This window comes from Cupressus sempervirens, chromosome 1 (genome assembly GCF_028749045.1).
Source record: "Cupressus sempervirens isolate cs-2001-9-10 chromosome 1, ASM2874904v1, whole genome shotgun sequence".
NCBI classification, from domain to species: Eukaryota; Viridiplantae; Streptophyta; class Pinopsida; order Cupressales; family Cupressaceae; genus Cupressus; species Cupressus sempervirens.
The window spans coordinates 274,395,195-274,467,283 of record NC_143118.1 but is presented as its reverse complement, the minus strand read 5'-3'; the positions used below and the strand labels follow the sequence as shown (position 1 = coordinate 274,467,283).

Here is a 72,089-nt window from a genome sequence, read left to right as displayed (position 1 = left end):
AATGATGGTTGATAGGAGGATGGAGGATGGTAGATTTTGGGACATAGGGACCCAAAATGGATTTAGCGGATGAAGAGGGGATATGGTAGTTTATTTTAGGTTGCAAAGATGGTGGAGGGGGGATGACATAAGATTTCTTGAAGGAGTGATGGGAGGCTGGCATGGTGGGCTTAGAGATAGGCTTGGTTTGGGGGTGTGGTGTACCAACACCTTTAGATGGTGAGCCTTTGGATACATATCCAAGACCATGAAATCTTGGATTCTTTTGTGCAATAATAGGCTTTCTGATTCCTTGCTCTTGTGGTCCTAAACCTTGACCTTGATAAAGCCATCGATTGAGCATTTGAACTAGCTGAGGATACTTTTTCTTTGCAGAAAGTGGTGGAAGTGCTTTATCAGATGTACTGCAATGGGAAGATATTGTTCTTAATTCTTCTGCTGAGAGGAGGCCACCATGGATGAATGTAAGTGAACCAAGAGGGTAGATTATAGATGGTGGAATAGCTTGAATAGGTGGTAAGATTGAAGCATGGAGTGGAGGAGATGGGAGGATAGGATCTTGATTTAGCTGATGGGATGAAAAGATATCCTTCAGTAGAGGAGGTATGGCTTAAGTTTTTGGAGATGGAGGGGATGGTGACTGCACTATGGATGGAAGACATGGTATGATGATAGCTTCGTTTATGCTTTGGGGGATGTCAACATGCTTTTGGGCAGGATCTTGATAGTATTGGTTTGGAGTGGATGGTGCGATAGGAGGTAAAGGGATGGACTCTTCAAAGGCAGCGGATGGATAGATGGGAGATTCGGTAGTGGAGATGGGTGAGTAGAAGATGGATGCATAAGGTTCATTATGGGAGATTTGGGAAATGCTTGGAGGTGAGGTGGATAGGATTTGGAGGGATTTGAAAGGTGGTGGGATCTTGATGCTTGTGGGAAGTGGAAGGATTTTAAGCAATTTGATGGATGGTATGGGGATGATAGCTATGGGAGATGGAGACGACATTATGGATGGGAAAGCTTCATCACTGACTACTTCACATGGTTGGATTAGCTGACATGGCTTACCGACTGTTGGAGGTTGCTTTTCTTGTATTTCTTCTAGGAGATTCCTTGGAGACTTGTGTGTCGGAGGTGGAGGTGAATTGATAGGAATAGCTAATGTGATGGGGGTGGGAGATTGGAAGCTCGATTGATTGGGTGATGGAGGAGAAGCTAGGATATCATATGGCATGACTAGATAGTTTAGAATAACTCTTGAATTTTGGGGGATGGTTGGTGGAATGTTTCTAAGGCTCTCAAGATACCCTTCATAGTCAACAAGATCTTCATCATTATTGGAATAGGAGGTAGCAGGAGCAAGGACAATACGACCGAATATATCATGATAGGATTGGTACTTCATGCTTTGACAATGAGTTTGATGGGGATGGGGTCTTGCATATGGATGAACATGGAAGCCCATGGTCGGATTTGGATTAAGCTCAAATTTTGGATTGGCTGATGAAGGATTTCCTAGGGAGAGTCAAAGCTGTATGACAGACCTAAGGGGGATTGGCTGGAGTTTTTTTTGGCTTTCCTGTGGATGGAAGACTTCAAGGGCATGCTATCAAAAAGTGAGAGTTTTGCTTTCCTATGTGCAGGATTGGTGGAGATTGTGTCAACTTAAGGATAGACTAATGATCCTATGGGCATGACACGAGATTGACCACTTATGGATCCCAACCTTTAGCTCAAGGTGATGAGGGATAACAAGTGACAAAGCTGGGTTACCCTAGACAATGCTCTTTCAGAGGGATAACCTTGGTGAGATTGGTTGATTGGTAGGATTGATTGGATAGAAAATTCTAGCAGAGTGACAACAACTCTTTAAAGGCTTGGGTGTGATTTTGGATTGGGTTGCTAGCTGGCTGGGGGGGGATGATTTTGATGGACTTTGGATTTGAGGTTGTTCTAAGGCAGAGAACTAGAAAGATTCGATTGCAGCAGGGGAGCTTGGATGATTTTTTGATGAGGCAGTGACTACGCTAAGTATGCCTTGAGCTAGGAGATTTTTGCTTCTTCTTTTTTTTGGGATTTTGACCAAAGTTGGCAAACATTCATTCAAAAGCTATGAACAAACAAGCAGACAAAATTTTGGAGCAATCACGTCAAACACACCAACATCCTAGGAAGCTTTCTACAAGGATGAAATTTGGTTTAGCTAGGGAGTCCTCGATATACGCAAGGTACGTGAGGCCCAAATCCATAGATGAAACCCAAAAAATGTCACACAGCCGAGAGGAGCGATAACCCACTTCTCCTCTTTCACTTCTCAAGGGTATAAAGTTCCTTGAGGCTTAGCCCGAGTGACAAAATCTTGATCCCAAGAGAGGTGTCTTTGGATTCACCTCCCAATCTTTATACTCCGCCAGAACGCTGGAGTTGAGGTCGTCCAAGGGGTGATGAAATCCCCAAGAAGGCCTCCTAAAAAGAAACAAGGTTTTGGATCCTAATCTTATGCACCCAAGATGACCTGCAAAGGCGACAAGGGGAGAGAAGATTCAGATGACCGTGGGCTAAAAAGAAGAGTTCTTAACCAATTGATGATTTAGATTTTGTAAGCTATGATTGAAGACACTCGTGATTATGGCATACAATGTTCATTCCAACTTGACAACGTCGTCAATATAATGGAAATCGAGAATTCTTCAACGTAAGAAATGCGAGCGTCATTGAGATGCATCAAAACCATGCAATGTTCATTGATTGTTAGGCATTCAAGATTGTGTTAGAGTGTTTTAAGCCCAAATTGAAAGTGTGAGATATTGCAATGGTTAATTGATCCTTGGCATTCAAGATTGGATTTTTTGTTTTAAGCATGCATTCCAAGAAAGATTGATTTTAAACCATTGCATTCAAGAGTGTGTTTGAGCAACATTCATTCAATGAAAGATGTGTTTAAACATGCAAGTTCATTCTAAAAAAAACTTGCAAAAAACATGATTAGGTTAGTAGGATGCTCCAACCTGCAATAGCTACAAAAGAAAGTCAAGTTGATTAGTAATCCCAAAAATTTCAAAATTTGAAGCTTAACTATGGAAAAAGTAAAATCAACTTTTTTTGTTGTTTTTCCTATGCGTAAAAATGCTTTAAATGGTCTAAATCCTACGGAACCACTAAAAGTCAAATTTTGATTTATACCCTTTTTTTTTTTTTTTTTTTTTTTTTTTTAACTACAAAGTGCAGAAATAAAGATTTTAAAACAGAAATGCAACATAAACAGGCGGAGACGACAGTCTATCAAGCGGAGATGCCAGACTACGGAGATGTTGAAATGCGAAGACGCTAGTATTCGGAGACGATAGGTCAGATTTACGGCGTAGAAAATAGGTGACAAGCGGAGACACCAATTTGCACAAACGCGGATTTGGGTTGGCGGTGGCAGAGATGACAGAACAGGTTGCAAAGACGACAGAGTAGCTGGCGGAGACGCAGATCTGAGGAGACGACAGTTAAGGATGCGCAGACGACAGTCTAGTGGCAGCGCCGACAATAGAAAACTAGGCGAAGACGCCAAACTGTAGAGACATCGATTTGGTTGCGCAGATGACAAAGTAGCCGGCGAAGACGACAGTTTGCAGGCGCAGACACCAAACTGCGGAGACGACACTGCGTGAAAAAAGCTTAAAAACGCAAAAAAAATTCTAGAATTTTTTTAATTTTTTGCTATTTTCAAATTTTTAGATGGTATTTCTTCTTCCTAAGTGCGTTCTTTAACCTGCAAAAACAAGCAAAACACCCTACAACACACTCAAACAACAACAAACATTAGATGGTTAGAAAAAACAACATATAAATGAAAATGGATGATTAAATGACCCATAGTGGGGTCCCATCGGGCGTGCCAAAATGTATATGAGAAATATGTTAGCAAGTAATACTAATCTATTAAGAAAACAAAGCATTAACTAGCATAAAAGATATAACATATATGAGAGACAAAGTGAAACCCTCAAATGAGAATATGAGCCATGGAATGGCTCTCCCAATGAGGATAGTCACTTGATTTAGGGATGAGTCTATTTGATAGGATTTGGGATGTATGCTCAAGCTTCAAGCTACTATTAAGAAAACAAAGCATTAACTAGCATAAAAGACATAACATATATGAGAGACAAAGTGAAACCCTCAAATGAGAATATGAGCCATGGAATGGCTCTCCCAATGAGGATAGTCACTTGATTTAGGGATGAGTCTATTTGATAGGATTTGGGATGTATGCTCAAGCTTCAAGCTAGCTTCAATGGATATTTTTGGGATTTTTGGTGTGGATGCATGCAAAAGTATGGATTTGGCTTCAAAATGGCATTATAACTTTACTTGATGGATTGTGATTGAAATGGCTTGGGAGGGGATTCAATTTATAGGCTAAGGGCTTGAGGGATGGAGGGCTAAGATGGAAAGAAAGATGAAATCTTAAGGAGGGCTAGGATGCACTCAAAAGGGAGCACATGGATTGTGCTTGTTTAGCACCAATCAGGGAGTGACACATGTCACAAGGTGAGTGGATGGAGGAAAGGGGAAGGATGAGTCAACAAAGGAGGCTCAAAGGATAATATCTTCATAAAGACCCTTCATTATGGCTTGTAAGAGCTTGTAAGAGTCTTTATGGCTTTTGTAAGAGCATTCATTGTTGGGTGGTTGGGATATTTTGGAGGGAGTTGAGATTGTTGACTTTTCTTGGCTTAAGAAAGTCTTAAGCTTGTTTAGGGAATGTGACAACATTAGGGGGTGGATTAGGCTTGGGTTTAGGATTAGATTAGGCTTGTTAGAGATTTGCAAGTGGATGGCATTCATGAGGGTGGGTGAGTTAGTGGCTAAGCTTGGTTAGTATGGGTGGATGGGGTGGATTAGGCTAAAAAGAGGGTTTAGGAATAAGTTAGGGGCTTTTAGATTTGAGGGTTTTATTTATCAAATAGGTTTATTTAATAAATGGGGATTTTGGATTTAGATAGAAGAATAGGATTTAATTAATAAATAATAGGTCATTTGATTTATCAATTAGGACTATAGATGATTAATTAAATTAATTCGCTAGGGGATGGCAAAGGATTAATTAAATAGGAATTTAATTAATGATGCCTTTAGAGATAACTAAATAGGATTACCGAAGCGATGTAATCAAATTTAGGTGTCTACAAAGGGTACTAGGACCGAAGGATAGATATAGTGAGATATAGCAAAAGAAATACTAATAAAAATATATGTATGTAGCATAGGATAGATTTTTAACCAGTCACGGATCAAATGTACTTTTCTTATTAGAATTAATAAAAGTACTATGTTTCTATTCCAAAGTCTAGGAGTTGATCATCAATATTGCTATGTGTGAATTTTCCTCTTGAATTAACATTGGTGTTGATAGATTAAAATTGGGACAAACCCTCAAATAGGAAAAACTCATATGCTTGTGTGTGTTTTGTTTAATTGATCTTTATATTTTGAAGTTAAATACAATAACTAGGGTTTTATAACTTCAAGTCTTTTGTTCAGTGATTGATGGTAGCATGGTCTCTAGTAAGTTTTATATTTGTAGTTAATATTGAAATTGACTCTATTCTCCCAACAAAAATGGATTGGTCTTTTATTTTTCCTAAAGATAATTATAGTTTTGTGGAAGGTGATATTCTTTATCATATCCATCTGCATGCATCATAGAAATATTTTATTGCATTCCATTACTTGATAATCTTCATACACATTCAAAGCATTCACACATTTGATTTCTCCTTGAGAACACACTTTCCAACTCAAGAGCATCAGTTATAAAGTCTACAATAGTGAAATTTCAACTCATTTCAAGGGTTGAGATAAAGGTATGCATGCCTAGGTCCATAGAGCCTGAATTATGGAGATTGAATTATTAATTTTTATTCTTCGAAGTTGGCCAATGTTGTGTTGAGATTCTCAGCATTGAGCAAGAAAGGCTTGTAGGAATAACCAAAAATACCCATGCTAGGAAATTTGAAGAGATGTCAAGATGTACGTGGGTGGAGATTGGCCTTCATATACTCATCCCCAAGAAACTTTACAACTCCAAAAGATATCATTATCAAATTTAAATACACCACTCATTCTTCTCATAGTTATTTCACCCCTAAATGCAAGCAACTTGTATGGTGATTTTAATGAAAAAATAAACTATGTTCCTGCACCACTAATCTCTTACACCAATTTTCCAATGTCATTTTCAATGACCTTCCTAATTTTAAACAAGAGTTGTAGGGAAATATATGTAGCTCTTGTGAAGTGCAAGAATGGCAAGTTGGGTATGGAAATTTGATCAATTATGATAGCATCCTGATGCAAAATGATCTAGCTATCAAAATCTGCAAGTTGAAGAGGTAATCTCATCTTGTAAACAAATCATATGTTTGCAAATCCTCCTATTTCATTGTATACTCAACCACCTAAATTTTATTGCCAATATTATGGTTACTCTTTGCATGTGTATGCATCACCATGCACATAGAGCAATAAGTGTTCCTAGCAACATAATGTTCTTTAAGTTGTCACGTGACGAAATCCCATTTTTCTTGCTCCAAGCATACCACTTTGCAAAGTCTGGAAAACTCCTCAAACCTAAGGCACTCTATAATGAAGAGTGGCGACGCTCTATAATGGACAATTGTATACTCTTTTTAATATCGCTAGTAACTGCTACATTTGCATATGTTTTTCAAATATGTGAATATATGAGAAAACATGCTAATAGAGTGTTGAGGACGAAGTACTTCAGAACCAACATAGACAAAAGTTTGTAAATTAGGTTATATATTATTTCAAAGATTTACATTCTATTCAATTTTGTAGATTTTATTTTCAACCATGCAATGTCAAAAAACTATAATTTTCTGAAATGTTTGATTAATAGACCGTTGTTTTCTCCAATGTAACAATTCATTTAGTAAAGGGTAAGAAACTAGTATTCTTTTTCAAAACTAATAACTCATTTATTGTTAATTAATAAAATCAATCTTGATCTACATACAATACATTATTTTTTTAATTTCTTTAAGACTTTTGTTAATCAAATAAAATAAGTACTAATGGGATTTGACACTAGCTAAATTGAATAAAAACCTCAAACTTAGCAAAAAAACATTGTTCATTTTCCATGGATTTAGGAAAAAGCATGCCTCCCTCTATTCATTCTCTTTAGGAAATAAAGCCTTATTTAATCCAATTACGCAAGAAAAACATTGGACAAAGGAGAAAGAGAAAATGAATTTGATGATTCAATTTGAACTAAGATAGATCACAAGACAATCATGTAAACAATAGCATCTATACTTTCTACTTCAACCAGAGATTTTGCATGTTGAGTTGAGGTAAGGTTATAAAATGTGATCTTAGGGGTGCAAAGGCTATGCACTTTGGGAAAGTTAACTCAAAATTTTCAAATAATGTAGGATTCAAATCAATGGATAAAGATAAAGTGTTACAAAGTATTACTAGTGGAACTCGGGAATTATAACACAAAAATGAATAGAAAGGTGTTTTAGGAATCAATAGTTAGTATGGGCAACAAAATATTCATTGAAATATCCCTACTATTCCACTGTTTTCCAAAATCCATGAAATTTTAGTGACCTAAGTATCACACCAAATCACATAAAAAATGATCCTAGTTATGCCAATGATAACAGCTCAAAATGTACTCCTTTCTACCTCAATAAGGGATTTTTTATACACAATTGTGTATTGGTTCAAAGAGGACTATTGTGAAGATAGAGTGTGGTTTATGAGGTATGTCATGCCAAAAGGCGACATGATCGAGTGAGTTCTAGAAATACTTCCAAATGTTTCTCAAGAGTATGAATAGAACCTTAATGAACTCACTAATGAACCAGTAAATAGTTCAAACTTGAACCTATTAGTTTAGAGCTAAATACCTTAAGAGAGGGCATTTATGAACTTCTAACACCATGAAAACCATCTACTTTATGTATTTGACTTAAGTAGGGTGTGCACATCATCATATTGCTTGCATTAGACTTTACACAAGATTGCACTAGATGTAATTGTCTCTCTCACACTAATCCTTCCCAGGGATACATAATTATAAAACCAAATGACAAAAACTCCTTTGAGAACCTTCCTTTGAAAAAAAGGTTTATTCATTATTGCAATCATATTTTAGAAAGTAAATAATTTATTAGAATACCCATTCTACATTTTTTGTAATATAAAATGTTTATTTTATTTTTATTTTACTGATGGAGTGATTGGACAATGTTGGGTGAACGTTTTAGTCAAAAGTCATACAATTTGAAGAAAAAGTCACTTGTATTAAACAAGTTTTGGAAGATCTCGTGCAAAACTTCATGTTTGTCTCATCAGGATAGGAGCTTGTGGTGTTAATAATTATCTTACTATATTCAAAAAATTGCCAACATATGCAAAGAGGTCATTATTAACCAATTTGACCAAATTTTAGATCATTCCTTCAATAATATTCAATAATTAAATATCTATGACTAGTATTTTGAAAGGTATATAATTGTTTTCTATATATTTTGTATTGTACTTGTAAATTGCAGGCATAGATGGAACACACTTAGGATTGAACTTACATCATTAGCAACTTGGAGTGTGAGTAACTATTATCTTAATATCTAAGAACATTGATAGATTTTAATAGAAGAGTACTAAACTAGCATCCTTTTGTGAAATGTTTGTGTTTTATGATACTGGCAATTGTAAAATGATCATTTTTTAGATATAAACTATTAAGGGGTACATAAAAGATGCCATTTCAACAATAGACATACACAAAGCCCCACTACTTATAGTGGGATAACAACTTAAATAGACACTAGTTTCCAAATAAAACACACATTTAACTAAACATTCACGAAAAAAAATAGTTGCAAACTAGCATTTCCTATTGAGTATGTAAAGACCAATGGTCTCTTGGAATTTTCCCTTCAATATATTATGTTTGTTTAGCCGATCGCTTGTGATCTATAAATGTTGATTGTATCCATTTGTAAACTCACTCTTTTCAATCAATAATATTCCTCTGCTCCCAGTGTGGATGTAGCCACAATTTGTGTTGAACCACGATAAACACTTGTGTTTATGTGTCTTGTTGTTCTGCACTTTTCATTTGCAATTTTTATTAACCTTTCAATTGGTATCAGAGCCTACGATCGATTTTAGTGACCAAATTATGGAGTCATGGAGGAATCAAGGGGGCATAAATTCTTGGGGAAGAATTTTAATCTATGGAAGGTACAAATGCATTCATTATTAATTAAGCATGATCTTGCAATAGTAATCCGAGGTAAAGCGAAAAAATCCAACCTCCATGACAAATGAGACTTGGAATACAACTGATGAAAAGGTAATGGTAGATATTTTTCTCTTGCTATCTCAAACATCTTGTTCAATGTGAATAATGAAATGACAACAAAGGCGGTATGGGACAAGCTCCAAAGTATGTAAGAAATGGCATCTTTTGCAAATAAATTTTTTACCATGAAGAAGCTTTACAAGTTGAAGATGAAGGACATAAAAGTCATGTTGAATCACATAAATGAGTTAAGTACTATTTTATGTAAGGAAAACTCCATTGGTATGCCTCAAGATGATGAAAATAAGGTTTTCATCTTATTGTGCTCCTTACTAGATAGTTGGGATGGTGTAGTAACATCAATCAGCACTTTTGTTATCGGCAAAAACAAGTTGGTCTATGATGAGGTAGTTGCTACTTTTCTTAGTGAAGACATGAGGAGAAACAACAAAGAGTCTTCATTCGACGATGCTCTAACAATGGTTAGCATAGAAAATAGAGGAAGAACTCATCATACAGGCAGAAATAATAACAACCGTAGGTCACAGTAAGCTAGAAGACCGCAGTCCTAGGGTAGACAAAATGGTTGTTGGTTTTGTGGAAATGTTGGTCACGTTAAGAAGGATTTTTAAAAATATAAAAGGGCTCAAGAAAAGGTTTTGGATAGTGGAGCAAACATCATTCATGATAAGGATGATGGTATTTTGGTTCTTGCAACAAGTGACACAACTTCAAATTCATGGGTAATTGATTATAGGGCTTCGTTTCATGCATCTTCTTGTAGTGAAGCCTTCACAAACTATAAAGAAAGTAAATTTGGGAATGTTTGTTTGGGTGACAACAAAGCTTGTGAAATTGTAGGAAAGGGTAATATTTTGTTATCAATAGAAGGAGGCTCTCAATTATTGCTTAAGTATGTTAGGCATGTTCCCAAATTAAAAAGGAATTTGATTTCCATCAATCAGCTATATGCTCAAGGATTTCTTACACTTGTCATGAACACGTGGAAAATTTACCAAGAGTTCCATGGTTATCACCAAAGGGGATAAAGTTGGCAGCCTATATGTTGTAGAAACCAATGATGAGGTGGGAGTTTCTATGACTATTATGGACAATGATGTTGCACCTTGGCGTCAAAGATTAGGCCACATGAGAAAAAAGGGGCTAGAGGTTATGCTTAATCGAGATCAACTTTTGGGTCTCCAATCAACAGATTTGGAATTTTGTGAGCATTGTCTTCATGGGAAACAAAAATGTGTCAAATTTTTGAAGAATGGCCATGACAAGAAGACAACGTCATTGGAGTTAGTATACTCAGATTTCTTCGGCCCCATAGAGGTAACCTCTTATGGAGGTGCAAATTACTTGGTTTCCTTTCTTGATGATTGTACTGGAAAGGTTTGGGTTTATGTGGTGTCTAGAAAATCTGAAGTTTTCTCCAAATTTAAAGTTTTTAAAGCTCTTGTTGAAAATAAGAGTGGGCACAAAATCAAATGTTTAAAATCATATAATGGAGGTGAATTTTGTTTGTTGGAGTTTGATAACTATTGTGCAGATCATGATATCCGACGGATGAAAGTTGTGTCATTCACCCCTCAAGAAAATGGGGTAGTGGAAAGGTTAAATCGAACCATTCTTGAGAAAGTTTGATGCATGCTTTCTAATGTTGGTTTAGGAAAAGAATTATGGGTGGAGGCTTGCAATACATGATGCAGGCAAAGGATGAATAACTAAGGCAAGGGCTCACCCAGCTATCCAAACCACCCTACAAGAGTTAACACAATGGAAGAAAACACAAGGAACAACAACCAAAGGAGGAAGAAGGGGGAAATACTTTTATTGATTCATCAAAATATTTTCATACATGCCCAGCTGTAAGGCCTTCTAGGTTACGGCCAATTACAATACATTCACTTACAAAGATCCAACAGCAAATTTGCACCTTCAATTCTACTCTAAAATCTTCTTCTCTAAAACTTTCCTAACTCTAAGCTAAAACACTCTATATATACTCACCAAAATGGCTTACTGATCATTCTAGAATCATTACATAAGAGGAAGACCGACCAAACAATGGTCTGGACTCATCCCAAGAAAAGATCTTAACATAAATGTCGTGAACGAAAATAAATCCCGCAAGTCGGCTCGCAAAAATCACGTCCAAATATTGACACTCGGCATACACTAGGTAACTCAGCACATGAGGAGTCATTTGGCATACATTGGGTAACTCAACACATGAAGGAGTGTTGCAGTAACTTGGCACCAACTAAGTGCTATAGTAACTCAGCACCAAGTGCTACAGTAACTTGGCAGATGAAAAATGCTATAGTAACTTGGCACATGAAGAGTGCTATACTAACTCGGCACATAAAGAGTGTTACAGTAACTCGGCACCAACTACGTGCTATAGTAACTTGGTACATGAAGAGTGCTACAGTAACTCAGCACATGAAGAGTGCTACAGTAACTCGGCACCAACTTACAAAATGAACAAAATTGAGCAAGATAACAAGGCAACCCAGGATGCTCCTACATCAGACAACCAGGGTTGAAAGAAATGATTCTTATGAATCATTGAGATGTCCCAACCTGAGTTGAATCCAACTCAAATTGAGAAATCCATGAAGCATCTTCAATAGGTTTGTTCTTCCACTTCACCAAATATTCATAGTAATCTTTTCCTCTTGTATTCTTGCCAACTCTCTGATCCAATATCTGTTCAACTTCTTCAATCTGCTTCTTAGGATAATCATTTGATACGACAACTTCATCCTCTGACTCATGATACTTATACAAATCAGCAATATTGAATATAGGAGATATATCCATGTCATCAGGTAACTCAACTGCATAAGCACTAACACTATCAAACTTCTTCAAGATCTTACAAGGTCCAAATTTATTCATCTTCAGCTTATTGTATGTTTCAATTAGGAATCTTCCTTTCTTCAAATGAACCATCACCTCATTACCAACTTGAAAATCATGGTGTCTTCTAGACTGATTAGCATTCTCCTTATACTTCTAATTACTTTGTTCCAACCTCAACTTCACTTCCTTATGCAAAGACTCCATAAAATCAGCAAATTCTTCTCCTATAGTGCTTCTCTTTTCTTCACCAACAACATCTCTCAAATCTGATATACTTCTAGGATGCATTCCAGTAACAATCTCAAAAGGTGTCTTCCCTGTACTCCTATTCACAGAGTTGTTATATGCAAATTCAGCTTGTGCCAATACCATCTCCCAATTACTTGGCTTATTCCCAACTAAACATCTCAGCAAATTACCCAAGCTTCTATTCACAACCTTTTTATGTCCATCTATCTATGGATGGAATATAGAACTAAACTTCAGCTCAGTACCCATCTCTTCCACAAAGCTTCCAAAAATAACCAAAAAACTTATTGTCTTTGTCAGAAATAATGCTTCTTGGTAATCTGTGCAGTCTCACAATCTCCTTAAAGAAAAGTTCAGCAATGTGCTCAGCATCTAATGTCTTCTTACATGGTATAAAATGAGCCATCTTAGAAAATCTATCCACTACAACAAATATGGAATCATACCCCTTCGGTGTCTTAGGCAATCCAAGAACAAAATCCATACTGATGTTAGTCCAAGGTTTCTCAGGAACAGTAATAGGTGTATACAAACCAGTATTTTGACTCACTCCCTTTGCAACTTGACAAATTCCACAACTCTTTACAAATTTTTGAACATCTTTATACATGTGTGGCCAATAATACTTCTCTTTCAACAAAATCAATGTCTTAAAATGTGTAGCTAATCCACCACTATGTTTTTCCTTAATCAGATTCAACCACATAGAACTTCTAGGAATACACAACTAAATGTCTTTGAATAACATGTCTTCTTAAATGAAATACTCATCATACTTACTTATGTGATCTGTCAGATTTAGTGCTCTACACTCTCTCCACGCCTTAGAAAAATTAGGATCAACATAACTCTTTCATCTCATCAAAACCAAGAACTTCAACCTTCATTTCAGTCATCAAAGAACATCTTCTACTCAATGCATCAGTAACTCTGTTAGTAACCCCACTCTTATGCTTAATGACAAATGTAAAACTCTGCAAATACTCAATCCACTTCATATGTCTTTGATTCAATTTATGTTGACTTCCCAAGTATTGTAAAGCTTTATGATCAGTATATATAACACAAACTCCTTAGGCATCAAATAATGTTTCCACTTCTTCAATGCTTGAACAATAGCATTAAACTCTTGATCATACACAGAATATTTCCTTTTAGCATCATTCAACTTTTCACTAAAGAAAGTAACAGGCTTACCTTCTTGACTTAATACGGTTCCTATTGCATTACCACTTGCATCACATTCAACTTGAAATACTTTGTTGAAATCAAGCAAAGCCAATACAGGTAATTCAGCAACCTTTTGTTTCAAAGTCTCAAAACTCTTATCAACTCCATGTGTCCACTTGAATTCCTTTTTATCTCCCCTCATTGTCACATTCATAGCATTACAAATAGCACTAAAATTCTTTATAAACTTTCTATAAAAACTAGCGAAACTATGAAATGATCTTACCTCACTCACATTCTCAAGTGTAGGCCATTCCAAAATTGCTTTAACCTTCTCAGGATCCATCTTCAAACCATCAGCTAAAATCACAAATCCTAGTTAAACAATCTCCTCTTGCATAAAAGAACACTTTTTCAGATTAATCAGCAACTTTTCCTGTTTCAACCTCTGTAATACTTGTCTAATATGCTCAAGATGTTCTTCCTTAGTCTTACTGAATATCTGAATATCATCCAAATAAACAATCACAAACTTACCCTAAAATATTTTTAGAACTTCATTCATCAACCTCATGAAAGTACTAGGTGCATTAGTCAAACCAAAAGGCATAACCAACCATTCATACAAACCTTCTTTTGTCTTGAAAGCAGTCTTCCATTCATCACCTTCTTTGATTCTGATCTGATGACAGCCACTCTTCAAATCAATCTTGGTAAAATACTTTGCTCCACTCAAACAATCCATTATGTCATCCATCCTTGGCATAGGAAACCTATATTTCATTGTTATCTTATTAATGGCTCTGGAATCAGTACACATTCTCTATTCTCCATTCTTTTTAGGTGCTAATACAATAGGTACAGTACATGGACTCAAGGTTTCTCTGATCAAACCTTTCTGCAACAACTCATGCACTTGTCTGTTAAGTTCTTCATTCTCTACAGGTGTCAGTCTATATGGTGCTTTGTTTGGCAAAAGAGCTCTAGGAATCAAATCCATACAGTGACTTATACTTCTTACTGGAGGTAAACCATCTAGGATATCATCAACAATAATGTCTTTATACTCATTCAGGAACTTTGTAATTTCTTCTGGCACTCGTTCAATACTACCATTTGTCACTCGGTCACCATTGACTAGCACTCAGTTAACACTATTTTCTTGCACTCGGTCTCCATTGACAAAATTCAGTTTTCTTGGAATTATAGCAAAATAGACTTGATTTTTTTTTCATTTCCTTTTCAAATTGTTTCCCATTAACCATGCAAATTTTTACAATAGTATAATTAACCTCATCTGGACTTTCAATCAAAGGCAACAATGTTTGTTTCTTCCCATTTACCCAAAGAGTATATTGATGTAATCTTCCATTGTGTACAACATATCTATCATATTGCCAAGATCTACCCAAAAAAATATGACAACAATCCATGGGCATAATATCACACAAAACTTCATCAAAGTAATGTCCAATTTTGAATTTCACAAGGCATTGCTCACTTACCAATATCTTATACTCATCTTTGATTCATAAAACATGATAAGGTTTGAGATGTTTCAGCCTGTGCAACTGCAACTTGGTAACCAGCTCTTCTAATGCCATATTTGTAGAACTTCCACTGTCAATAATCACCTTACAGCATTTTCTAGCCATCTTACATCTAGTCTTTAAAAGACTTCTCCTTAAAACAGGTTCCTCATCACTTCCCTTATTACATAAGGTTCTTCTCACCATTAGATTTTCTCCAGCCTTAGGTCCACTTGGTGAAACCTCATCATCTTCTTGAATCACAGCATTTATGTTATTCTGTCCACTTTCAGAGGATCTACATTCAAAAGATCTATGCCCTTCTTTGCCAAATCTAAAACAATTACCATGAAATCCACCTCTAGAATAAGAATTACCTCTTCCTTGGTAAGAATTAGTGCCTCCTCGGTAAGAATTACCACTTTTCCATTCAGTCTTGCCTTTGTCATCATTCTTCACTTCAGATTTGCCTTTATCTTACATAGAACTGTCAAGTTTTCCACTTTCTCCATAAGATCTACCTCTGCCTCTCTAGAATCTGCCACCTCTACCTCTTTTTCTTTATTCATGCTTCTTTGTCAAGATCTCCTCAGCTTTCAAGGCATATTGATATGCTTCTTCTACTCTTTCCAGCTTCACAAAAATTATTTCATCTTGAATTCCACATCTCAATCCATTAATGTACCTTGCAATTTTCTCAACATCATCATCCACATGTCCAGATCTAATGTCCAATCTATAGAATTCCTTAGTATACTCTTTCACAGTCATGTCCTTTTATTTCAAATTTTGCATCTTTCTCAATAGGCTAACTTGGTAATTAGTAGGGAGGAATTTGTTCTTTACCTTGTTCACCATCTTTGGCCAAGTTCTAATCTTCTCCTTTCCTCTCCTTTGTCTATCAGTTTGCAAGTGCTCCCACCATAGTGATGCATGACCTTTCAACCTAGTGATTGCAATCTTCACCTTTCTATTATCAGGAGTGTTTTCATACTCAAAGAATTTCTCCATATCAAAGATTCAATCCAACACAGCATTGGTATCCAGTTTTCCATCATAGGGAACAACTTCTACAGTAGGCTTTGAATTTTCCCTAGACAACACTCACAACAATCTTTCCTCATCTTGATCTTCTTTAGGTTCTGGATTATGGTTTGGTGCTACTGCTTCATCATCACTTACATCATTAAGATGTGCTCCTCTCCTCTGGGCTGTCTCCATAGCATCTAATCTAGCTGTAATTTGTCTCAATTGATCCAATATAGTATCATCAACATTTCTTCTACCATGAACCATCTTTACAAATCTGGTTCTTGCAAGATCGTAACCCTTTGCAAGTTATAGGTCAAATCCGCAGATCTGCCACCCTACAACCAAATCCAAATCAAAGTTCTACACGATCCAATCTCCACAAGGATGAACCTCAATCTCTGATACCAACTGACATAGGCAAAGGATGAATAACTAGGGCCAAAGGCTCACCCATCTATCCAAACCACCCTACAAGAGTTAACACAATGGAAGCAAACACAAGGAACAATAACCAAAGGAGGAAGAAGAGGGAAATACTTTTATTGATTCATCAAAACATCTTCATACATGCCCAGCTATAAGGCCTTCTAGGTTACGACCAATTACAATACATTCACTTACAAAGATCCAACAGCAAATTCGCACCTTTAGTTCTGCTCTAAAATATTCTTCTCTAAAACTTTCCTAACTCTAAGCTAAAACGCTCTATATATACTCGCCAAAACGGCTTACAAATCATTCTAGAATCATTACATAAGAGGAAGGCCAACCAAACAACGGTCTGGACTCATCCCAAGAAAATATCTTAACATAAATGTCATGAACGAAAATAAATCGTGCAAGTCAACTTGAAGAAATCATGTCCAAATACTGACACTTGGCATACACTAGGTAACTTGACAGATGAAGAATCATTCGGAATACACTGGGTAACTCGGCACATAAAGGAGTGCTACAGTACCTCGACGCCAACTAAGTGCTACAGTAACTCAACACCAACTAAGTGCTACAATAACTCGGCACATGAAGAGTGCTACAGTAACTCGGCACCAACTAAGTGCTACAGTAACTCGGCACATGAAGAGTGCTACAGTAACTCAGCACCAACTAAGTGTTGCAGTAACTCGACACCAACTTGCAAAATGAACAAAATTGAGCAGGATAACAAGGCAACCCAAGATGCTCCTGCATCAATACAACAGTGTATTTGATTAATTGAAGTCCATCTCATTTGGACTTTGGAATTCCAGAAGAAAAATGGCTCAAAAGAAGGATTTCCTACTCACATCTTGGAGTTTTTTGGTGTCAAGCATTTGTTCATGTTCCTAAAAGAAAAAGGAGCAAGTTGGATTCAAAATCACAACAGTGTATCTTCATGGGCTATGGTGAAGATTAGTTTGGATTTCGATTATGGGATCCCATTACAAAGAAAATTATGTGAAGTAGAGATGTGATCTTTAATGAAACAAAAGTTTCGGCTCTTCAATCAGCACCACAGGAAGGAGTTACTGAAGACTTCATTCCTATGTCTATGTTTAGTAAGAACACTTCTTCAATAAATTCTCAGCCTCAAACTATGGTTTCTACTCTACCTCTATCTTAGCCCCATATCCTACATTGTTCTAAATGAAATGTCATCCAAAAAGGTAACTGCTACAAAAATATTAGTTAAAAGCATCAACTCTCAATTAACTCAATAAATAACCACAAATATCAATACCCAATTTCAAACTAGATCTAAATATGTTACATTTAAGAGAGAAACAAATATGTAAAAGATCAAAAACACCCAGAAAGAACAAGATCAAATCCAATTGCTAACATCCCAATGGCACTAGGAGCTTGCTGAGAAGTCCATGTTGATCAATCTCAGTTCCATATGTTCTTGGAAGAGAGGGAAGGAAACCCCAAAGAAAGAATAGAAATTGGAACTGGCAGAGATGACCATAGCCAGGAAAAATGGGGAAATTTTCAAAAAAAAAAAAAAAAACATTGTGTTTTCATTTTTTTGAAATTTAGTCAATGGTGCAATTTGTAGGGAGGATAGCCACGTTCCAAAAAATGACTATGCAGAAGACTATTAACCAAGTTTTGAAGAAGTTTAACATACTGTGGACACACGTAGTTTTTATGCAACATGGAGGCTTCATCTACAATTGGTCTTCCCATGGGTACGAGAGGCCCAATACGTCAGAAGTCATGCCAAAAATCTAAGCTATGCTGCAAAAATGCTAGCCCCAAAATCCTTAATTTGAATTTTGTGTCTTCTCTTGCATCAAATTTGGGGAAAGTGCTGATCTTCATAGTCTGTAGATAAATGTTGATCATCTTCATCAATTTAAAAATGAGAAATATTAAGACAGAACATTGGTGGAGGGAAATGAAACATTTTGATTGGCTAGAGACAAAAACATTAATCACCTGATAAGTTAAAGGCCTCGGCAACAATTGTCTTTGCTACATAGGAGCTAATAAATAGAACACCTTCATTCTAGAAACTTTTGAATCCCTCCCATGTTTAAACATCACTCCTAAATCTTGTGGTGTGATCATAATGACGTCCATTATTAAATCAATATTCTCTTATCTGCCCACCTTTGCAATCACTTACCTTTTATTTCCCTTTCTTGCTTCTTCACTTGTCCATTTTGTTTTTTTGGCTCCCTTTTCACAATAGCATTTTGATTTTTCAATTATCTACTTAAGTGATGGAAGTACCTAGGCATTTCCTAAGTTCATTACTTCTCTTCTAGTGGTCTATATCATTCTATTGATCAAAAGCTTTCACTTGAAGTCTTTTAGAAATTACTCCTTTCATTGCTCTAATAAAGGAACCTCTAATTTTGACAATCTTCATTTTCCTTCCTCAACATGTGAGATTCTCAATTCCTCAAATGTTTTAAGTAGAGACTTAATCCTACGTATGTTTTTATTCAAGTGTCATAGTTTGGACTCTCCTTTAACAGTTTCATATACTATAATCTATGAATCCCCTTCCAGGTGTATTTTCCTAACCTGCATCGTCTTAGCCATTGTGGTAGCTAATAGTTGGCAAGCTTTCAGATTCATTATTGGTTCCCGTTGGAAATATATTTGCCCCTACCATCTAGATATTTCCCTTATCATCTCTAGCAACGTATCTTGTTCCTCATGATCCAAGATTGTCTTTTGAGACACCATGAAGATTAACTTTGATCCACCCTTGCTCTAAAGGATCCTAATTATGACAGGAGAAGGTTGAACCCTCATAATCCCATTAACAGGTCAATATTTGATCAAAGGCCAATTGGACGAAACTTTGGAGTCATTTTGAAGAAAGGATACTTTGTTTACATTGACATGAGTTGTTGCATTACTTATGAGTCCAATATTTCCCTTTCTAATCTTGCCAAAAATCTGGATGTCCTCTTCCTTACCCTGGAAAAACCCTCTATTATTTTCTTTTCTTTTCATACCTCTTACATTACTATTGATGGGGCTACAGCAAAATGGTTGAGAATGTTGACTTTTTCTTGCCAAAAATCTAGATGTCCTCTTCCTTACTTTGGAAAAACCCTCTATTATTTTCTTTTATTTTCATACCTCTCACATTACTATTGATAGGGAAAATAGCCAAATGGTTGAGAATGGTACTTTTCCTTCAGAATAAATCATAATTTAGTTGATTCCTTTTAGATGTCGCAAGACTTGATCATAATTACTATAGGGCATCCCTTTTAGATGTCGCATAATTATTATAGGGCATCCCTTTTAGATGTCGCATAATTATTATAGGGCATCCCTTTTAGATGTCGCAAGACTTAATCTCTAATGGGCTCCTTGTGAGCCTTTCAACTTCACCAAAAGACCAAGGGCCCTTTGAGATTAAAATCTCCTTTGAATTGTTGACTCAATAAAAATCAATAGAATGGGTTACTAGATTATATTTTATATAAATCCTCCCAACTCAATATTCCAAAGTCTACACCTTTTAAAGCCTTTTTTTTTTTACAAGAGTTCCATTTTGTTTTTAAGATGGGAGCATTTCTTATAATGACTATTGAATTTCCTATTATTTGTTTCAAATTTGCCAACATTTTATACCAAATAAAAAAGTGTTTAAAAAAATTGCCAATACAAGTAATATTTTTCTGCAAGAAAATGAGAGATTTGTCAATAGAAATTATTTCTCCTTTTTTCAAAATAATGAAATATTCGCCAAAAAAATTTATATATTTTTGGAAGGGATTTTCTTAAAGGTACCCTTGACCACACCAACCTCTTTAATACTAACTTCCAAAACTCGAGTGTAAAATCACAATTGAAGAGAAGATGATCTACTGTCTCTTATTCCTATTACACAAAAAACCATTTTAATGGGTCTTCAAAACCTAATCCTTTCAATCTATTTCCTATTAGAATTTTGCCTTCCAGCTACCCAGGCAAAGGCAGCAGCCTTTAGCAAACAATGCTTGTTCGAGCCTATTGGTGAGTTGTCTTAGTCAAGTGATTAACTTAATAAATTAACAAGGAAAAGGGGGAAACCACACTAAACAAGATTAATTGATGTCTCGCCCACGTTGATAGTGCTAGTACAAACTAGGGATGGGTGCGAGAGAAGGTGCCTTGGTGATGGTATATTCAAACATCCTTGTCTTCATAGAAAGGTGTTTGTTACACCATTTCTCTACATGGAGGTCAAGGTCCAAATAGATCACCAAGATAACCTAAAGGGCAAGGGCTATGTAATAACACTCACTCAATGATAGCCTAGAGTTGTTAGAAGTCTTTTCCTTTTAGACTTTTTGGTGGGGCACTATATAATAAGTATCACATAATGACTAGAAAATAACTTTATTACAATGTAAAACGTTACCAATTATAAACACTACAAAATTACTAAAATGGCTTTATTAAACTGCAAACCTTAGTGTTCCAACACATCGGACAATCATGGCCAATTCAAAGACTGTTTTTGATTGAGGAAAACATGCATTAAAAGGGCCCTAAAACCCTATTACAATTCGAAAGATTTGCAATGGTTATGATGAGAATACTGACTCAAATCATTTCTAGTACTAGTCAATCAAAAAATAAGGTGTTTTCATTGTGACTTGGCAAATGCGTAAGTCAACCAGACCAGATAGATCAGGTGGTTATAGGCCAAACACTCGTTGAAATTTTGAAAAAACTCTAGATGTTTTGCCAATTGTAATTGACCATAAGGCAGGAGACATGACACAATTGGCAAGAGCTTCTATGGTTTGACACTAAGTCACGAGGTACATAATACCATGTCTACGTGGTACCAGAACACATGTTGCACCAACATCACCAGTCACATTTAAAAGCTTACCCAGTGCACTGCGCTTTATGCAGGGACTGCCAAATTCCTGCAATATAAAAAAAATTGTCATTGAACATGTTCACCTCTATGTCAATTTCCAAATAACAACCAATGGTTTTCAACCAACCAAATCTCAAACTCTTGCTTTTAATATAACTTTTTAGAATTGTCTTATCACTAGTAGCACACATCTGAATCTAAGTGGAGTAATGGCAGTTTCACAGGGGACTTGGGCACAGCAGATTCTGTTCAAGAAATAAGAAGTTGCATGGAAAGATTGAACCAAGGAATCAATACACTGAAGAATCGAACAATCTGAAACAGCAATAAACCGAAACAAAGATTAGGTATCAGAAGCAGAGCGAATGTGGTACATGTGAAGTTACTTCGAGTTTTTCTGCTTTATAAAAAATTTGTTTCCCATGGTACATTACTTGCGAACTATGAAGCCAATTTCGTCAACATGTGAAGTTACTTCAAGTGTTTTGTAAACCAAACTGGCTCGCTGCTATAAATATGTTGCAATAGTTAGAAACTTAGATTGAAGGGGATTATTCAGAGGTCAAAAATGCTTTCTGTGGATCCAAGATCAGATGTACATTCAGACTAGATATTGGAACTAATTTAAATATAGGTATTTTGTTTATCAGTCTACCATTATACTAATTGCTCTCTGCCTCTGATGCATAAATGATGCTTGAAATAAGATTGCCCTTTATGCACTCCTTTGTTACTCCTCTGAAAAGATTAAAAGTACAATTTATACAAAAAAATATTACTTATTGTCATATCAACACAGCTATATTTAATGTTAGTTACCATGCACTATAGTGACTCCATATGCCTTGTTATGTTATAGAACCATTTAACACGATTTTGCAGATTTAATACTAAACAAATTAAATCACATTTGCAGCAGATATTATAAGCTGTAACTTCAGCATGCTCTAGATGCCGCAATACTATATTTCCCTGCAAATTGAAATAGCTCTCCATCGTCGGAACGGTACATGCCTCATTAGGATTTTGGTTTGCATCTATCTGAATCAGCTTTCACTTCTAGGAGTCATTTCAATATAAAACAAATAAAGCATGTACATTTTATCAGTTTCAAAATATATATGCATAATTTTTACAAAGAATTTCTATACTGCCGCATCCATAAGCTGTTATGCAACCAATCACTTCGTATTAGCAACCTTTAACATTAACTACAACCCATGTAGGAAAATATAGTCCTCTTGGCAGGCATTTAAAATATCATGTACATAAAATAGAAAAAAGCCATTCCTACTAGCAGCAGAGCAAATGCCATTAGATGTTTAAAATTAATATTCATTATTGAAGGAATGTTTCAACTAAAAAATGGCAACTTCGATCAGTTTCTATATTGGCAAATACAAAACACATGCATGTATATTTCAATTCCCAGATAGCTAAGAAAAGATAACAGCTTCTGGGTTGACTTGAAGATTTTCTTTCCAGCTTAATAGTATCAGCAAGAGAAATCTGCATCAAGATTATTTAGCACACTACAACTTACTTAATTGTGCTCACTGGAAGAAACATATTTCATGGAGAATTTACCTCGCTAGAAGTAGCCTGCATCTACAACTATCCTAGTTCAACATCTGCTTGAGTCTTGCTAAATTCAGTGTTAAAAATAACCACTCAGGACCAAAGTGGCCTAATCTTCCTCCTGCCATAATCAAGATGCTTCAAGCAATAAATTATAGTCAAACACCAAAAACTCTTTCCTTCATTTCATAAATGTCCTGAACCTTGAACAACTAAGACCAAGTAATAGTTGAGAATAAGTTTTAAGAATGATTAGAATATCACACAGGTAAAAGTGGACCAAGCAGTCATATTGGTGAATTTCAACCCGCCAACTTTCAAATTATATAATCTTCAAGAGGGATGCCTACAAGCACGCAAGTTGGTGCCAATAATGGCACCATATCCAACTCGCTACACACCTTAATGTCACAAAACATGTTCTTCAAAAAAGAGAATTCCATGTTCTCTTCTCTGACAAAGCAGCTACTTTACATTATTAAATTCCTGAATACATTTTGATGTCTTCCCCCAATAATCAAGTAAAAGAGAACATGCCACCTCAGGTCAGAAATGCACAATCCAACAATCTCTATTTGGATTAGTGAACATATCCATGGCCACGCCATTATAGACTTCCCAAGAATAGTAGGAAAACTAAATCCAATAAATAAGTCCAGTCATGCCTGTGATATAATCTGCCAACCTTCAGAACTTAGAAGGCATGACAAATTATTTAAAAGATCATATAGCCTATCATATTAACAAACATTGAAGAAGGGTTCAAAGTCTATTTGCTCCACCTATTGCATCATATCTGGATTGAAGTTAAGCGACTCCCTCCATATGAGCTCTTTAATATTCTCCTCGGTGAATGAGGGCTGTTCAAAATCAAAATTGAAAGGTGCAGGACAGCTGGGTTCATCATTAATGTCATGCAGACTTGCCAAGTAAGGGTGACTCAAGGCCTGTTCAACTGCAGCAGTGAACAAGAAACATTTAAGCTGTCAAGGGTAGAAATGCATTTCTATACAAATAACAAAAATCAAAGCCATAATAAATATAGGTTTTAGCCATAAATCCCACCAAAAGGCAGCTTTCCTCGTTAACCTATTATATCACAGAACATTTCAGAATTGAAGAATGCAACCTTTACGCAAATTGGAAAAGAAGATACCTGTAATACGCTTGCTTGGATCAAACACAAGCATCCTTTCAAGCAAATCTACAGCTGTAGGTGGCATGTTAGGAAATCTCTGACCAAAAGACTGCTTAGGAAATTGTGGAAGTTGACGGATATATCTTCGAGCGTTGTCACTTCGCAAGAAACCAAGATCAGAATCATCTGGGGAACCAATTAACTGTTTGGGAAAACAAAAATGCAGAAAATAAAACACTGGGATTCAAGACAAGCATATAAGAGCCCTTGCTAATCTTACTCAATGACTGTTTATAATAGTTTTCTTCTTAAATGTTTCAAACTCAGGCACCCCTGTATTATTAAGAATGGGAGAGAGAGTGCACTGGCATTACCTCAGTAATCAGCCTTAATTGCTGAACATAATCTTTCCCAGGAAACAAAGGCTCCCGTTTCAGTATTTCCATAAATATGCAACCGACTGACCAAATGTCAATAGCAGCTGTATACTCAGAACAGTTCAAAAGTAATTCTGGTGCTCGATACCAACGAGTGACAACATATTCTGTCATAAAGTCTGTTTCTGATGTAGTCCGTGCAAGCCCAAAATCACATATTTTTAGATCACAGTTTGCATTTAGAAGCAAATTACTCGGTTTCAGATCTCGATGAAGAATATTTGCTGAATGTATGTACTTGAGCCCTCTCAATAACTGATACAAGAAATACTGCAGAATGGGTGTCTATATCAGGATCTGATAACCAAAATATGATTTAAAATTTCTAATTAATAAAATTAAAATTATGTAGTTGCTAAAATGTCTAGCTCGGAATTTCTTGAAAAGAAAACAAATACCCACTGTAATAAATCTTATCAGCATTCCCGTTAATGGACTTCCAAGGGCTAATCCTTTACCCTCAGAAGCAAATCCTAGGGAGAATGAACAGAAAATGGAGGAAGGTTAAATTAGAGTTCATTTTGATGAGACTTCTAAAGGCAACCCGGGACAGTGTGGGGCTGAGTTGCGCAATCTTGGATACACACAATAATGTCTTGGTACTAGGAGCGAGGTCTTTATTGGAGGGGACAAATAATGCGGCAGAATGTCAAGTGCCAATCTTCGCTCTCAATGTTGATAAGAAACATGGAGGAAAGAAGGTTCATCTAGGTTGTGATACACAAATAGTGATCAATGATATAATCAAGGGCAAAATGGAGGCTTGGACTCTTGACAAGTATATTAAAAGGATCCGAAGATTGCTAGATGGCTTTGAGAGCTTTCGTGTTTCCCACACTATAAGGGGAGGGAACGAGTTGGCAGACAAAATGACCAAGGTTGGTGTTAGTCTTGGTGAACATCAAGAGATGATAGAGGACTTGACAAATATTATTCTATCTAGAATACATAACCACCAAATTAATCAAACAAATGATAGGACACTGCAATAATGGAGATGTAAGGTGGTATGTTAGCGGCTGAAGTCATTTCCCTTGGCACGTGTAGAGGCTATGGAGACAGTGAGCAGAAGTCACATGGAGCAGGCGCCAATTATGGTGACATAGGGGTCTGGCGAACTTTCCATACAGGAAAAAGTTAAATTGCATCTTTTTCCAGATGTCACTGTCTTTCCACAGTGAGCAGGCTTAAGGCTTAAAGTGCAACTGGAGGCAAATATTTAACTGTCAACCCCCTAGAAGAAACAAACTCCGGGCTGCCTGAGTGAGGTTTTTCGCATTCAAGAAGAAGAATTTGTAAGCCTTATTGAGTGGCTGTTAGGCAAGAAATTTAAGGGAAAGGATTTTTGCACACAAACAAATCTGGACATCTCGTCCCTTTTTCTGTGTGGGTTTTCCTTTAGGCCCAGAACAAGGAGGCTGCAAAGATAATAGAAATGTGCGTGGAACTCGATTGGTGCCAAGGTTATCAGAGGTGGCTTCACATGGCAGAAGTGAGTCTCGGTTTCCAGACTGTTGAGGGTGTGAGGCGACGTCTGGAAGGACCGGAGGAAGGAATGCAACCTTTCCTCATATTCAGCGCTATGACTCCAATTTGGAACAGGAGGGAGTGAGGCTCTCAGCCTGTATGAATTTGCTCTCGTATTTAGCTAAATGGGAGGAGGACCAAAAGCATATGGAAGAGGAGAGGAAGCGCAAATAGAAATTTACGCCAAGCAAGGTCAGGGAAAGGGACACGGGAAATGGCAAGAGAAGTGCTGCCTCTGGTGCTAGGTCGAAAGATGGGGAAGATGGCTACAGTGGGAGGAGTGATGATCACTAAGTCGAGGGAGGATATGATGGGCCGTTGGAGGAATGGATGATCCATCTTCTGGTTCACACTCAGCAGCCCATTTTCTGTAGTAGTGCATATTTCTTGCTGCTCTGTTTGGTGTTGTGTCTGTCTGTCTTTTGGTCTATGTTTGTTTATGGATGTCTTTGCTGTTGTGGGTGGATTGGTTGTTAATGCCCATGCCTGATGGGGTTTGATGTTGATGTTTTGCTGGTTTGTAATGGGTGGGAATTGAAAATCTAGGTGTGGAGGCATGTTCATGGCTACACTGTAAGGGGGTATTTGAAAATTAAGGCTGCAGGCCTGTATGTTTTGCAATGTAATCCTTTTAAAAACATCAATAAAACTTATCATTTAACAAAAAAAAAATCATATCAGCATTATGAATTCTACTAATCTAGTCTACACCAAAAAATAACATTTATAAGAAGGTATGGCAGAGTGCATATAGTTCTTCAATAGTTCGTTCTGCATAAGTCTTCAATAATGAGTGGAACTTAGCTTATGTAAAAGTAAGATGTGGCTGAAATCAGGAAGAACAATATATATATTAAGTTATTTCTAGTTTTAAAAGGGTGATGGTGGAAGAAACAATCCCAGTGGAAATTATTACATTAACAATATTTCATTTACATTACATTATACTACAGATATTTTTCTATGCTCTTTCACAGATATCACTAAAAATAAGCTAAATAACATCTCCAAAGGCCACACGGATTATAATATTATTTTAATCAAGGGAAGCAAGGATGACCAAATTTATTCTTATAAAGCTCTCGATACCAAATCCACAAAGTGCTATCAAGAACTAAATCAGGAGCAAACCTGACAATGATCCTCTGTCAAAGGCTGATTGGAACGTATTATCTGGTAGAGATCTGTGTCCATGAGCTCATACACAATATAAACATCATTAAAATTTTCCTTCTGAGGTGGTCGAATGATGTCTTTAATTGCAACAATCTGTTTCACAAAAAATAATAGACAGATAAGGTTAAAACATAGATGAGTTAACAGCTGCAAATACATGGTCCTAAGCTGTATTCAATTAAGCATAAGATCTTCTAAATAATTTCACTCTACCTGAGATAAGGGCATGCATCTTATTTCACATACCAATATGCAATTGGTTGACACCAAAGAGATGGTCAATTATGATCATATATCCAAAAAAACTGTACAACAAAAGCATTCTAAAGTGTATGTTGGAAAAAAATCTAAAAATATCAGAACAAAAAGCACGACTCAGATAAATAAAAGAACGATTCTACAATGGGTATAACATAGGCCACAAGTTCAACATCATCCACAGCAGCCATGTGTTGGTACCGAAGAAAATTTACTAGACTAAGCTTTTCATTGTTTTATTAAATCTTAATATTTTTATCATTTTATTAGAAAACAACTGCAGCCCTTGGAGTCTAAATCAATTAAAGTGAAAAATGAAGCAGAGCATCTTCACAAGCAGGCAATACAATGGGTACTTGAAAGTACATTTTCATGGTCCATGTGGCATAGAAGCTTTATTTCACGGAGAGTCCTCTTTGCATCTATTCTGTTATCAAATGCATTTCCAATTTTCTTGATAGCAACTTCCTCATTTGTCTCTGAATTCACTGCTGAGCTGGAAACAGAGCCAGATATTCAAATTAATCAAAGGGCAGAAGTAAAACGTAGATTTATAACTTACAAAAGGTATGCATGTTGCAAACAAGATCAAAATAAAGAAAAGCTCATTTAGGTTAAAAATTGGTATACTTATTTTAACTTCCTCCTACCAGTTGAAGTATAAATACTGCTCTGTCATATTGTCTATAAAATTTGTTCCCAAATAGGGGTATACAAAAACCACTTCTTCCTAATTTATTTCACTGTTATTGCGAAAAAAAACCTAACAAATAATCCAATTGACGATCAAAGAATGCATTAAGGATTTTCAGAATGCTGGAGAAGTCAAAAGAATTATGATGACATAAAAAGGCTACACTGATTGCCCACATGGAAAGTTTGGCAGATGGACACTGCGGACAGTAACCACTTATGTTGACAGACAATCAATATGGTGGATGATGACCAGAGACCCATCACTCAAAAACCAATAAATTTGATATATTAGTGTCCAGCTTCCATCAAATTCTGTGGGTTAGTAAGTAAACCAACGTATTACGTAGCATTCAAAAGTAGTATTTAACTAGGAAAATGACTAATCATCAACAAGAACTGGTGTGGAGTAAAAACTGTTGAATTGATCTGATTAGCATAGAAAGGAAGTGAGTTAAATAACAAGATTATAAGACTCAAAATTCTATTGCAACTGTTTCAACATTATCAACTACACCATGTTCCATGCACCAAATTTTCACTTAAATGTGTTTTAATGAGTTACACAAGACAGACAAATCACAAAGTCAGTATATCAGCTTGAATGGAAATTTTCCTAGCAAAACCTGTCAATACAACAAAGCAAACAAGAGTAATTACAATCCAAACAACACCATTATCACTGTTATGTCATAAGAACCAGAGAAAATATATGTCATAGTAGACACTATACCATTGTCAGCTGTAAGATGACAAATAGACTCAGTTACCAATGCATGGCATGGAATGCTGGAGGCAGATGCTAAAGCATGGGGATACAGATGCAAGTGCCCAGAGATGTTCCCTGGAAGGTCATATTGGGCACCTGGGTGCGCTTCTGGGGAGCATCCATAGGGCACTCAAGTGCCTACACAAGCATCCGCAGGCCCAGTCAGAGAAAAATGGCTTTTTGACCCAAAAATTGACTTAAAGCTCAATAAAACATGTGCTTGGTAACATATTTTATCCTTACATTTTGCTCCTAAACCCTAAAACGGCCCTAAAAGAGAACATTCATTCAATTTTCGTCTCATTTTGTTTTCAGCTAGGCTCTCTTCTCATTTGGTCTCCATTTTTGCATTTTGAAGGCAAGGTGATTATTTTCGAAGAGGATCGTTTGTGGGGTGTGAAATAGCATCCACGAAGGAGTTTTAAGCATCTAAGGTAAGCATTTGATCCCATTCCAGAGTCCTTTAGTGAATTGTTTTGAGATTTTGATGAATTTTTTCAAGTCTTCTCACTTTTTTAAGAAATAAAGAAACAAGTTGAGCTATCTATTTTAATATCTTTGTATCAATTTTTTACACTTGTATGCTTGATGTTCATAGTTTTTTTAAAATCTTATTTTAATTTATTAGCATAGCAAGAAAATAGATTGTATTGCGCAAAAATGGCCACCAATGGTAGTCAAAGTTCAATGGGAGAGCAATGAGCCAATAGATTCAAAATTAATGTAGCATCTCTTTTATGGAGAAATACCACAAGATTATCACAGGTCTCAAGAGGTGGCTAATATCTTTCGAAGTGCAATGTATGTCGAAGTAAAAAAAAAGTTTCAATAGGTCATATTCCCAAGTCAAATTTCATTTTATGGGCCTTGTTAAATTAATGGGAATGTGCAAAGGAAAAGATGGGAATGAGATGTCTAATGCACAAATAGCAAGATATATCAAAGCACAAGAAGATGTGGATAAATTGGTTAAAAGATTTATTTTTTAATTATTTTCAGCTTCCATCTAAAAAGAAAAAAAATTCAATTACCCGTTGAACCAATTCTATCCTCCAAACATCCATTCTTGCAAGTACATGTACTAGGAAGAGGAAGAAATAAAAATTACCACCCACGAACTAGGTCCATTGGACACAGCATTTAAATGGGAAGCAAGAGAGCTTGTTGATCAAGCCATTGCACAATGCCTATGTCAATGTCTTACTGTCAACTTGGGGAGATCACCATATTGGAAAGATATGGTAGCAACCATCAATAAAGCATCGATTGATTACACAAGTCCTAGGTATGAAAAGGTGTGTACCACCCTATTGCAAAAAGGGAAGCCTTCTCTAGAGAGATCTCTTCAACCAATTAGAAATTGTTGGAATATTTTGGGTGTTTCTATTGTTTTTTGATGGATGGAAATATAAAAAAAATTGCCCATTGATTAAAGGGATTCAAGTGTTCCCTCAAAGGGGCAATGTTTTTTAAGGTAGTTGATCGTGGGGAAAGCAAAAAATTCACAATTCATTTCTAAAATTCTAATTAAGGCCATAGAGATAGTGGGTAGTGAGAATGTGGTCCAGGTGACTATAGGCAATGCCAAAAATTAGAGGGGTGCAAATACTTTGGTTGAGGGTCGTTGTGACCATATTTTTTGAAAACCATCCATCGTACACTCCCTCAACTTGTTCGTGCAACAAATTGGCACTCAATAGATTGGGCGAAGCAAATATACCAAGAGAAGGAAGAGATATAGATGTTTGTGATGAACTATCAAATGTCACAATCAATATTCAAATCATTCTCCAAATTAGAGTTAATGAAGGTCAATTTACCTATTTAATTTTACTAAATTTTATGTCATGTTCCATTATCAAATTGTCTATAATTTTGCCTAATATTTGTTGACATATTGTTAATAACTTGCTTAAGTTGCTAAGACCCAATTTGCATCTCATTCTATTTTTGTAAGACGACATGTCAAAGTGAAAGAGGCATTGAGCCAAATAGTTATCTCTAACTGGTGGGGTATATGAAAGGCTTTGAACTCAGAGAGGACCCACAAGATCAAGGTATTGATCTTGGATGACAATCGGTGGGCTCCTCTACAATTTGTACTAGATTTCACCGAGCCTATCATGACTATGCTTTGCTTTGTTGATTTGGTCAACCTTGTTTGGGGAATGTCTATGATGACATAGAAACAATGGTAGAGAAGGTAAAACTTGCCATACAAACACAAGAGAATGATGCCACCGAATGTGAAGCCTTATACAATAAGGTGGAAACACTCATTCATCATTCTAGGGAAAAGGTGACTACCCCATTGCACCTCCTTGCATATGCCCCATCTCTGAGGTACTACAACAAGCAAATACTTGCTACGCTAGATAGAGTAGCACCATATGTGGATGAAGTTGTTAGTGAATGCTAGAAGCTTTTCAAAGGCTCTTCCAAGATGATGAAAATGCACAAAAAAGTTAGGACAAAATTTGGCTTATTTGTCTCGAGAGCAAAACTTAGTCTAATTGCAATAAAGAACCAAAATGACATGGGAGCAATCACGTGGTAGTACCTGTATGATCAACCATTTAAGCACCTACAACCTCTTGCAATCAAGATCCTTTTGCATATAAATTTGTGCAGTTGTTTGTTTCCCACTTTTATTCTACAATTTTGTGCTTAACATTCTTTAATTTGCTTTTCATTTTTATGTGTAATTTTGTGAACATTGTCCGGGTTGCAAGTTCTTATGCTTCTAAACAGAATTGGCATACTCCTTTATCCACCAAGTGAAGCATAACTGATTGGACTCAAAAAAAAGTTGAATGCTTGGTTTACATTAATATCAACTTGTGCCCTTTGTCATGTAAGGTGGATCATTAAAAGGAAGTTTCAGCCAAGCTTTGGGATGTAGCCCCTAAGTGTGCCATTTTGGATGCAACATTTCAAGATCTTACTACAATCATGGATGATGATGATAATATCATGACACATGGCGCATCTAGCACAAGGGGACCCATTTTGGGTTCAAATGCTTTAGAACTTGCAATAGTTGGAGATGATGAGAATGTGGATTTTCTTGGAAATACTTATGATTCTGAATCTGATTAGTGAATCTTGAATCTCAATTGATGAGCATTGAATCATGAACAAAGTTTTGATTTTGTAATTGTAACGACTTTTTGACTTGCATTGGAATCGTAAGCATAGATGCATATGATATGGCTTATGGGTTATTTCAATTTGAATATTTGTAAACTATCAGATATCTTGATCAATGGTGAACTACCGTACTATCAAAAGATTTAATTTTGCATACACATCTAGACGCATCCAAAAAAAACCCAAACTAATGTGCATCCACATCAGCAACTTACCAAATAGATACAATCAACAGCTCCAAAGCAACAAAATAAAAGTGAGCAAACTAACCATACCATAGACCCAAGTAATCAGCAAGCAACACATCATGTACAAAAGCATGTCGGTATTGGTTATGGTGTTTGTCTTATTATATAGTGTTTCCATAAAACACCAAAGTTGGTGTATCCAATCAAATGAGGACAAGTTCCCATCTTACTCAAGTTCACAAAATCTCCGGTTCCAACATCCGAGCTATGCTTCAAAAGAATCATCAAATGACAAAAAGTAGTTTTGTCGAATCTTGCTAAATACAAGCTTTTCATGACTTTCAAGCTTTTAACTAGCTTCTTGAGTACTACCTTTAAGTACAAAAGCTAATGGTAGATCAATGAAGACAGCTATCTTCCAAAACATACCAACTTCAACTAACACATCTCGTTCAAAGCCTTTCTCATTGTCCACAGGCCATTGTCGTGTTGTTATTATGCTCCCATGTTAAAATTGCCCTTCCCATGGAAAGCTTTCTAAAAAGGATACACTCACCATATGGACTAAAAGAGTGTGAAAATAAGCTTCAAGCGCTGTGGAATAAAAATTGAAAAAAAGTTTGTTTGAGAAAATCACATATCCAATAACCCCAAGGCGGCAGCTCGACAAAAAATATTACCAACATCAATTAATATAGTTTCAAACAAGACATAAGTGTGTTAGAGCCTTTCATTATCTTTAACATTCACAAACATAACCTTTTAACCATAAAATGAAAAAACTTCACCATATGGAAGCCCATAGATCAAAATCTCTCCAAGAAGTGGCAAAGAACTCTACTTCTCGCGAGAAGTTGATGCCGAGAAGTTCTCAAATTCTTGGCAAGAAGTTGCATACTTCTCCCAAATAAGTTGAAATTTTCTCCCGATAAGTTGAAAAAATCTCACGGGCAACACTAAAAAAATCAGGATGCTCAACGAGTTAGCATTAGTAGTCCATTTTACAATTTGCAGCCTTTGGAGGAAAGGAGAAGGATTTTGGTGGAGAGAAATAGTCATTGGCAGCCTCGTAGATCTATTGCAAGTGGATTTGAAGAATATTCAAAGTGGATTTGAAAAGATTTTTCAAGCAAATCTAAATTCAAGAGAGTGTGGTTTTGCACCGAGATTGGATGACATTTAGAAGGAGGGCAGTGAGAGGGAGGACACTGAGAGTGGGGATACAGATGATGACAAGTCATTGCCAATGCTAGCACCAACTAAACCCAAGATGGATATCTTGTCACACTGTCATATCCCCTTTTTTGGGACCCTAATTATATAATTCACTTAAGAAATAACATATAATATTAAGAGAATTATTATATAATAAATTTATATAGAAATTAAGAAATTAACTAATAACATGTCATTGATAAATTATAGAATAATGATATATCATAAGAAAGATCTAATAAATAGATAACAATATAATTAAACATTGATTGGTGTGATGAAATATAAAAAGAATAACATATAATACTAAGAGAATTATTATATAATAAATTTATAAAGAAATAAAGAAATTAAATAATAACATGTCATTGATAAATTATAGAATAAAGACATATCATAAGAAAGATCTAATAAATAGATAATAATATAATTAAACATTGATTAGTGTGATGAAATATAAAAAGAACATATTATATCATTAGTAATATAAGAATGTGATTTTTTTGCAATATGAGATATCATAAATATAATATTACTAGTATTAGCTATGATTAATACTTGAATGATATAATATTGTAATATATTAACAATATCTAATAAAGATAAAACGAAATATTAAAATATTAAAAAAAAAACTAAACAGATGGACTTAAAAGTAGTAATTAACTTACAATATCTACCTTATATTAACTAATATATCCACTCATTTAAAACTAGTAATTAACTTACAATATCTACCTTATATTAACTAATATATCCACTCATTTAAAACTAAGTTACCGATTCTTCTTAGAAACCCCTGGGTGTGAATTCTGATGCGGACGAGTTCCACATGTGTCCAGAAGCCCTGTGGAAGCTGGCAAGAAGCCAGCCACAGGCTTCTGGATGTGTTTCACTGGTTTCCTATCAGCTTCCACGGGGCTTCCAAACGCAGCCAGGAGCATCCATGGGCCCAGTGGCCAAAACACGAAGACTGATCACAACATCCTAATATGTTACAAATGATCTTATACGTGCTAAAAGTATGATGGATGTACAAAAGCCACTCCAACATCATGTCTCTTTGCAATTACAGAACATTACGCACCATCAGACTGATTCCTTTTACAGTTATTAATACTTAGCATTAGTTTGTCTGACCCAAAGTCCAAGGCACTAGATAAACTTTCCATATGATTAAAGCATAACATTTAAAATTAAATCAGAACTTGCATTAAGATAATCAAAGCATATAAAGCAATAGCATTGTGTCAGTGAGAGTATAATTCTGGAAAAAACCAATCACAAAGTTACATTAGAATCAACTTTGAGACCACAGCAAATATATGGAAACAACAGGTATTCAAGCTGCACCTTTCAAGCAAAAATCAAAGTACAGATTATAGGAAGTTGAAATTAATAATGCCCAATATATTCCATATTCAGGCTTCAAAAAAGTTTTCCTAAACGGTGAACCAGGAAAGCCAAAACTTTAATGTAATTCTGCTCAGATTTTATGTTGGACAAGCACATATTGATATATCATATGAATTTTGAAATATCTTGAATTTTGATAAAGGGTTAAGTACCATACTATCAAATGATTTGTTTTTGTAAATTTCTTGCATATATATATATTTGTTTCCTCCCGCATCCGCATCCAAAAAAAAATATTTTCCTGCATCCCATATTCACTTCCGGAATTTGCTTCAGAATCCAAATCCGAATCGGTAACTTAGATTTAAAATATAACTAATATGTAGTATATTATATTAATAAGCATCTACAATGTTGGTAAAACAACTAACGTGCAAAATCAAGAATCACAACCCTTGAGTGGATATATAGGGACAACCAATGAAATTCGGAAGATATAACTTATAGATAGAAAGGAAAAAGATAATAGTAAGGAAATAAGGAAGTTGCAGTAGCCAGCAAAAAAATGGGTACATTACACACAACCACAGCCACAGTGGACTGCTAGAGCTAGACTACTCCCATAATTTTTAATAGAGCTACTAGGAAGGAGAAGAGAAAGATGTCTACTAATTTCATATTCTACTTGACATTTGTATTTACTTATCTTTGAACAAAGACAATTTGCTATTTTTAGTTTCCTTCAGAGTTCAAAGTTTTTGATTATGGCTGCCAGTCATCGTCATTCTGCCTGAGGATGCAATTTTGTTACATATTGCATTTATATATATCTAGATCAGCTTGTTTAGTGTGTTTACTCATTTACTAAAACATTAGGTGCATCTCCATATTGAATTATGCAAAAAATGCATTTCTAATTAGATTTAAGTCATTTTAAAATTTCCTGAAAAGTTGTCGATTTATCTCTGATATTTACGGAGATCTTTTTTTTGCCTTGCTGATAAGTGGCAAAGAACGAGATTTTGAACTATGCATGGAACAAAATGTAGAAACAAATTTAAGGTATAATGGAGACAAGAAGCAATCCAAACGGTCACTGCAATGTCAAAATGAGAGAATGCTTTACAAGTTTCACCTGTATCCAGTTGAGGATGCATCCACCAAGGGCATTGGCAGAATAAGGAAATCTTCGGTCCCCAATCACACTCAACACTAACAAAATCTGAGTATCATGAAACATTTACTTCGAGATTGAATGCCAAATCTAGACCCAAGATCATCCCTTCCATTTCCATCAAATTGTTGAAGTCTATGCTAGTAGATGCTGATCCAAATCTAATGATTTCTCCTCTATAGTCTGTAATAGCAGCTCCTACCCCAAAGATTCATGAGTAGCCTTTTGGAGGCAACATCAAAAAGTACAGCTTCCCCCATCCCCTTGGGGATTGAATTATTATATTTCCCACTTATCCTTCAATCTGACTTTAGGATTTCTCTAATCAAACAAAATTTTCAGGGGAGGCCGGTTCTTTAAGTTTCTAAAATCACTAAAATTGTTTTATTTGTTCTCAGCATCTTGGTTGACTAGTAATATCCAAGTCCAACTAACCATAAATCTATAGATTTTTCCTTGTTATGTAATACTCAATAATTTCTTCCAACCAAATCCTCAAGAGATCAGCTGTAGAGCCAGATCCTATAGCTCCTTCACAATCCCCATCGATGCACGACAATTCCATGCTTCCACCTACTCCAACATTGTCGAAATCAAGACCCATGAAGAGTTGAAATCAGATAAAAATCTAACCCAAATATCTCTAGTAAAAAGGGAATATAGAGATATCATATCAAGGCACAAAAAACATAAACTGGGCTCAACAAATCCTCTTCTAAAAAATTTATATAGTCTCAAAATTTTACCCTGAATAGCAAGTCAAAGGAACCTTGGCATAAGGCAGAGCTTTTGGTTGCCAGATCTTTCTACAAGGACCGGGAGACAACTTCTTTAAGCAAAATTAGAGCTGAAACATTCATATTTAGAATCCAACCATACTAAAAGGATTCATATCTGAATGAATCCTTTGAATTTGCAACTAGCATGTTCACCAGGTCGGGAAAGTGAAAAAAGGATAATCTCTTTACATTTGTAAGTTTCGGAGCTGATTCCACCTGAAACAAATTATACAAAGGTGTAGCTAACAGAAATTTATGCCTTGGAGAAATTTCAGCAAGCTAATCTCATTGATAATGGTGATTATCAAACTTCATGTTCAATGATCCAATGAGGAAAATGGGTCTTAGGATAATTTTTCCTTAATATTCAAAAGGTTGAAAAACTTGACTGCGGCAAGATTGTCTTTCTAAGTTCCTAGAATTCAGAGAGGAAAGGATGTTGTCAAAAACCCATAGTGTTCCTCCATGAAACTTTATCCAACCAATATTATGGCCTGGTTAACTTGAAAATGCAATTCTATTCTTGATGAAAGAGAAGTTTAAACACGCTCACAGAAGAGATAGCATTAAACAAGCACAAGCTCTATTTAGTGTTTGATGGAGGTTGTAGTTGTTACCATCCAAGTAACAGAGTGCACCTGATGTCATTCAATTAAAATAAAAAAGCAGGCTCTATTTAGTCTTTGATGGAGATTGTAGTTGTTACCATCCACATAACAAAGTGCACCTAATGTCATTCAATTAAAAAAAATCTCGGTAATAAAAAATAAATTTTTATTTTATTAATAACATAGAGTTTACATCCATTAATAACTTCTTAGAATACTTTCCATGAGGCTCTGCACTCAAAACTACATCATTGATCATTGCAGACCTTAAACCAACATTGGTACATGTGTTAAATCCTAATTTTTCGCCCCCTTTTTAAATAATCTCATAGACGTTATATATTTCATGTGAATGAAATTTAGATGATTAAAATCAAATGAATGTTATGATCTTGTGAAATGGAAATTATGGTTAACCATTTTGATTCATGTGAAAACTACTCGTTGATTTCTCTTTACAACTCAATTAAAAACGGATATTTACATTTCAAGAAATTATAAAAATAATTGTTAGTGGTATGGTGGTTAGCCATTGTGACAAGTATGAAATGCTTTTGTTTATTGTTATCTTGATTTAAATTTGAGGAATATGTTATTATCATGGAAGTATTTTTTTATGGATGCAAGAGTAGACGAAGAGGGGAGGAGCACTGCTAAACGAGATTTAAGGAATGGAGTACCAAAAAGGTCCATTGCCAAGTTATCAGGTATGGGCTCTAACCATCTTGTTGAAGGATTTAACTGCTAGGCAACATGGAGTATACCTTGGACAATCATAAGCTACTTGGTTGGTTCTTAATTCACGAAAAATACAAGAAAAACATTAAACTTTTATTAACATAAGAAAAATATTAGCTTCTTTCTATTTTGCAACCATGGTATTTTAATAGACACACCTATAATTGCCCTACATGTATAAATGTATAGATATATATACATGTGTGTGCACAAATTGATATATTGATAAAAAGAATCTCATGATTCAAATTACAGTATGTATATATATATATATATATATCATAGTTACACCACCCTAGGGGACAGGGGGACAAGTTTTAGAGATGGGTGGACAGAAGGGCCTTAATTTGTGGATGGCAGGGGAACGATAGTGGGGAACCGGGGGGGTTGTGTATGCTACACATATGTTACATTAACTACTAGTGATGAAAAGATGTATTGCAATATAAGATATTAAGACGTAAAAGAGTAAATACTTGAACACTGCATTGAATTGGAATATCGAACATTGAACATAAATAGTCAAATCAGCAAATAATTAACACTGGGAGTCCCCCCATCCTTGACAGAGGTGGTGGAATAATGGTGGTGTCACTGGGGACGGGGGAACAGAGCCCCCAAGTCCACAGTGCGTCCAAGTCCCCGATGTGTGAGGCGAAAAGAGGGGGGACACATCCCAATGTTACTATGATATATATATATATATATATATATATAGGTGTACGTACAATTATAGGCAACACCAATAGCATGATGCCAACATATATTTGATATAACCTTGAGAAAGTATAATCTTCATGTCTTTATTTTGGCTCCACATTGATGAGCCTTGCCACCTTCATATCGAGATTATTCCTTTCTAAATTTTAAAAGTGTGGACGAGTTATGGGTGATCGATGGTTGCCTATACACCGTCACTCCTTTTTCGCTGCTAGAGAAGGACTCTCTTCTCTTTTCTCTCTCTATCATCAATGGCTCTAAGTTTTACTTAGCAGAGTATTTCATCCTTTGACAGTTATTACCTTTGGTGATATATCATTTTGTTACACCTCACAGCACTTCAAGCCGCAAGAAAGGCCATGCCATCTTCCGAATAGAACTCATTCTTGTGTTGAAGGTCGGGATTTCGAGTCATGATTCCGAACAAAATTACCATTCTCAGGTCTTGAAACCATATACTCAAGTTATTTTCATATGATATTTGTCTTTTCTGGTTGTTTCAAAACATTTGTCTAAGATGATAGTAAATGTCGATAATGTTAATATGCATCCTCGATCATGAACAAAGTAATACTTGCCATAACTAGAAGCTTAGTATATTGAATCAAGAAGTATAAGAACTAGTTCATGTCATTTAGTTCCATGCGTTTTAGGTGTTGGAAATCTGGCAAACCCACTCAGCCATGATATGTTCAATATCATTGAGATTGTTTGAAAATACATTTCTAAAATACATACTATATGCATTATTTATAGAGCTAGCTCTAATATATTTTTCAAAAGGCATCAATCTGACATGTACAATGGTACCAAATGCCATTGAGATAAGGCTCGGATTTGAAGAAGTAATTCTAATTGATAGGTAGAAATGTTTTATATACACAAAAATCTCCCAAGATACACCCAAGACAAGGAGGGTCAAGCATGAATGAGTGAGGAGGAGAAATTGTTGGTGTAATTAAATATTCACTAATTACACTTACTTAAGTTTACTTAGAATAATGCATTGCATAGTAGTTTGTGATTGAGACACTTGGGAGTTTGCACCTCAATTAACCACATGGTGTAGAAGAATTCCACTCTAGGTGGTTATAGTTGTTATCTCATTCCACCTTTAGTGTACATCACATTATCATCCTCATCATCGCACATACTTCATTGTATAATGGAGGATGATCCACCTTCCGTGGACATGTGATTCCACCTTGTGTGGGTGATAGCTTATCTTCTCCTTATCATTGTCTCTTATCACCTCTCCTATATAAGGAGGCCTATTATGTACATTTCAAATCAATCCATTGAATGTCAATCAAGTCCATTATCAATAATAGCATTCTTGCATCTTCATGCAATTGTCTTGCCAATGTGGAAGTTATCTTGGTCTTTCATTTGATCCTGGGGGTGTTGTAGAGTCACCTAAAACTCTAACATGGTATCAGAGCTCTCATGGTGTGAAGACTTCTTCTCAAGAAGTGCAATCTTGGCTTGACTCATTGTTGGTGCAGCATTTGGCAATTTCGACATCACAATTTGGAAGAGATTTTAGGAGTCCTATTTTGTGACCTTCTATTGCAGGTGAAAATTGGAGCTTGCTGGTGCAAATCAGAGGTTGGCATCATATAGAGGAGGTCCAAAAACCCATAAATCAAATTTTGTTTCATTCAAATCAGACATCTGAGGCCAAATCTAGAGCCATTTGATTTTTGAAGGTGCGGCGGCGACGATTCAGAAAAAATAATTTCAAAGGCAATTTTCAAACAGCGATATTTCCCTCATACGAACTCCTTTTTCCGAGCAATTGTTTTTTGTTTTGGGGTAGAATTTCACAATCTACACAGTGGTGTAGGTGATTTTGGATCTCTTTCTCTAAATTTTTTTGAAAATCACAAATACCGTTTTTCGCAACTTTCAAGGCTCTATTTGGGCACATTCGGTAACATTTTCAGGTGCAATTTTTTTTGAAAGTGCATGACTCTTCCTCTACTTTCCAAATTTGTAATTAGATTTCAATGATTTGGAGTGGGCATATCACTTTCAGAAATAGGTCTTTTTTGGCTATATTTGCACTTGGTGAATACTTGGATTTCAATTTTCTTAATTGAGTCAGTAACTTGAAAGAGTTATCAATTGATTTCAGTCATCATTTGATTTCGTTATTGATTTTTCAAAAGTTCCATTACTCAGTCCATATAACTATCATGAATGAAAACAAGCAGTTTTTAATCAGTTGATGAGTATTGAATTGCTTAGAATGATTCTTGGACAGGATCTAGAACCAGCTACAGATGTTGCAAAAAGAAGGAAATGGTTTGATAGAAGGGATAAAGCACTTGGCTCACTTAGATCTACCATTTCCAATAATTTGCTATATCATATTGCATCCTCCACACATCCTCATGATGCTTGGACTACATTGGAAGGAATCTTTGGTAAACCTTATAGAATAAGAAAATTCAAATTGGAGAATGAGCTTATAGGTCCAAGTCTGTGTGATTTTGACAATATTCAAGACTTTTTCTCTAAGTTCAATTTCATTAGATTGGAGCTTTCTAATTGTGGTATTACTAAAGATGATGAGCAATTGATATTATCTATACTTTCCAAGTTAGGTTCAAAATATTCAATTTTTGTTTCCACATTCTATGCTACTATGGATGCTCTTGGTAGTGAATACAAAATGCCTTCTCTTGATGAATTTGCAGCTCAACTCACAAGGGAACAAGCAAAGTTAGCACACATGGGTCAATTGAAGCTTTACATGTATCAAGCGTTGGTTGCAAATGACTCCTCTCCAAAGGCTCCCAAAAGAAAGGGAAACAAACAACACAAGGATCCTAAGCAACATGAAAAAGGTGACGACTCTCCTTCAGAACATAATATTGAATCCAAGTCCTCTTCAAGAGAGGAAACATCTAGAAGAAAGAGAGATAAATGTGCTTATTGCAAAATATTAGGACATGATGAGCATAAATGTTTCCATAAGAAGATTGATGAGCTTACTCACATTCTTCAAAAGAACAATATCCAGTTGTCCTCATCAGTGTCTTCTCCTTCTTCTCAATATCAAATAGTTGCTACATCTACATCATCATCCAAAGGTAAAGGACAAGCACTCATTGCTTCCTCACATTCTGAGCAAGGTAAATGGCTTCTTAATTCAGGTGCATCACATCATATGGCATCTTCTATGGATATGTTTTCTTCTATTGAGCCTTGTACTTCTCCACCTATATTGATGGGTAATAATACATACATAAAGGTTTGTGGAAAAGGTTTTATTCATATGGGAGAGAGTACATTTAATGATGTTCCTTGTGTACCATCCTTGACCACTAATATCCTTTCCATTTACCAAATTACTCATGGGGCACAAGGTAAAATTGTTGAGTTCACTCCTGATTATGTCTATATTAGGGACATGGAGACTAGAGATGTCATAGCTATGGGAGTTGTTGATCATACATCACGCTTGTACTCTTTTGCACATTTTGTTGATAATGATGATGATATTCATGATGTACCTAACCCTTTATCAAGGGTGAATAATTTATGTGAGGAAAACATTGGACACTTGAATCATTTAGCTCTTGAAACAAGTGTTGAACTTCCTACTCCTCCACCTCCTGCTTCTTTAGACATGAGCTCTACTATTCAGCAGGATGATCTTTATGCTTCAGATCTTGTAGTGTGGGATGAATTCCTAGATGCTCTTTCAGATGAGTCTCATAATGCAAATTTGGTTAATACATATGAGGAGGTTTCTCTTCGAGATACTTCTTCACCTTCTTTGGAGATTGGATTTCCCAACTCTTCATGTTTTCTTGGCTTTCCACATCTCATAGGTCAGCTTGATGGTGTGACAAAATCTTTGAGCTTGGAGACACCTATTCAATCTTCAGAGATACATACATGGAGAACTTCTTCCTCCTTCCTCACTTTTTACATGGAGTGGCTTCTTCATCTTTTGATGTATTTATCTCTTCCTAAGGAGAGACATGTTTCGTGTAGGCATTGGATTATATTTTGCTTGCAAGTACTCTTCATCCACATTAGAGCTTCTTTATTATGGGGGGGATATCATGTCTCATTATTTCCTTCCTATGGGGGGATCATTCTTTGTATATACATAATGTATGCAATTTTTGGGGGGTCTTGAGTACTCCATCCATCCATGCATCTTATTTTCATCTCTCTTTTTGGAGGAGGGTTTTTCCTATGAGGTTTCCTCTCTTTCTCCACTTTATGAGAGATTACATTTCATGTATTGCATTGCATATTGTACATGGGTACCTAAAATGGCCTAGTAGCCAAGACCCATCTTGCATTGTGAGTTTAAGTGCATTCCCCTAAGTTGCACTTAAGGGGGGGTGTTGGTGTAATTAAATATTCACTAATTACACTTACTTAAGCTTACTTGGAATAATGCATTGCATAGTAGTTTGTGATTGAGACACTTGGGAGTTTGCACCTCAATTAAACACATGGTGTAGGAGAATTCCACTCTAGGTGGTCATAGTTGTTATCTCATTCCACCTTTAGTGCACATATCACATTACCATCATCATCATCGCACATACTTCATTGCTAATGGAGGATGATCCACTTTTCATGGACATGTGATTCCACCTTGTGTGGGTGATAGCTTATCTTCTCTTTATCATTGTCTCTTATCGCCTCTCCTATATAAGGAGGCCTATTATGTACATTTCAAATCAATCCATTGGATGTCAATCAAGTGCAATATCAATAATAGCATTCTTGCATCTTCATGCAATTGACTTGTCAATCTCTTGTGCAAGTTATCTTGGTCTTTCATTTGATCCTGGGGATGTTGTAAAGTCCCCTAAAACTCTAACAGAAACACTCTTGCAAGAACAAGTTGTCCAAAATATATTATGGTTGTCAAGTCAAGCAATGGATCGAGCTTTCATAATGCCCATCTAAATCCTTGGCCAAGATAGGTTAGTGGCATGCTTGCCTCAATTGATCACTAGAGGTCAGCGTGTTAGTCGACAAAAGGGAGGTTGATGGAGGATATCCACTACCTTGTCTGTTGCTTAGCCAACACTCTAATACCAAGATGCTCGGGTGGTAGGACCATGGTACCCCACACCTAACCCCAAGGTAGGGAGGGTCGTTTTCGTATGAGATTGTGTGGAGATAAGTTAAGGTCCGTGGTTGGGAGGTTAAGCCTATGTCAATGCTTCTCCTTTTCACCAAATATTGAGACTTGTACAATAACTTCACAGTTATTTTATACATGTATGACTTTTGATCCTTTGTACATTTCTTTCCTTAAATTAACGTTATTGCTTGAAATGTATATATAAACGTGTTCTGCATGATGTCTTATCAATATATTGGTAGAAGTTAGTTATGGAAGTAATAATAATTTCCTTTCAACTAGATAAAGGTTGTTACTTATTCTTGTACAATGAATTCATTTGTTGGTTTCATTTCTAAATGAAGTAATGAATATAACTACCTTTATGTCATTATGTTATGAAAGCTAGTTATAATCTTAGAATATGTTTTCTATTTTCAGCCTAGGTAAAATGGTATGTTACAACCTACTTCCACACGAAGAGGTACCCACTTCATTAGACATGCACAAACTTGTTGGACAACTCCTCTACAAAATCTTGTTGCATTCCCATTTTCTCAAACATGCATTAACCCTTACCAATCTTCACAATTATCATTCCATCGAGCAATTAAAAAAAGCTCTACAATTTCGCCTTCAGAAACTGAACCATTAACATGTATGCATGGCTTTAATGACTTCATAGGTACATTCATCCCCCATTTGCAGATCATTGACTCCCAAAAAAACCATGTCTCAAAGAAGCGATTGTTCATCGTAACAATTTTCAAAACAAAAAATTTGAAGTCCCTAAACACCAGAGAATTTTAGCATACATCCCTAAAAATGTGATCAAACAAAAAAAATCAACACATTTTAAAACCCACTTGAGGGTTGGCCAAGAGCTATTAGCTCATCTCAGGACTAGAGGAATGAATCCTCCAATGCGCTCATCCAACAGTACATTTAAAGTTCATTCCTAACACCAGGATTTATCTTCTCTAACCTTTTGTGGGTCCTTCGCCCATATCTTTAATTGTTCTTCCAAATTTGCATCATCTTCTGGCCTCCAATTCACCCACTCCTTCATGGCTTTGACCTTCTAGTCCAAAATGCATTCCATGAGCTATAATTTTAGTGCGTACCAGCCAACCTAGCTTGCTTAAACCTCACCTGCCTCTTCCTCAATGAAACGCCAAGAAAAAGGTGTGATTTTTGTGTTTGGGATCTTTTCTATCCCGGTTTCTTTCTCACCTAGCAGCAAAACCCATCTTTTAGATTGAAATTTCCAAGATTTCATCTATTTTCATGGTATTCAGCTAGGACAAGTTGTTGCATGACGAACCTCACTCTTTCTTTTTTCTCTCGAAGATGAAGCCTCCAAGCCATTACCATTGACTAAATGTCATTGTTGGTTTTGTGCCTATTCTCCAATTGAAAAAATATTTCTCCAAGTAGTAATTCAATAACATATGTAAGTCTCTTATGCTTAAACTCAAACATTTGATCAAATCTTCTCTTCTTTGCCACACCATAGAAAGGGTTATGTTGGTTGGAGCAAGTTAATGTGAAAGACGACTCCATGAAAGCTTGCTCTTCACCACTGTAATTCTGACTACAAGTGTTTCTTCTTTGAGAGCAAGTAATTTGCAAAATGGGATGACTCAATCGGTGTGAATACAGTCTCGTCCCATCTACATTAAATGTTGCATGTTGCACACAACTCAACAAGCATGTCAACTTGCACCTTTATAATTACTCTATTGGAATGTTGCACATTCTTTAGTTAGTTCCAGGGGTTTATTTTCCCATATGTGGAGTTAAGTCTTTGAAGTTTCCCATAACCACTTCATTTAAATTTAGTGTTAGGGCCCAATTGGAGATTCGGTCAGCTAACTTGTTTCCCATCCTTTTAATGTGTGAAATTCTGAAATCCTCCAGAGTTGTCAATTCATGTATTATGTTTGAAATGTAATTTTGGAGGTGTCAAGCTCCCAATGAACCATTTATTATTGCATTTATGATTACGAGGGAAACCCCTTCCACATAAAATTTAGTCACACCTAGCTTCTTAAATACTTTGATTGCTAATAAAGCAACCTCTGCTTCAGCAAAGATATTAGTTCCATCCTATAATCTATTACCACCTAGAGCAATCAGGTCTCCACTAGCATCTTTGATGATAAAACCTGAGCCTGATGAACCTGGATTGCCCTTTGAGGCACCATGAAAGTTACATTTCGACCATCCTTAATGTGGTTTTTCCCAGACCATAGGCTCCCTAGGAGCAGAATTGAGATCAACCTCACTAGGCCCATTCACAAGTAGGATGAAGATGCACAGCCAAGCAAATTGTAGTCTTTGATCAGCACATGTAAACGGGGTAATACTAGTACCAAACCTTGACAAAGCAATGCTAGTAGTCTCTTGGATGGATTGGTTGATTATTGTTAAGAGTCTTTATTTCTGATCTTTTCTTGGAAGATTCTCCTATTGCATTCTTTCCAGATTTCCAGATCACTATTGAGGGGCTTAAATTCCAAACAAAGTGCAAAGTGGATTTCACTGGTGGTAAAGGCCAAGCCTGAAGATTTTGTTTTAGGGTATTTTGCACCGTACCACCTAAGTTTTGTTTAAAGCATTGACCAACATGATTGGGTCAAGTTGCAGGACACCAAAAAATGATCTACAATGTCTTTAGGTTTTGCCCATAAGACACATTTTGAGAGACCCAACCTACATTGCCTTTCTTTTGTGAGTATTCGACCTCTATAGGCTAACCATGCAAAGGATCCCACTTTCGGAAGACACTCCTTTCCCCAAAAGGGATGGGTACACCAATCCTATAACTCCATGGCACTTTCTAGAAGATTATACCCAAGCTTAACTGAATAGGATCTGTTTTTTGCTGCAACCCAAACAATTTTCTCTGGGCTACTGCTCCACATTAAAGGTCATGACTCAAAAAAGATTTTGGAGTCTGACTTGGAGAGGCCCTGGTACATTTGAATCATACGAATTCTTCCAAGTTCTAAACCACCCTAAAGTCTTCTCGGAGCTCTATGTAGTGAACCAACTTATCACCCCAATTTGCTTTGCACCAATCCTTCAATTATGTCCAGTCTGCATTAACTAGAATGTTATCATAACCATTCCAAGAGTCCTCCCAAAAAGAAGTAGATTCACCATTTCCCATTTGCCATAATAGATGATTTGTTATAACATGTCTACAAGAAATCATAAAATTCTAGATGGTTGAACCTTTAAGTGGATTTCTAATTGTCAAAATTCGTTCATCATTATTTGTGTCTAAGTATTTAGATTTTAGAAACTTCACCCATAACTGTGTAGGTTGAGTATATACATGTTCCAAATCAATTTAATAGCTCCTAGGCTTCATTCAACAGATTCCAATTCCTGAGACCCAATCCACCATCTTTTTTGCTAGTAGAGATTTTATCTCGTGCTAGGAGGGGGAGTTTATCTTGATCATGTGCTCCATTCCAGAAGAACCTCCTCATTTTCTATTCAATTTGATGAAGAACTTTTTTGGGGATTTTGAAAACACATCATTGAGTAAACAGGAATGGCCGAGATAACTGCTTTTAGCATTAGAATCCTACCCGCAAATGATTACCATCTACTTTTCCAACTATCCATTTTGTCAAAACAATTATTGACAAGATTCTTCCATAGGGATAACTTGCTCCACCAAATAGGGGAACTCCGAGGTAGTTACCTAGTAATTTACTCAATTTGATGCCTAGAATTCTGCAAATTTCACTCTACTTATCCCCTGAAGTGTGAAACAAGAAAACCGCAGAATTGTGCTAGCTAATTTTTTGCCCTAAAACATTGTTGTGCGAGTCTAATGTTTGTTGCATCATTCGAGCCTCTCTGAGTGATGAGACACCGAATAAAAGTGTGTCATCAGCAAATTGGACATGTGTAATCTGCTCCACATTTAGTGCAGCTTTAATGCCTTTCCAGCTCCCAATGCTACACTTGTGAGAGATCAAACGCCCAAGAGCTTCAATGATTATGATAAACAAAAAGGGAGATAAAGGGTCCCCCTACCTGGTACCTTTAAACCCTTCAATGAATCCTTAGGGACTTCCATTGATTAAGATGCAAAATCTTGGAGTGTTGATACAAGATTCAATCCACTCAATCCATGTTGAGTCAAAATCCAGCTTTTGCAGCACCACAATCAGAAAGCATTTGTTTACCTCATCATAAGCCCTTTTAATGTCCAATTTGACAAGCATTCTCTCAATTCTAGCTTGCTGAAGTGAGTGAATGGTTTCATGTGCAACTATAACATCTTCAAAATTTGATCAATTAGGGGCAAAACCACTTTGTTCCCTTGAGATAATAGAGTGCAGCACCAGTTTCAACCTTTTTTCAATTACTTTTGAAATCACCTTATAGATAATATTACATAATGCAATAGGCCTAAAATCATCGAAAGATTGGGTCTCTTTCTTTTTGGGAATCAATTCTATAAAGGTGTTACTTAAATCCTTAAGAATAAAGCCGCCACATCTAGATTCTTCCACCACTTCCCAAATGTCTTGTGCAAATAAACTCAAGAGTTTTTGAAAGAAATTCTTGCATAACCATCCAAGTTTGGAGCCTTGTCACCTCCCATGTTAAAAAGACCAATTTTAACCTCCTCTACAGTGACTTTCTCAGCCAAAAGTCTATTCTAAGCTTCATTAACAGAAGGACTAATGAGGTTGAGAATACCATCTGGATCCTCGAGATTAGCAATCTCTGCTTTGTAGCTCTCTTGGAAGATCTGAACCCCATCTCTATTTATCTCCCTTGCTTCAGTGAGCAGAGTTCCTCTTGAAACCCTAATCAAGTAGAATGTTGTTTACCAAACATCTAGCTTTATCCAAGTTGTAAAAGAACTTTGTAATTATGTCACCCTCTTGTAACTATGTTTTCCTAGATTTTTGTTGCCAAAAGGTTTCTTCCTTTTGCAGAAGCTCTAAGTATTCTTCTTTAAGTTTTTTCTAATGAGCAAAATCAACACAAGTCATACCTTCCTTTATTATTTTAGCATTTAACTCATTAAGCTCTTTTTTAACTCTCTCCTTTTCTACAAAGATGTTTTTCTATGTATTCTTCTTTAAGTTTTTTCTCATGAGCAAAATCAACACAAGTCATACCTTCCTTTATTATTTTAGCATTTAACTCATTAAGCTCTTTTTCAACTCTCTCCTTTTCTACAAAGATGTTTTTAAACACTACTCTATTCCACTGTTTAAGATGTTCATTCAAAAATTGCAATTTTGAGAAATTGAAAGCTTTGTTTTGATTAAGTAAAAATAGGTTTTAAAGAACCTAAAACCTTTTACAGAGTAGTAAAGAAATAAAAACTGAGAAACCCAAGAGCATTACAAGCTAAAACAAGTACCTAAAATCAAGTTGGAAAAGACAACAAAAAGAAAGCAAAAAGACATCACAAAACCAGCTACAGGGTCTTCAGCTTCGACACCCTCTGTCTTCTTCAAGTTGGCCCTGGTGCGCTTGCTAGGTCCTTGGTCATCTTTCACTTCCTCAGAGCCTTGACCTTCCCTTGATCAAATTTGCTCAAGAGAGTGTTAATGTTGTCAGCCACTGTGTTTAGAATAGAGCAATTCTGATTTGCTAGTTTCTTAATCATCTTCTCCATACCAACCACTCTATTATCCAGACCATCCACCTTTTTCTGGAAATCTTTAATCAACCGATCCAGAGCTCTATTTTTGGCTTCGAGGACTGAAACATGATTCATTAAAAACTTAACCTCTTCAACACTACCAATCACCTCAAAAAGTTTATCAATATGTTGTCCCAGAGTTCTCTCCCCTCTAGTAGTTTTGCTAAGCTAGTCAAATTCTTTGATAGTGTCTTGCATCTGTTGCTGCAAACTACTAATATCCTTCTTCATCAGCCCCGGATTGTCAAAAATTCCTTTCAAAAACCCTTGGTCATCATTGCCCTTGTTATGAGTAAGGTCATCCTCATCCCCACCAATATTGTCTCTTTCATAATCAGTCTCCTCATGCCCTTTTGCATCCATCTTCCCCTGGCGAAGTGCATTTTTTCCTTTTCGCTCCATCCTCTTAATTAGAGGTTCATCATCAGACGGTATGCTTGGGGCCCTATCCATTTTCTTCCCCTTGTTTTTTGAGATGTTACCAACAATATGACTTTTCCCATTCCCCTCTTCCAACTCCTCTTCGGAATCCGTATCCACATCAAAATCAATCTCCTTAATCTTCCTTTTCTTCCCAGACGAGCTACCAAGCTCAAGCTTTTTCCTCTTCTTAACCTCAATCTCTACAATCTCATCCTCTGTGTCTTCATCAAAGCCCTCGTCCTGTTCACTCCCTTCCGTCTCACATTCCATAGTTTTCTTATTGAAACGGGGTCTATCCACTTTTTTTTATTGAAGGAAGTTCATAACTAGCACCATTAAAACCTCATGACAAGCATGGTCACCCTCAAGATCATTATGAATAGCTAAAATTGTAGTACCCAATGATTGCCTGAGGTAGAAGGGCAAATTAAGCCCAACCCTATGCCTAAAATGGTTCACTAGCATAAAGTGGTACCCAAATATCTTAGTAAAGCAGTCATCCAAAGTTAAGTATTCAATAACAACGAACATGACAAACCTCTAGGGGCAAGATATAGAACCAGGGCTAAAATAAGAATTACCAATTTTAACCAATTTGTTTCGTTCCTTTGTCGTTTCCGCAAATTCCTCCATAGCCCAATCCTAAAGCTTCCTATCTCTGTAGAAATTGATCCCCTCTGTGTCAAGGCCCGTAGCTTCCGCTATGATGTCCTCAATAACCTCCATTCTCTAATTACCCACCAGAATGCTCCCATCCTTCCAAGTTTTAATGAATTGACGAGTAATAGAAGGGCTACTGCCTTTAAGCTTCTCCATAAAACCCATAAACTTCCCATGTTCCAGAATATCTTAAAACTCCTCCTTTTCCCAGTCCTTACAACTAGCTGGTTCGACCCTCTTTCTCTTTCCTCCCATTTTCTTCAAGCTGTTGCAAATTCTCACAATCTTAGGGTACACATTCAAAAAGAAAAGCTCAGTGTCGAAATTAAAGCAAAGGGAATTGATAAATAAATGTGCCCCCAATCCGTGTGGCAATGAATAAAAAGTCTCTACCAATCTAATCATAATCTGCACCTCCCCAAATCTGCCCAAGTAATAATTAATACTTATATTCATCATCAATAAACCTTTTTTGCCTACTTCTCACCTTATCATACTCAATCAAGGATAATCCCTCGAAAGGGATATTATCATCTTGATTCCAAATCAGCTTCTCATCACTATTGCAAGCCACATTCGCAGCCCAATCACCAACATGATTAGTTTCTCTATAGTTATGAGTGATGACACAAGTTTGAAACGAATTAATTTTAAAAATGGCCTTAAAAATAATATTATGAATTGTCCAAGAAGGATTGTTAACTTTATTGAGACAATTAATAATATTGAGAGAGTCTCCCTCTAGCCAAATCTTGTCCAAATTCATACTCTTGGCATAACTAAGACCATAGAGAGCAGCACTGGCTTCCGTCGTAGGATTCATTTGTTCCCCAATAGGGATGGCCATCACACCCAAAATGTCCCCATTCATGTTTCTGATGATGACACCAGAACCCACCGTTCCTGGGTTGCCCTTTGAGGCCCCATCAAAATTAATCTTACACCAACCCTATGGAGGGCAATCCCACCTAGCCAAATTCCTAAGGTTATTCCCATTTTGAGAAACAATTAACCCTTCCAAATTCCATTTTTGAATCACTTTTTCTTCCCAATTTGTCTAGGGTTGATGCCCTTTCCCAACAGTCCTAATATTCTCAATCACCAGATGCTTGATCTTATAGAACAACTGGACAGAGTTAGTCTCCTTACCCCTAAACACCCTATCATTTCTTTCCTTCCACACTCCCCAACAAAGAAAAGTTGTTAGTCTTCTTACTCCTAAACACCCTATCATTTCTTTCCTTCCACACTCCCCAACAAAGAAAAAGGAGGATGAAATCCCAAAGCTTCATAATCAACGTATTACAAGTAGGAGACTTCCATCTTTTAAAGAACTCTTGAATAGTAAGGGGGGAGACCCAAAGAAAATCCAACGAACCATATATCCTTTCCCATAACCTTCTAGTATAAGAGCAATGAATAGTCAAATGGTTAACTAACTCTTCCACTTCCTTGCAAAGATAGCACCTATTAACAAAATTCAAACCTCTCTTCATCAAATTATCAGTGGTTAGTTAGAATTTTATCCTGCAAAAGAGTCGAGAAAAAAATGTTAACTCTAGGGGTCATTCCTTTATACCAAGCTTTAGCCCAACAAGGTGCCTGATATTCCTCAAAAGCATTGGTATACAAAGACGAAATAGATAACGGTCCATTAGGATTATGCTTCCATATTAAAGTATCATCCTCTTGAATTAAAAAAGCAGCATTCAGGATTTTGTTGAGATCATTAAGATTGATATCCACTCTATTGAGGTTAACCCATTTTTCCTCTTCCCAATAATCAGCAACAAAGATTCCAAACAGGTTCTTGCATTGATCCATAAATCCATTCCACCTCTGATCAGAACTAAGGGTATGATCAAGAATCCAAATATCATCCCAAAAATGAATAGTCCTACTATTTCCAGCCTTCTATCTCACTCTTTTATTTATAATCTGCTTATTTTTCTAAACATGTTTCCAGATTTCAGAACCCCCTTGCGAAACCTCATTACTAAGGAAGAGGTTAAACACAAGATTCTCTCTATTATATTTATCATTCCAAATGTCTCTCCATTCTCCCTCCTCTTGATGCCATCGCCAAATAAGCTTAGCAAGAAGAGAATTATTCATTGTTATAACCCTTCTAAGAGCAAGACCTCCTTTGTTGATAGGCATGCAGACTTTATCCCAAGCAATTAAAGCCATTCTTTTCTTCTTTTCCATACCCATCCATAAGAATTGTTTAAGGATCTTCTCAATTGCTAAAGCAAACTTCTTGGGAATCTTAAACACACTCAAAACATACAAAGGCAAACTCTGTAACATGGACTTAAGAACAATTACCTTACCAACCTAGCTAAGGAGGGATCCTTTCCAGCCAGCTAATTTTGAATGGATTTTGTCGACCAAAGATCTCCAGAAAGTCTCAAGAGGATTGAGGCAGAGAGGTAACCCAAGATATGAGCCTGAAAGGGTACCAATCTCACAACCAATGATTCTTTTAATTTTATTTTGTCTCTTTTCATTGACATTGATAAAATAAATCACACTCTTGTTCCAATTTATAATTTGACCAGAAGCCTGCCCATAATTCTCAAGAACTTTCTTAATGTTTCTCGCATTTCTCAGAGAAGCTTCTCCCATAACAATCAAGTCAACCACAAATTGCTGATGAGAGCAAGTAAGATTCTTAGAGGAAGGTCTAAGCCCAACAAATTCCCCCAAAGCAACCATTTTTTCCACAATCTACCTAAACATTCAGCCATAAGAATAAAAAGGATAGGAGAGAGCGGATCTCCTTGCCTTAACCCACAGGAGGCTCAGAAGAAAGGAGTTGGAGAACCATTAACCAACATAGAGAAGGTGGCAAAGGAAACCAGCAAAAGGACCATCTCCACAAATCTCTTATTAAATCCAAAAGCTTCCAGGCCACATTTTTAAAACTTCCAATCCACCCTATCATAAGCTTTTGATAAATCTAGCTTAAGGAGGAACCCCTCTTTCTTAGATTTAGTAAGGGAATGGAAATTGAAAGCTTTGTTACCTTGCCACCGTGGAGTAGAAATCCACCAATCTTGAATCAACTCCTTGAATCCAAAACTAAGGAATCACATTTTTTCAAATTTGAAGGGGCATCTATCCTAAGTAATGCCCTCCTGAAGTCAAAGGCTAACTGGGAAGTGGTCTAGACCTATTATCAATAGAATGTCTATCAAGAGATCCCAAGGTAGGTTTGCCCAATTACCCATTGTGAAAAATCTATCCAACTTTTTAGCAATGTTCGAGAATCCATGTATCCTATTGGTCCATGTGTGATCCACAAATTGAAATTGGATCTCATTCATGCTATTATTTGAGAGAAAATCTTGGAAATTTCGTTGTTTTGACCTTTCCCAACCTCGGCCCCCAATTTGTCTGTCGAGTGAAGAATAGAATCGATATCTCCACCCACAATCAAATGTTTGTACTAAAACTGAAGAAAAGTTTACGAGATTTGCTCCCAAAGCTCACGTAACTCATTAGCACTTCTAGGGTCAAAAACATTTAAGAAATCAAAATTCCCATTTATTCATTTTGAAACAATCAGAGCTAACTGTCATGAATCACCTGAAGCCAACATGTTGATGTCCACAACATCCTAATTCCAAAACATGCCCAATCCCCCTAATGCACCATGTGCATCTACAACAAAATACTTCAAAGGACTAAAGTGTTTACTAAAACCAATCACATCCAGGCCACTAAAATTAGTTTCTTGTAAGAGAAATATTTCATGTCTCGTTCGATCAAGGGGTTGCTTGATCAAACAAACCTTGTGAGGGGCATTGCAATCCTTGACATTCCATGAGAGAGTCTTGATTGTCCTCGAGATGAGGACTTATACTCGTTTCTCGATCTAAATTTGGTTTGCCCCACATCACTGCCAGTAGCCTCCAGCTTGGCTTTAACATATTTCATGAGTCTCTTACCTTTCTCTCCCCCTTTGCATTTGAATTATTGTGAGGAAGTTTGTTTGATGTGTCTTTTATCTTCCACACCGATGAGCATGTCCAAATCTAATGAGTCCTCTTGTTCCCAATCTTCTTCGGAGATGTAGTCATTGTTCTCACTATCACTCACCATCTTATCTAGAGTTTGAGGCAAAGGCAGCTTGCAAATTCCTTTCTAGTGAAATTTGGATGTCCTTGACTATAGGGGAGATCGTGTTTCCCGAAACTGGACTTGACTTGTGGCCTTGATTGTCCCGTAAGTTGAAAGAACCATCTAAAAAGTTTCTAGACCTTATCTGACATTGGTCTTGTGTCGAGTCCACTAAATCTTGGAGCTATGGGTTTGTTGACACCCCCAATTGTTTACATCCTTGTCCCCGTTGACTATCTTGAGAGTCCAAAATTTATGAGCATAAAATCCACTCAGAGCGAGGCTCGTTGCATGGGTCCCATTTGCTCCAGCTCTTGCACGTGAAAAGATTTCTGCCACCTTCCATGTGCCAGAGGGTCTTTCACTGCAAACATAGGGGAGTTTTCTCCACCAACAGTCATATTATTTTTTAAAATCATGACAATTAGTTCAATTCCCATCATTTTGTCAGTCATCTAGACATGAACATGAGATCATATCCCAGCTTTCTTGTTGGAGAGGGATAGACATAAGACGAAGAAAGAAGGGGTCCTCTGCCCAGAGTGAGCCCTCTTTTTCTATGATAAAGTTTTGAAGGGTTTTACTTTCAAGTCCTTTACCTTCCCCCATGTTGAGTATAGGGCATTCATCTACCAGATGCACGTCCCCATTACAATGCTTGCAAGAGTGAAGAGCATCTTCAACTTCAACTAGTTGCATCCAAACATTGTCATTAGTTATGAGCCCAATTTTTTCAAGTAGAGGATGAGCCGCCAGCTACAAAATGTAGATCCTTGCATACATGTAGTAGTCCTTAGATTCTGCAACCTGGTCCATCCTTACAAAGGTTCCTAGCTTATTCCCAATCACTTTAAGTGTGTCTTCATTCCAATACTCATGCAGAAGGTTGTAAAGTCGTATCTAGATTGGTATAGTGTCCACGTCTGTCATTTTGGGATTAAAGTTTGGGGCCCAATCCTTAATGTACAACCCTTCACCCTTCATTAGGTATGGCCTATTAACTAGGATGACATCCTTGTTCGAGGGAAGTTTACAAATGATCAAGTAAAACCCATTAAAAAGGGATTTGATGATGGCTCCTTCGCCCCATTGAGCGGTCACACATTCTTTGATCACTTTGAGCGCCGGCCAAGGACCACTCCATTTCATAAAAAAAGCACTATCCCTTAAATCAACTACAAATCTATGCCATTCCTGGTTTACTATGTGAATCTTCACCACAGTGGCTTCAATGACACTCGGGGCTTGTTCATTTCATTGTTGCATCCCCGTAGGGGTCTCAGGTTGCCAGAATTTTTGTTCAATCGGCGTAAAGCTGAAAGGTTTGTGCGTTTGATTCGCAAAACCCTAGTAAGGCCTTTGGTCAATCCGCCTCTGCTGGTGGAAGTCTCTGAGGTTAGGAGGGTAGACTCTCATGTTATTTGGGAAAGAACGGGGATCCTGGTTATGTCACTAGACCAGATTACAGGAGGCTTTGTGCCACGCTGGGGGTTTTGACGCCCATTTGTTGAAGGGTCGGGTGTTTCTGTAGGAGCCATTGTAGTTGTGGTCGGTGTGAGGCACAAAGGAATTTCCATGGCAGCAGTCAAGGGCCATCGAGTTGCAGATTTCTTTGCCCGCTCAAATGGGTTTTTCTATTGCCGTCATTCAATAAATTTGAAATCTAAGGATTATTAACAAAAAAAGTTAGCCATTTAAGTTGGGCATTTATTTCCCCATACAGGCACTCTTGTTTGTGGCTAGAAGCTGACATACATAGCAGTTAGTGGCTCATATGTGTGGCATTTCTGTTGTTGCAATAAGTTAGAAAGTTGCAGACATGGAAAATGGTTATGATTTTAATTTTTAAACTTACTTTGATGAGAGAAATTCATTAATTTTCAACTATGGTTGCACCAATGATTGCTTCAAAGCAATGAATATGACACAGGCAGGTCATACAGGACATTGGTGGCTTTGCTTAAGATTCCAAGGTGCAGGGAATCCTTAACTCTGTTATTTCCACATTTTTCCCAGGCAGCTCAAGTTGAGACTAGGTCTCCACATCACCTCAAGATTTTGATAGCAAAGAGAAAATTCAAAAGAAGAAATGGATGGAGCACAGGCACTGCTATATCAGGAGATGTGTCAATTCTCATTCCCCTTTAAAAGAATGAGCTTGAAGTTCTGCAGGTTTCCCTTCAAACATTTCATTTCGACTTTTGGCAGATAAGACAAGCAAATAATCAAAAAAAGACTCTTGACTAATTACATGATATCATATCATCAATTGCAGGTCGTACAACTAAGCAATGAAGCAATACCAATTCAAGTTGATTTTTCTGCCATGTGTAATTATGCAAACAGAGTTCCAGGAGTTGTCTAGTAGTCCCACACAAATTCATTATAAGTTGGCAAAGTTGGAATGTCTTCCCAAAATAAGAAAGCTTACCACCAGCTTGAGGCCAATAGAAACATAAATGAGCATCATGGCAAATAACATCTGCCAACTGACCTACAGGAATAACTATAAGACAGGATCTTGCCTTCAATAATAAGAGGGAATGTGCTTAAGAAATTGAGATCACCAAGGCTCAATCTATACAGACTGAAACATTTGACAGTTGTACAATTACGGGACGATAATTATTTCCATCATCAATTAAAATTTGAAATGAGATACAAGATTAATTGAAAGACTTAGAGGCTTTAAAGCTATTTATTCAGCATGATCATGATTTGTTTTCTGCTAAGTTCTACATTTTGTGGACAGCAAACACACTCTACATTAATGATTTGAGACTCCCTCCATAGGATGTAAATAATTTCATTCAGTCAATTCCTGCAGGAAATGTTTGATTATTGATTGCTGAAACACCAATCAAGATTCAGTCCGTTTTACAAGCTTGCCTAAGCCATGGGCAGAACAAACCAGAAGAATAAGCCCATGTACCATTCTGGTAATTTTCAGGTGCCATCGTCTGCTTTTAATGGATCACATTGATCTCATAAAAGCAATGTTGCAAAAAAAAGTAGAAGACAAAGCCAGTCGGGCATTAGACACAACAAAATGGTATTTCAGTCATTGCCACAATTGTTGCACAAATATATGCACTTTGCATCTGTACTACCGTAGCTTACAGGTAGCATGGCTTTCTCTATGAGAAAATTGGATGTATATGAAAATCAGAAAATGTAGGCATTACAACATTGCACAATAAGTCACCAGAGTCATAAAAATATCAGCATCATTCCTATCTTGCCAAAGCCCTCAAGAAACCATATGTCATCATTACGCTGATGCTTCTCAGAAACTTGAGAATGGATATGATTTTCTTATCTGGGGAGGTTCAAGGTTTGACACTGTGCCTATTAGGAAACATATGAAAATCATCAGCGCTAGTTTGTAAAGAGACCAATGCAGTCCCACTGACTTTATAACCGATCAAGCCTAAAGACTCAACCTCTTGAAGGCCGGTACAGCCATCTCAACCTATGCTCCCTCGAGTATCCAGGGCAGAGGCAGCAGGGGATAGGGGGTCATGTCTCCAGTACATGGATTCTTTTTGGCCGTTTTCTGGGGGACAGCTATTAACAAAATAAGGAAATCTTTAAAAAATAAGAAAAAGAAAAAGAAAATTTCAAATATTCATATGATATCATTGACAAAGCATTCATCATTGACAATATAGAACCTCTGTAAGCATGGGTAATTGAACTGGAATTATGTTGTTCTTTCTATATAGATATGAGGACAAGTTGATAATGACGTTTAGAGTTTCCTAAAGCCTTCAAGGCTGGATGCTTCGTTGTCAAACTCACTAACAAAGAGGAAAGCTTAAGTGAGAGGATAGCTGGTTATAGGAATACTAACAGATGCGATAGTTCTATGAGTTGTCCATGCAAGGCAGGATTGACAAATTTTGCGTTTTTGCATTTTGAAAATGGCATTTCCTGTCAACTATGTCTTAACTCTCATTCAGCAGTATAATGACTGTAGCATGCCAACTTTGTCTACGGCAGTCCTTGTATACTAAAGAAGCTGTCCAATGTATGAAACAAGAGAATGCTGGATTGTTGCTTTGATTGTGAAGATGTGGACACTTGCAACAGAAGACATGTATTTTGTAGATTTTGCGATCATGATTCATGATTGGTCTATTACTTGGTCAGACTTATAGTTTGATGGTGATCTAGGGGCAACATCCCCAACATGGTTTAGGGGCAACACTCCTCATGGGGATCTAGGAGCAACACGCCAGTGGGGTCAAGAGGCAGTGCCTCTAGTGCATACCCTATCATAATATTGGGTGGGGTTGAGGAGAAGAATCCCTGCCACCAAGCCCAGATTAACACCTTCAAAACATATAGACCTTCATGGCACAACACAATTTCAATTTTTGTTGTAAATCCTAGATGGGCATGTCATAAAACAAACAAGCATGAAAGGTTGTAGGATCTTTCTGAAAAGTACCTGGGACTTGATAGCCATCCTTAGGGCGGATCGGGGATGTCTAGAAATCACCTGACCATCCTAAGGACAGCTAGCCTTCCCCTGCTATACCCTACAAAGATCACGGGGATGTAGGAGCAACACACCAGTGGGATCAAGAGGCAGTGCCTCTAGTGCGTACCCTATCATAATAACAGGTGGGGTTGAAGGTAAGAGCCCCTGCCATCAAGCCCAGATTAACACCTTCAAAACAATATAGACCTTCATGGCACACAACCATTTAATTTTTTTTTGTAAATCCTAGATAGTCATGTCACAAAACGAACAAGCATGAAAGGTTATAAGATCTTTCTGGAAAGTAACTAAAATGTCCCTGGGACTCGATAGCCATCCCTGGGACAGATGGGGGATGTCTAGACATCACCCGACCATCCTAAGGACATCTAGCCATCCCCTACTATACCCTACAAATTTATTGACGTCCTGAGTTGTCCTAAATTGTAATAAAAAGGGGGTAGTGTGGGGACATTTCATACCAAGCCCAAAACTTCCCTGTAGCCGATGGGGTAATTTGAGGCAGGGTCCTCCGGGAGCACTTATCTCAACAGATACGGCATTTTGTATTATTAGGATACTCACCAGCAGAGAGAACCATACGGGGATTCTGTATCCACGAAATTTTAATTTTGATCTAACTCCATTAGAGGTCTAGCAGAATATGGCCTAGCAGTAGAGCAGAGCAACAGCCATAATAATGATCAATCTCAAGCCCCACTTAGCAAACCCTCTGTTTAAAATAATTGTGATAATGCATGCCAGGAAAAGTATGAAGCCAGGTGCAGGTCCTAAGCATATTGTAATGAAAATAGAGTGATTATAGAGCACCATCAGAGAATTAACAAACTGATTTATTTTAGACTACAATAAATCTCCATAAAATTAAGTTCCGATCTAAAATACAATTGTTTGTCATGATTTTTCACCCAGTTCTGTTTTGAGTTATGACTTGATTTGGCTGTGGTGCAAGCTATCTTTATCCTATAAATGAGGTATTTTTCATAAAACAAGCACTAGAAACATAACCGATCCAATAAACATGATATTTAGAAAAACAGCCTACAGACCAAACTTAGGATGGTCATAACGTCACAATAACGTATATAATAATCAGCCCCCGTGTGTTTTCCCCAAACAGCAGCTTAGAACATAAGCGTGAACCAGGCATGCTTTCTCTAGAAGGCAGATAGAATGAATCGAAACTAATAAGACACCAGTGATTGCACTAAAAACCCACAATTTAGCTTTTGGAAAATACAAATGTTAGATGCTCTGTTCACTATTGTGTGCACGTCTTGGGATGCATTGCAGATTCTTCAAAACAGAATGTCCATCCATGCAAATTCAAAATGAAATTCAAGTACTTAACTAGTAAAGAATCAAAGCGCATCTGTAATCCCCAACGACATGGATAATACATCACACTAAAAAACATCATAACAAACATCAAATAAAAAAAAGAAACAAAAAGTCACAGTTTGAATTCACCCAAGCTGAAATAGGGTTACAAAATTGCTTCAACTAACAATAAACACAAGGAAAAGGCTTGACAGAAATGGCAATCAGCTCAAAACCAAGACAACAGATTCACAATAAACCGCAATCAGCTCAATACAAACCAAGCAAGGGCACGGGGTTAAAACCACCAAACCGCACGACGAAAATCCAGCTGCAGTTCCCAAATGTGGTATTCACAAACCAAAAATAAAAAGCAGAGCTTTCGAATACTTACCAAACAATGCCATAAGCGCCGCGACCAATGGGCCGTATTGGCGGGACATACTTAGTAGAAACCTCAAACAGGTTGCCAAAGATATTGTACATTACATAGCGCCCGCCATGGGTTAAAATCCCCTGTATTTGACCGTCCGTTGCTGCAGCGCCCCCATCCATGGCGCTCTCTTCTTACACATCAACTACTCCAAAACCTAATATCCTCTACACACACAAAGCCCCTTTCCTCTTCAGCTCTATTCCAGCGGGAATTCGGCCTCCAGAACAGATATCCAGCGCCGATCTGATCGCAAACAAACTCCTATATCTTCCCTCTCCCACCAAAACCTAGATTGCAGAACGGTAAACGAAAATTCTCACTCTTCCTGGCTCTGTTTTCTGAGGTTTAGCTCAAGCTGAAGAGCAACAAGAAAAATTGTAGGTAATCTGTGTTTGAGGAAGGCTACCTGCCGTTATAAACGAGTCTAGCGGGAAGCTGTGGTCCACCCGTGTGGGGGTTTTACTTTTCGCAATGGTTTTGCTTCGAGTTCAAATGGAAACGGCGTGACGAGGAAAGTGAGATTTCGATTTATTTATGTTTTTTTTCCTTCCTCGGTGTATGACTCGTAATCTTTTGGCTCACTGACTTTTGGGTGGGAATAAATTGAAAGTTTTAGGCAGAATCTGCCTCAGATTTGGTAAGAGGGAGGACTTTGAAAAAAACGAGCGACTTAGTTTTGACAGAATAACCTATCTAGAGCAATCGTCACATTTGACTGATACCTGAACTTTTGCATTTAGTTGAATGTAGTTAGATTTAGCAGAGATTTTACGAGATTGACAATTTAGAGGGGGAATTTTGTCCAACCGAATGTATTTTAAATTATAAGGTTGATTTGAGTGTACTGCAAGTTGATCTTGTTTATTTACTGACGAAATTGTCGGTGTAACCAACTCTCTAATGATTTAATTGGATTTTAAGTTGTAATATGACGCTTCTAATTTTGGCCAGGATATTTTTTTGTAGTAATATTTTTTGAGATGTCCGTTGACTATAAATAGATGGGTAGTTTGTTTTTTTAATCTAGACTTCCAAATTTGAATCCCGTTTGTGAGTTTGCAATTCCATTCGCCATCGGCAGATGGAAAATGTAAAAGATTTAAAAATAAAAAGTCAAATAAAAATAAAAACTTGAATATAACATATTACAAATTTATATTTATATTTTTAATTTTTAATATTTTTTTGATGAATTGTTTCTTTTTATTAATATAATAATAAAATTTATATTCACAAAAAAAGGGGTCGGGGGATACAAGGATCACCTCGCTGAAGTTCAAATGGCCAGAGGTCAGAAACTTAACTACTTGTGAAAAAAACATATAAAGCCCTCAGGTTGCAAGAGCAATGACAGCCAAGTGAGGAGGATCATGATCATCAAAACCTCATACATCAGCGGGGTTAGTGGATGGCTCAGGAGGAGCCCACCCATCAACAACATCATCAATGTTTTCTTTATCTCCCTCTGGCCTGGGAGGAGAAATTGCCAAGTCTAGCCAAGGGAAAGACCACGTAATAGGAGGAGCGGAAGTACCAGGAGGAACCATTGGGGTCCAACCATAACCATGCCTCGAGGGAGGAGAATCTGAGCACTTGTGACCTCAAAGACCACCACTAGGAGAGTGGCAAGGAGGTTGTGACCTAGGGGTATGAGAGCAGCGAGCAAAAGAATTGAGGCCTTGTCGACGGCCCTGGGGAGGCGTACAGTCCCAGAGGCAGAATTGGGCAGCACTCTGGCCATCGTGCAGGGGCATTTCCCCAATGAGTCAAAAGCTCTTGAAGGTGGGCCACCTCCAATGCAACTTTCTCTATTTGTACATGTATCTACATCATTACATTGTTACATTTGCAAGCTTTAGTGTACGTAGAAACATTAATGTCAAAAACATTATGAGAAAACAAGACAACATTTTGATATTTTGAAAGAGTGGAGAAATTTTCCAATCTGAAAGCATGTCAAATCATAGAGTACTTAAAGGGGAGCCTGGGCGAATCCCTTAGCAACACCATATGCCAAGAAAATGGTTATGGGCAGAAAGGCTTGAAAAAGTCATGAATTTAGTGTCAATATTGTTGGTCGCATCTACAAAACCATAAAATATGCAAAAAATATTCTAGTTGCCTACAAAAGGGGCATCTGGGGTCAGAAACACCCAAAAGTCAAAGTCGAGGGCCCAAAGGCAACCCCTAAAAGAGGATGCACTAAGCAAAGTGTGCAATCTTCGGCTCGGTAATAACTTTCCACATATTGGTGAACCTAAGTCTCCAAGATGTCTGAGAAGATTGTAAATGTCAATGTTGGTTTAGTGTCTCCACCATAGGCAGGTGGGGAACCAATCAGTGATAACCCAACTTGGGCTAGTTGGTCATAGGAGTGGCAAGATACCACTTACAATCCTTCCACCAAGGTTTGACTAATTGAATACCAAGCTTGTGCAACAAATGTGGAGGCATCGTTGAAACCAAAAGATCAAATGTCTATCGATCTGGATAAGATATCTTCCCATGAGTGAAGGCTAATGGTGATTCTAGAAAATAAATATTAAGAAGTCTTGATGCCACGTTTGAAAAAAAAGCAACACATTGGCTCCCTAGACTTTGGCCAAAGGGACTCCTTAAACAACGAACAAGGGAGACCACCACAAAGTATGTTGGTTCATAGAGAGGTCATCTCTAAACCCATCTCCAACCTAGTGAAGCCACAGCTTGATGGCTTCCCAGGCCTTTCAAATGCTCTTAGCCACGAAGGTACCTTGGATTTGCATGGGCTAGGGAGTGATCAAAAGGGTTTGAAAGCCAATCCCCTTCTGGGAAGGTTGATTAACTAAGAAGCCTAAAGAAATGCAATGCTGCAAAAGAATTTTCCAAACCTCATTACCAAAGAGGGCACAAATGACCCACTTGGCACAAAGGGCAATACCCTGATTTTGAATAGAAAGCAAGCCTAACCCACCTGACTCCTTAGGCAAAGAATAATAGTCTCATGCCACCCTATGGAAGCCATGACGAGAGGCATGTGAAGCCTAGAGAGACTCGTGCAACAAATGCTCAAGCTTGAGATAGGAGGCCTTCGAAGGTGCCCAACAGGAAGAGTAGTAAACATGAGTGGCAACCAACACATTGGAGCAAATTTAAAATTTGCCAACTAAGGAAAGAGGTTTGGTAATATAGTATCCTAACTTCTTCTCAATCTTTGCCAAGACTGCATTCCAAAGCTCTATAGGGGAAGCTTGGAAGGCAAAGGGTATGCTAAGGAAGTGAAACATTTCTCCATGTTGAATCCATTTCCATTGATATTGGGCAAGCCAAGGCAGGGTGGGCAGGAAGGACTGCCTATAACAAAGAGTCTTGTGCCACTGAATGGTTGAGCTAGAGGCTAAGCAGAAGGTATCCAATCACTTGTAAGGTCTTGGCAATATTTTCCACCTCCTCAATGAGAGTGAGGAAGGAATCATCAGTGAAGTGATCATTGACCAGCTAGCCAGAGGAGTTTGGGAGAGCAATGCCATAGACCCGAACCATCAAAATGGCATTAGCAAGCAAGTAGCCAAACCCTTCAACAACCAACACATAAAGGGCAAGCGCAAGAGGTCACCCTTGGCAAATAGATCTGAAAAGACCAAAGGCCTCAGATTGCCACCCATTAATGGTGATGCACACAGATGCATCCCCAAAGAGCATTTGCATAAATTGGAGGAAAATAGGGTCGAACCCCAAAGCCTCCAACATAGCCAGAATGAAAGGCCATTCAATATAATCGTAAGCTTTGGTATCTTTTATGTATTTGTATTTAGGCGTGTCTTTTACATTGAGACAATGTGGTGTCTTTTTAAGTTCTTAATATAATTATAATATCTAGCATTTGCATCTATGAGAACTTCAAGGGATATATTAATATGAAATTGAAGAAAAAAATTAATTAAAGATCAATTATGAAATGAAATTAATAAAACATGTTTTTTGTTATCAAAAGAAAGTAGTGATGAATTTTTTTTGTAATGCAAGTGTCCTAGTTCTACAGGATTCTAGTATGAAGTTTGCAAGTGGATTGATCAATACATTAGGAATTTGGTGTGTTTATTTACATCTTAATTAGTGATTATTGACAATGACTAAGAAATCATGGTTATAGACAATAATGCTTGCACTATTGAAAATTTTGAGACTCAACATGATTAACCACATGATTAGCTTCTTCTATCTTATCATCATAACTAACATTATGGTCATACGAAGAAGGTTGATTAATGACATTTGTTGAATAGAAGGCTAAGGACTAGTGTAGTTTTGCAAATTCTGACTTGGAGGTGCAATAGATTTATTCATGCTATTAACCTTAGCATCAGTAGATATAGCATTAGAATCATTAAGGTCCTAAATAATATTCTTCAAACCATAACACCTTTGAGTTTCATAACACGATTGATGATGGTATTAACAAAAAGAATTTGAATCAAATGACTTAGGCATTGGTTTGCTAGTGTCAATAGGATGGATATGAAGAAGTTTAAGAGTTCCAACATGAATCAATTTAGTCATTACCTCATGTAAAGGTTTAGATAATTGAGTCTACTTATGATTAGGATGATGCATAAAGGAACATGTAGTCGTACATTTAGAAGTAATAGTCACTTAATCAATAAATGTATTGGTAGACTTGATTTTGATGAAGTTGCTAGGATTGGAAAACTTGTTTTGATTACTAGTTGTGGGACTAAAAGATGCAATAGTGTGCATGGATATATTAGATGTATTAGGAAAGTTGTAAGAAGTGAAAGGAAGATGCAAAGATGTTGGTGGAGGATTAGAAGGAATGGGTAAAGGATTGGAATATGTAAAAGTAACCACACATATGAAGGTCAAGAAGCTATGTAAGTAGGAGGAATACTCATGGGAAGTGGAAGGTTGGGAAGACCAACACTTAGAGGAGTGGATATTTGTGTAGAAGTCATTGTAAGAGGTGACACATATGCAGAAATGCTAGAAAGAGTAGTAAAAATCAAAATAGAAGGTTCAACAGTTATGGAAGGAAGAATGTATCCTAACTGTTGAGCACATTTTGTCAAAGACTTAGCATGAGTATTGATAAGGTGAGATATACCACACAAGATAGATGTGTTATTATCATAATTATTAACAAGTGTCTTAATAACCTCAATAGTAGAAACACTATCAGGATTTTGATGTTCTTGCATGAGCCAATTCTATAATTTGTTAAATTCATGAGAGTGTTTATCAACTTGGGAAGGAGGAACTCTTAAGGCTTCATCTTCATCATGGGGTGGGTGAGAAGAATAATGCTACAAAATAGGATTGAGATCTTGAGGAAAGATATTAGTGTCATCACGACTCCTAGAGGGAAAATAGAAATTATGATCGAAGGAACCCATGAGTCTACAACTTCTCCTAATGGGAATGTTATAGGTTGGACTTAGTGTAATTAATCTCATAAAAAGGGAGATCACAAAAGGAAACTCTAATGAGTTCTAAGCACATAAATGTAAGAAAGAGCATAAAAAGAGAGCTCTAGCCACACACAAAATATAGCTTAATCTAACTCTAAGATCAAAGAAGCAATGCACAGGTTCACCAAAAGAAGTTAGACACCTAGAATAAACAATCTAACCCCAACAAGAAAGGGGGGACAAGTTAGCTTCACCAAAAGAAGATAAACATACAAAATAAATAATTGAACTCCAAAAATAAAAGGGGGGACAAGTTGGGTACACCAAAATGTTTAGGGTTAAAATTGAAATGCTTTAATAGGATGTAGGCCTCAACTTCACTCATTAACATTCAAAATATGTGTGTAAGGAAAGGGAGAATCTCCAAACATGGTTCCTTCTTGAATCCAAATTATATTGGCAAGGCCCAAATGAAAGAAGGAATGTCAATACTGAATTTCAATTGTGGAAAGGAATACAATACAAGTAAATACTCTCTTTAACTCGTGTGTGATAACATGTCTACAAAATTGAATTAATTGACTAAGTAATGTAAATCTAGATACCAAGTGTATATAATTAGCCCAATCAAGATACAAAATTATTCTAAAATTATGAATGAAAATGAAAGATAGATGATTACCTTGAAATACGTAGAGGAAAGTGTGTTTTTGCTTTGAAAAGTGTATATCTGGATCTTCAACTAAAAATATGACTATATATCTCTAAAGTTAATGAAAAATCTAGAAGAGCCCCGAAATTGATTTTTTGGTCGAGGCTTTGAGAACATGTCGACTTGATGGAAATCGTTCCAAAAATATTTCCACAAAGTAACCATCTTCCTGGGGCATTGTAACAAGGTCAGCCCATATTTGTTAGAAAGCTTTTGGGGAGATTTTTTAAATCTACAACCATAATTTTGCTATTCTAATCTTGTACGCATAAAATTGGGTTTTTTTATTGGGTGGATGAGGGCTTACCTCAGTCAATCCCTAGATTAAGGAATCAACCTTGATTTGAGAATGTAAATTAACGTAAATAGAACAAATAAATGAAGTATTCACCTTGCTTGTAAAACCCTCGTCAATAATGATTTTTCTTTGTTGTATGTTGTAGACATTGAATTCTATTGGAAATTACAATTAGAACAATTGTTATGTTGTCATTAATGTCAAACCTAATTGGTAAGACAATTTACTATCTAATTTGAGTGCCATTTATAGATGATTGATGAAGAGGATTTGAGAAGTTGGACATAACAAAAGCACCTAAAGGAAAGGTTGAGTTATGAGAGGAAACTACAATGGGCACTTGATTAGTTGGACTTTGACAAGATAAAGTGATTTTTTAATCATGCTACAAGTGAAGAAGATAGTTGTACTGAAGCCTTGAAGAAGTGATCAAAGAATGACCCAATGGATAAGATTGATTGAGCAAAAGAGCAAAAGATTAAGGAACTTGAAGATTATGTCGAGTGATGTTAGTGTCAACTGAGCCCCAGTATGTGTCCAACAGAAGTAGTGTCGACCGAGCATTAGCATTGACCGAGTTTCAATATACATGTCAAACAGAAAAGTTAGTAGCGATCGAGTAACCCAGTGATGACTGAGTGTCAAAACATAGTGTTGGTCAAGGGACAACATTTTGACAGTTTATGAGGAAATTATGATTTCCAGCTAACATGGTTGACTTCTTGGAATATGTAAAGTGTGTGGAAGATAAGGATGGATGACTAGGAACATTTAAATCAAGGGAAACTATGTTTGTGTGTTTATGTGGAAGGATTCAAAGAGAAGTTTATAGAAAAGAAGATGACGAACAAGAAGGTGGATACATTCATTGTATGTGTTGAATTTGATCAAAACCCTAAGATCTACGGTGGTGTTTAGATTCATTGTATGTGTTGAATTTGATCAAATCCCACTTGAAAAACGAAGTAAAATAAATAAAAATTAAATAAATTCTTTTTTTCTCTACACTTAAATGCACATATTTCTAAGTGGGTTCCATTTAATTTTCCTCCTCTTTTCTCGTCGATGGAATTTTGTCTCACACGGATCATTCTTTCTCCACCCTTGATTAAATCTTATTGCCTCTTAATCTTAATCATCCATTCTTCTTTATAATGGAGAGCCCTCTCCTCATTTTTGACATCCATGATTATGCTATTGTTATGTTGCAGGTTTGGAGAGCAATTTTTGGAGGAGGAGTTTGAGCATTAAAGCTTTTTGTGGAGAACTTCTATCTTCTTGTCTTCTTATTTCATACATACATGACTTCCATCATCATGATCCATCCTTGCATTTTCATAGTAGCTTATATCCATATTTGCTTTCATAGATTAATCTTGCATTGTTATTTCCTTTCATAGATTAGATTTCCTTTCTTGCATTGCTTTGCATTGTTATCATTTAGATTAGCTTGCATCTTTATTTGCATGCATATTTTGATCTTTGAATCTCTCATTTTATGGTGTACTTTCATGGGCACAAACTAGGTCAAATTGAGAGTCTCCATTACAAACTCTTGTACTCCATGAATAGAGAGCTATGAGCTTCTATTTGAGATCTCATTCTTGAGCAATCTTGGATATAATGACTCATAGAGGTGTGTCAACATTTTAGCACATAGCAGTGAGCTAGGTTTCTCAGTTACAGAAGGTGAATGCTTTATCCACTACAAAGGCAAAGTATGTTATTGCTACAAATGCAACCAAGGAGATGATATGGCTTCAGTTCTTCATGGAATAATTGAGACAACTAGAGAGGGATAATTATTTGTTTACAGATAGCAAGAGTGTCACACATCTTGCAAAGATTTTTGCTCTACATTCAAAGACAAAACAAATACAATTGTGGTACCATTTCATTCGGGCAGTTTTGGACAATGGATAGTTAAAGGTGGAGAAGATACATATGGATGATAATCCAACAAATATGTTTACCAAGGAAGTAACAAGGGAGAAGTTGAACTCCTCTTCGGCTTTGGTTGGTTTTCTACACTAAACATAATAAAATAACAACATATTCCATGATGATTTGTGCAAATTTGATAGGTTCTAACCTGTATACAAGTTCTTAGAAGGTAGATTAGAGTTAAAATTTATATATGTTGGGCATTTCATTGATGCTTAAGAGATAGTAACCATGTTTCAATCTAGTACATTATCCCATTTCTCTTTCAACATTTAAATTTCATACATTCTTCTCCATTTTCCCTCAAAGTTTTAGTTTAGGTGTATCCTAATTGTAAGGAAGTTGACCTCCTCCAAAGATTCAACCTTAGTACACAATTTTCACACTTGGATGTTGTTTCCATGTTACAAAAGGCTGCTTAGAGATAACACATCAAGCACGAGTACAAACTTTTATGTTAACAAGTACAACTATAATAATTATACTATAGCATAGTCAAATAACAAGACATAAGATTGCCCAATGATACAACAAATTACAAGAGCCAAATAGAGGCCAAAACAAACCCAATGTTAAACAATCTATGTCCAATTATAATGGCTCCATATTGATACCAAATATAAAAATTAGATGAAAAACATGCACTTGCACAAAAACTGACACCTACAAATTTGTCTATATGAGCCCAAACAAATCCTCTAAAGTTGTAGAAATGAAGATTGGACAGGTGTAGTCATAAAAAAATTGCAAATTCTAGAAATTTTGTCTACCAAAATGCAAAAATACTTGCACAAAGTTCTAGGGTATGAACTTTATCCCCAAATTTTAAAAATGTATAAAAAAGCCTCAATATGACCAAGTTACGGGGCTTAGAAGTTTAGCTCCAAATAACAAATGTCAATGAGAGTGAATCTGCAAATGTTCAAAACGTTACTGAAGAAATGCATATGTCAGAAAATTGTGGGCATAAAATGACAATTAAGGTCCTATTAAAGTAAGAAATTGGCTAAAAATTGACCATCTAAATGAACTTTAAGCAAACTAACATGTCCAAAAAAGAGAGTTATGACGCAGGAGCATCCCAGGGTAGTCAACAATCCTTTATGTAGGAGCATCAAGCTTAAATTTGTGGACTTATGGTTCATGCACTTGGGCATGTGTTCAAGACATATTGGGGAACATTGTCCTAAGTGTGCATAAAGTTTGGAGTTATTATCTTGGAGTTAGAGCCATTTTGGTGGCTACTAGTAACGTGTTCCTAATTTACCAACAGACTTTGGAGATTGTGTTTGCGAGCTTCACTCTAGGGGATTGGGTGTGTGTGCTCTTGGATTTGGATCATTGGATGACACATGGACCTATGCCTAAGGATACATACTTCTATGTTGTTATATGAGTTAGTTATGCTTTATGAGCTTGGGACTTGTCCTAAGTATTAGTTATTTCATGTATTAATGTTTGTTACCAAGCCAACTTGTGGCTTGAGGGTTTATTTAATGTAATGGTTTATTTAATGTGACTTAGGATGACTTGTGGCTTGGTTTAGTATAAGCAGAGGGTCTTGCAGAGTCTTGAGGATGATTCATTTAACATGGAGTAGCTGAGAGGAGCAAGGTTGAGTAGAGCTAGTAGCAAGTGTGGGCTTGGGAAACATAATGTTTCTCGATGGCTTGTAAGCACAAGTTTAGATTCTTCTTTGGATTTCTACCAGACTTGTGGGTATGGGCTAGCTGATGTTTGGATCTTGCAAGGTCTTTTAGAATTATGTTTGTGATCACTTTATATTTGGCCATAACCTAGAACACCTTATAATCGAACATGTTGGATGTAAATCTTATGATTCTATTATGATAATTGGCATTATTTTAGATCTAAATCTCTATGTTATTAATTTAATCCACTATGTGGTTATTTGCTAGGGGTTAGGACATCTCCTTTCGGGATTCTTCTACCTTGCACTACATCAAGTTACCAATCTAAGAAAAGGTGACTGAGCCTGAGAGGATGTTAGTAGAGCAAGAATATATATATTTGATGTTTTTATTCCTATCACAACAAAAATGATCTTTCTCATAAAGAAAAAGACAATATAAAAATAGTTATTCTCGTGTGTGCATGGATCTCTACTTTGGCTTTGTACAAATACTAATGAATGATTGCACTATCATTTGGATTACTCTTGAGGTTGGTCAAACTCAAAACTCCATTAGAGTTGTACAAGAGCTAAGAGTGTGGAGTTGTACAACCTCGATGATATAGTAGGTTGTCATTAAAAAAATTTAGAAGTGGTGCTCCATGTGTAGCTTGAGTCAACGTGGATTTGAACTCCTCTAATAAAGAGTTGTAGATGTCTATAATTTATGTTGATTTGTGGTGATTGGTCAAGTAAGTATTGTACACTTTTCATAAGCTATGGGGTTCAGGGCCTCACCCTAAAATGTT

At 36.6% G+C, this 72,089-nt stretch overlaps 1 protein-coding gene across 1 annotated transcript; it reads right to left on the bottom strand.

The window, feature by feature from the left end:
• Nucleotides 1-23,390: 23,390 nt before the first annotated feature.
• Nucleotides 23,391-61,676, bottom strand: LOC149577180 (mitogen-activated protein kinase 4b-like). The gene is made up of 6 exons (XM_089822624.1): nucleotides 61,247-61,676; nucleotides 28,001-28,130; nucleotides 27,332-27,469; nucleotides 24,611-24,943; nucleotides 24,255-24,438; nucleotides 23,391-24,053 (listed from the first exon to the last, which is right to left on the bottom strand). The coding sequence occupies exons 1-6, from the start codon at nucleotides 61,405-61,407 to the stop codon at nucleotides 23,881-23,883; spliced, it is 1,119 nt and encodes a 372-aa protein (XP_089678750.1). The 5' UTR covers nucleotides 61,408-61,676; the 3' UTR covers nucleotides 23,391-23,880.
• Nucleotides 61,677-72,089: the final 10,413 nt, after the last annotated feature.

Bases quoted from the DNA above. Each gene is read 5' to 3' on its own strand.
- LOC149577180 (XM_089822624.1), bottom strand. From the start codon at position 61,407: ATGGATGGGGGCGCTGCAGCAACGGACGGTCAAATACAGGGGATTTTA. The intron at 24,944-27,331 runs GTTTGCTCCTGA...CCCATTCTGCAG, and splicing joins TGACAGAGGATCATTGTCAG to TATTTCTTGTATCAGTTATT. The intron at 24,054-24,254 runs GTATCTTCTTTT...TCACTGCTGCAG, and splicing joins TCCAAGCAAGCGTATTACAG to TTGAACAGGCCTTGAGTCAC.